The sequence below is a fragment of the Tachypleus tridentatus genome, chromosome 10 (assembly GCF_004210375.1).
Source record: "Tachypleus tridentatus isolate NWPU-2018 chromosome 10, ASM421037v1, whole genome shotgun sequence".
NCBI lineage: Eukaryota > Metazoa > Arthropoda > Merostomata > Xiphosura > Limulidae > Tachypleus > Tachypleus tridentatus.
This window is the reverse complement of record NC_134834.1, coordinates 61,452,690-61,524,778: the sequence shown is the minus strand read 5'-3', so window position 1 is coordinate 61,524,778 and position 72,089 is coordinate 61,452,690. Positions and strand designations below refer to the sequence as shown.

Sequence of the window (72,089 nt, the reverse complement as noted above, 5' to 3'; positions counted from 1 at the left end):
AATTTTTAGTTTAAAATATTTAACTTGCTGTTATCTGCACATTTGCTATTGTTGCATTGGGTGTATGCTGTATATTATTAACAAAATAAATGAAAGACATGACCCTGAATTTGCCTTTAATGACCTCGTTAATAATGTCTGAAAACAGGCCCATAATGTTAACAGCTATTTTCGTATACCTTTCTATATCTAGTCCCCTCTGATACAGCGATAAGTTTATGGAGTTACAACGCTAAAATCAAGGGTTTGATTCTCCTCTATGGACTCAGCAGATAGCCTAATATGGCTTTGATATAAGAAAAAAACACACACTCTCTATTTCTGAATTACTTCCCGTTCAATTAGTTATTAAATTACTCTATATTTATATTTGAGAAAAGCGTATTTATAGTGGAATCTTCTTACTGGTTTACTGCGCTAAATCTCGGAATCGGAATTTCCGTGGTTAACAGAACGCAAGCAGGTCATTATGTAGCTTTGAGCGAAATAAAACAAAACAACCATTTTTGTGATAAGATATGATAACCAAGAGAAGTTTTGCCAACTCATTAGATTTTTAAAGATACTTCTTGATTATGAAAGAAAAAATTAATATGATTAGGTGCGTGTACTCCTACGCGGCTTTGTTGAGTTAAACTCTGCATTCGACTGTAATAGTTGCTATACCAGAGTTCGCAACTGACAATTCTCAAAGAAAGTGTTGTTGTATACGAAACCAAAGGTACTAATTCAGTGTTTGTTTGTTTTGAATTTCGAGCAAAGCTACACGAGGACTATCTGCGCTAGCTATATTTATAGCTCTCAAAGAGAGATATAGACACTCTTGGAGTTTTTGTTTCGTTCGTTCTAAATTTTTCATCGAGGGTTTTTGTGAATTGTTTATGTGTAGGTCAATTAACCCACGTGGGATTTAGTGTAAATATACCTTGTCGCATGTTCCATGCAGTCATCTAGACAGTTTTTGAATTTTGCTCGAGAAGTCAAAACACATATGTCATGATATCTATTTCAGTTACTAAGTTTCAAATAAATTACTGATACCAAAGATGCTTAAACATAAAAAATAAAAGCATTTAATTTTTTTTAAACACTGACTCACATAAGGGATCAAACATCGAATTCTAACGTTTTATATTTCAAATTTACTGCTGACCCATCGGAGAAAAAATTTTTTCTCTTTTTGCTTTATATCTAGGTTATTAAAAGTCATAATATGTGTGTATCTTTCCTTATATACACTTGATACAAGGTGACACGAGGAAGTAATAAGGTGATTGAACCCCAATCTAATTTCGTATCTAAGTTTGGGAAATTACCAAATCAGCACAACTTAACACAGCAATACAGGATGACATGACGAAGGTCATGATGGGTTTTGAATCCCCATTTAATTTCATATTGATAGAATTTTTGAAAACAACATGCCTTTCTTTTTAGTAATGGCACCTTTATGTATTTTTATTGGAATATAAATGTCTATTATGTCAAGAAAAAATAGAAGTATAATTTCGTATTCTTTATTGCAAACGACTTTTTATTTCAAACATTCATCTCCAGCTAGTATGTTATAAGCCAACGTCTTTATAGTCTAGATGAAAATAATAAATACATATTTAGCTTATATTTCGTGTTTTTATTTTGGATAAATTACATATGTAAAGGATTTACAGTTGTACATTTATTCTAGAGCCTACGCTTGTTTCTGTATAGTTTTCCAATTCGTATGTGAATTATATTATTGACTGTGTATTGCGCAAGTTCCGCCTGTTTTCGGAATTTGTATAACGTTCGTGAACATAAGAATCAACAATATTTATTTTACAAAAGAGCGCTAAAACATGGTTGGAATTTCTACAAAATTGCGTGATTCCTATAAAATGCGGGTAGCCGAGTGACAGAAAAAAAGAGATTATTATTAGTCAGCTACATTTAGAGCGCTATAGGCATAAGAAGATAATAATGCCTATTAATCAGAAAGCTACAGAATTAAACTAGAAACGTTAGTAGATTTCTAACATTATAAACCGTTCAACTTTAGTAAATTACTTCGGATATTATTATTTCTACGAAGATATTAAATATCTTCGCTGGAAGGAGTCAGTTTGTACCAGTATGAGTTTAACCAAGAAGCAACATCATTATCTTAAGTGATGCGCAATAAAATCAACTCAGAATTAATTTGTTTGTCATGAACCTGTATAGTCCATAAAATATTCAGCTCTAGACAGATATAAGACCCAGTATTGTCTATAAGTTTGTAAAACTGTTGTACATAAACCATCGTTTGTAGCAACTATTAGTAATAATTGTTATTATAAATTGTATTGTTTTTATGTTTGTATGTTAGAATATATTTGTGTTAAAAAAGGAAATTATGTGTATCTATCTTGTTGACAAATAACATAAATTTGATACATATTAACATTTTATTAACTTGTAAATTCAAATTTAATGTTATTTGAAATATTAATATGTTAGCATACGTATCATAAGAAATTGAAAACTCGTCCGAAATAAATTACAATATTTAACATACAGGGTTATTTTTGTGTGTGCATGTGTTTAAATCTATTATCTAAAAGTTCTAAATACACAAATGGCTTCCCAACTGACGTGACTGTGTAATAATTTTTTTTTGCTTTGTATCAAACACGAATTTATGATAACAAAACTTCTCAAACAACCATACACGGATCTTCCGTACTGAGCAATCAGCATTTTTTGCTAGTCTATCATTTTTAAATTACCTCGTTTTCTTATCTCACTTTTTAAGTAATCCTTCAATGATAGAAGCTATTTATCATATGAAAGTTATGATGCATCTGAACGTAGGTAGACTATTCTAGTATTAAGTATAAAAACAGTCCGTTGATATCAATATTTTTCTTGATTCTTAGACTAAATGTTTAGTGTCTGTTATCTTTTTATATTTAGTGTGTAGTTTTGTTAGTTGAATTTGAAGAGTTATTGTATTTCACAAATCTTTTCTCTGGGATTCATTCTTTTTTATTTTTATGAACGAATACGAATCTTAATATATAGCCACTCTTTCTGAAGATAATCTCATTGGTATTTGTACAAATCGAATATGGTGCATTATGAGGCAAGGAACAAGTTTAATGCCGATCAATTTTTCGAAAGGAGTCTTTAAAAAAAAAGAATATATTAAACAAAGATACTACGTCACATTGTACTACAGATGAAAGAGTAGAGAAATGTAATAATTTAAACATATATTTTATGACTTTTTGTTTTACAGAAGGGATCCCTTAGTGGCACAACTATTTGTTCTACGGAAGGGGTTCCCCAGTTGCTCAGCTATATGTCAGATAGAAACCGGATTTCAATACCTGTGGTGGACAGAGCTTAGATAGCCCATTGTGTATCTTTGTGCTTAGTTACAAACAAACTACTCAAGGGGGTTGAATTTTTCATACCTTTTTTATGTACAGTTTCATCAGTGCCCCCTTCCCGGAGGATGTGACATGACTGAGGTACTCGACTTGCAACTTGCGTGATATGAGTTTGAATACCGTCACTAAACATGTTTGTTATTTCAGTTGTGAAACATTCAGATGTGCCGGTAAATTATATTTTTCGTTGTTAAAACAGTACTCTACTATTTATGAGTAAGAGACAGCTAGTTCAGAAAGTACTCGAGTAGCTTCACGCAAAAGCGAAATAACCCTACTTCCCTAGGGCTAAATGATAAAATTAGGAGATCGATATTTCTTGGTGGACACTGTGCAGTCTTGTTTTAATGAAAACAACATACAAATTCCATTAATGAATATTATATGTATAAATTTGTATACAATCTATTTATATACATCAATATCTACACAAAGTTGTATTGATATTTTTTGTTGTCGTTTCTTTTTTGCATTTCTATTTCAAAATTTATCAACAAATCTGACTGACAGTAACCATTAAATGTTTAAAGCAACAGGTACACCTCAATAAATGTAACGCATGCTTACACTCATTACAAAGCAGGACAATATAAAAGTATCAAATGACCATGTCATTAGACATCAATTAAGGACACTGGACAGATAGGGCTACTCATGAGATTATTAAAGAGAATGAACAAGGCTTGCTTGTTCGTTATTAATTATGAATTTTTAGAGCCACACAGAGTAATGGAAGACCTGACGTTGCTATGACATATAGTTTAAGAAAGGTGTCTTCTAAGTTCATAATAAAGTTCGCTTTTCACTTTAAACGTGAAAGACGCAGAGTATCTTTAACGATTTGATGCTTTTAACAATGTTATTATAACAGTTACAACATTTGTTTATATTGAATGTGTTATGTATTATAATTTATCTCGGGGGACTCTCCCATTCATTATGCTTGTTTGTTTTTGAAGTTCGCAAAATGTTACCCGAGGACTGTCTGTGCTAACCGTCCCTAATTTAGCAGTGTAAAGCTAGATGGAAGCCAGATAGTCACCATCACTCACCGCCAACTCTTAGGTTATTTTTTTGCTAACAAATAGTGGAATTGACTGTCACATCATTATACCCCCACGGCTGAAAAGGCGAAAATGTTTGGTGTGATTGGGATTCGAACTGAAATTGTTCCGGCATAAATTAATTTTCTATTAAAGTATCATATTTGTAAAACACCAACAACAAGGACAAAGAAGAAAATCCCAAGTTTGACTGTGTGGGTATTTGGGTATTGATGTTGTTAAATACCCAGGAGGGTCAGGTACATTTGACCTCTTCCTCCCTCCCGAACGATTATAGCGTCTGTCTTTAGGGTTTTTTTGTTTTTTTTTAAGCTTTGGGCCAGAGTAAAAGTATAACATCATACTCAGGTCCATTTCAGGGCTCAGTCCATGCATGGACGAACAAGAAGTTTTTTTGTTTTTTTTTCATTTAATTTTTTTTTTGTATTTTTCTCCTTTTTCTCGATTGAGAGAATGCTACTACTACTTGTAGTAACACAAACACACACACAGAAAAGAAAGTAACAACAATTATTATTATTCAATACTTGAATAATAATTCAAAAAAAAATGATTAAAAAAGAAAATAATAATTATAAAAATAATAATAAACAAGGACTAAGTGTCTAGTGCATAGTGGCCAGCTTGTGTTACATTTCTTAAATATATGTTAAAAGGGGAGAGGTATTTAGGACCATTTACATCATGTACGTGATATCTGTCGAGATCACACATTAAGTCATTTTTATGCCAATTCTTATTGAAATATTTTAGAGAATTATGCAAGAGTCTTTCAGCTATTGTATCTATGTTTGCATACTTGTGCATGAATGTGGTTGAGGTGCTACGTGGTACTTTATATGCTGAAGTTAGTACAGAATTTTGTATACGTTGAAGTTTCTGTACATGTGTGGGTGCTATGTTAATCCAGGCAGGTGATGCATATTCTATTGTTGGTCTAATGTACGTTTTGTAGATTTTAAGTATGTTGTCTGGTGATGTTCCTTGGATTTTACCTGAAAGACTTCTTGCATAGTTTGCTCTTTTCCAGATTCGTATCAGTACATTTTAATATGTGGTAGCCACGTTAATTTTGAGTCATAGGTTAGACCTAGAAATTTAGCAGAAGTAGCAGTCAGTAAAAGTGATCCATTCATATAGAGTTTTGGTGGATCTTTTTCAGCTTATTCAGTCTGCTGAATACTATGACTTGGGTTTTTGGAATATTAATTTTGATTCTGTATTTCTGGCAGTATTCTTCGATGTTATTTAGGACTGGTTGTAGGTTCGTTGCTGCTATTGACGGAGTGGGGGCACTTTTCCAGACTGCTACATCGTCAGCGAACTGTGATGCATAACCTAAATTTAGGTCCGACAGAGGCATATTACTCACGTACATGATAAATAATATAGGGCTAACAACCCCTCCCTGCGGGACTCCTGCTTCGGGTGAAAAGGACCCTGAGTGGGCCCCATTTACATTTACTTTACACATTCTGTTATCCAGGAAGTTGGACAGCCAGCGAATAGTTTCCTGGGGTAATGCCATTTCAAGCAATCTATGTCGTAAGCCGTTATGCCACACTGTGTCAAATGCTTTCTCAATGTCGAGAAAGCAAGCTACAGTGCATTCTTTTTTGTTAAAGCTGTCGGTAATTGATTCTGTAAGTCGAATCAAGTGGTCTGTAGTTTGGCGGTTTTTTCGAAATCCGTTTTGAATTTCTGGTAATTTTGAATTTTCTTCTAAGTAAACTGACAGACGATTACTAATTATCCTCTCTAATACTTTGCCAATACAACTGGTTAAGCTAATCGGGCGGTAGTTGTTTGGTTTATTCGCTGGCTTTCCTTCTTTCTGGAACATTAATATTATTGCTTCCTTCCAAGAAACGGGGATATATCCAGCTGATAGTGAGAGATTAAATAACGCTGTTAGGTGTTCATATAATCTCTGAGTGCCTTGTTTTAGGAGGATAGCTTGAATACCATCTTCTCCAGGGGCTTTGTTTTTTGTGTTGTTAATAGCAGTTACGACTTCTGTTACAGTGATATGTTTTACCAGTTGATGAGTGCTCCAGTCTTTTGTTTTTTCTTGGTGTGTAATAGTGTTGACTGGAAATTTAGGTGTAAAAATGCTTCTGTTTTGATCAATGTAGTTTGTGACTGTATTATAAAAGTATCTGTTCATGTCTGGTTCATGATGTGTTTTGAACGTGTTTTCTAGGTGTTTTTTAAATATCTCGGCTTTTTCTGTGTTAGTGTATGCTGTTTCTCCATCCAGTTCCAGTGGTGGATATACTGTGTTTATTGTTCCTGTGTTTGTAAATCTTTTCAAATGTGTCCAGAATTGTTTAGGATCAGTTTTGTGATTTAGATTAGAACAGAAGGTGTCCCAGTTTTCTTGTTTCTGTTGTCTGATTAAGTTTCGTATTTTATTCCTTATTGTGTTTATCTGAGTTTTAAGTGTGGAGTTGCGATTTTGAATGTACTGTCTGCGGAGTATACGTCTGTTTTTAATTAAGTGTATTATATCTTTATGTGGTTGCCATGAATGAGTTGTTGTGAAGTGTTTTTGTTTCGGTATCGAACTGTTGGCTGCATGTTTTAGACACTCAGAGATGATATGACAGTATGCATCTATATCTGATGCGTCCGCGGCAATATGTAGTACTTCTGGAGGTAAGGTTTCATTTAATATAGTTTGGAAAACTGGCCAATTAGCTTTTTTGTAGTTCAGTTGGTCTCTCACTATGATTTTATTTAAGTGGGGGGGGTGAGATTGAAGATACACCAAACTGGGAGGTGGTCACTATCTATATCGTGACCAACATGAAAATTTACGAATTTGCGACTCATATTTGACGAACACAGGCATAGGTCCAGTATTTCACTGGTGCCGTGTGCGTACGAGATATGTGTCGGTGTTGCATCGTTTAATAAAGTCATGTTTGATTCGTCCAGAAATTGATAAAGTAAGTTGCCATTTGCGTTTGAACAACGACAGTTTAATGCTATATGTTTACTGTTTAGGTCGCCGATAATAATAAGATTACAGTTGCTATTATACAATATATTCAATAGATTTACATCTAACACTGTACTAGGCGAGCAGTAGATGCCCGCCACAGTAACGTCTGTCTGATTTTGCGTTTTTACATTAATAACTATAGATTAATTACTGGAAGGGATAGTAAGTTCCTGAACTATAAGTTCAGTCTTATACAATAATAAAAGACCTCTGTTTGGATCTCTATTATCCTTCCTGTCATGTCTAATAGTAGAGTAGCCGTTTAATTTAAATCTATGGTAGTTATATAGAAGAGTTTCATTAATTATAATTACATCAGGTTTTATGGAGTTTGTTGTATCTTCAATCTCATGTTTCTTGGAAGCAAGAGCACCCTGGATATTGATGTGTAAAACTGTGAAGTTATCCATGTTTAGTAGAGTTTATGATGGAGGTTAAAATTTGCGGCAAGAACTTGTGTATGTTTTTCAATATGATTTTAACAATTATGTCTGTGAGACTGTTGGTGTTTGTGGGATTTGTATATTCTGCCATTATTTCCGAGAAAGTGGAAGTTATGGCAGATGTCAGTGTTGTTTCAATTGTTGTTGGTTGTGTATTTTGAGGTGGTTTTGGTATTTCCTCTTCACTTGGTAATGGTTTTTCCTGTCGGGATGATGAATTTTTAACCACTGCAGCGTAAGTGTTTGTCTGTGTAGTTGTACTTTGTGGTGCTGGAGTGGTAGGTGTGGGTTCCTTAATTGTTCGTGGTGGTGGCGGCTTGTTCATGTTGGGATTGTTAATTTCGTATAAGTGTGTTTTTATGGATTTATATTTCTGGCAACCTTTATAATTTGCCGTGTGTTCTTCCCCCACAATTGCAGCATTTAGGTTTGGGGTTCTGTTTTGTACACTGTGTAATGTGGTGATTCTCCCCACAGCCCACACAACGCGCATTTGCTTGGCATGCTGCTGCTACATGTCCAAACCTTTGGCATTGGTAGCACTGTGTGACAACCACTGCTGGTGTTTTTGTTTGTTCTACTGTGTACTTATGATACCACATAGTGATACCATTATTAATGAATTGTGTAATATCCTGGCTGTTGTCTGTGACTACTTTGATTAGGTTTGTGGGTCTTTTAGTAATATTTGAAATTATACGGTCAACTGAAATATGTTTTATGTTCTGTGTACTTGACTCTTCCTTAATGTCTTCTATGTCTATTGAATTATGTACACCTCGTATCACAAAAGATTTCGGTGTTGGTTTAGTTCCTGGTAGGTGTATTGTAATGTTACCTGTTTTGAACGCGTCTGCAGGCCAAGCTTTTAGTAGACTGTTTAAGTCAGCGGGTTCCTGTCCTTGAACCAGAACACCGCCTCTGGGCAGACGCTTAATATTAGTAATCTTTGTGTTAGGTTTGCACCTGTATATTTCTTTGGCCAATTGTGGTTGGTTGTAACTACCAGGAACTCCTTGGATTATAACTGCGTGCTTAGGTGATTTTGGTGCGATTTGTGTATGTGTGTCTGTGGTGGTTGTTTTTTGCTTAATTTGTTTTTTCTGACTTCGAGTCTGCACAAGCGTGAAGCCTTCGTCGTCAGAAAGAACTTCGTCTTTGTCTGAACTTGTTTGTTGTGGAGTATCCAGGGTGGGGTTTCGGTTGCTAGAACTGCTAGTTTTTGGCATATTAAAGTCTATAACCGTAGTCTTAGGTACATTGTCTTCACATGCTGAAATCATAATATCTTTTACTAGTTTTCTTTTTTTTCGAGTCCTTACAGTATTTTCTTTAACCGGCGTTAACTTTGCTTTTAGTTCTTTTTCGGCTATGAACATTAAAGATTTTAATTTTAAATTATCATTATCTGTTTGGCCACAGTCACTAGACTTACTTTTTGTCCCTGAAACAGACGGGCTTGCTCCCTCAGTCTCAGACGCTACATCGCTTTCCCTGGTCTCCGACTCCCCGGCCGGCATGTCGCCTCGTTGTTTTGCGAAGTTGACTTCCTGTCTTGGTCTAATTCAAATGGTAATAAGGTCTTCTGTCTACTTGCGTAAAACTCGAAGTGAAAAGTAGAAACACAACCAAAATATGAAGTGAAATATAACACGTAGAAATCAAGAGCCTTTCAGAGGTATGTCCTTCCTTTACCCTGTCCAAGCGCAGAATCTCAGAAGAAAATCCCTTGATTATTCGGTTGCAGTATTTGAAGACATGACTGTATGCCTCACCTGGCAAGGAATATACGAAGCTGTTAGTTTTATATGAATTATTAACGTTTCTTGAACTAATCTTTCCCCTGGAAGATTACTTATTTTCTAGTTTATGATCTCAGTTTTCCAGAAGCGAAATTACTTTCTTCAATGACACAAAAAGGTAATGCTGTTTACAGAAATTGGTAACTTTATTCTTTATATAGAGTGGATATAAAACTGTGACCATTCTTACTTAATAAGAAGAGAAAAATTTGTTAAAAATACATGCAGTAGCAAATTTTTTTAATAGAGACTACTGAGGATCGTGTCGCAAAACCATTCGCGTGACTAACTTGCGGAATGCACGAGAAATTCAATTTATTTTATTATTACAATTAAAAAATAAAAGAAGTTCAGTAACACAATAACAGGAATATTAAGTCTGTTCTTACTTTCTTTACACAATGAGCTGTTTGTACACTGCCGATCACGAGTATGGAAAGTCTAAATTTTAGCGTTGTAAGTCTTCACACTTATCGCTACGCCCAGCATGACTAGGTGGTTAAGGCACTCGACTCATAATCCGAGGGTCGCGGGTTCGAATCCCTGTTACACAAAACATGCTTGCCCTTTCAGCCGTGGGGGCGTTATAATGTTACGTTCAATCCCACTATTTGTTGGTAAAAGAGTAGCCCAAGAGTTGGCAGTGGGTGGTGATGACTAGCTGCCTTCCCTCTAGTCTCACACTGCTAAATCGGGAATGGCTAGCGCAGATAGCCATCGTGTAGCTTTGCGCGAAATTCAAAACAAACCAAACCACTTACAGCTGAGTCACTAAGGGGTGACGCAACTTTGATAGTACATAAGTTCCGTTTTGGATTAGTGCAACGTTTTGGTCTATATTATCGGATTATCATGATATAAAAATTACTTTTAAAAAAGGCAATTGAATTCTTTGGAATTCAATTGCATTTTGTATATAACTGTTGTACAATGATATTCTGATACTATAGGTCGAAATATTGTATATTATTAAAACAGAATTTTCTTATTGTAATGGGTCCTTCTACTGGTTTTGTTTTGAGTTAAATCGGCCAGTTTAAGAAGTGTTTGACTAAAACATGAATCAATTCATTTATCATTATTATTGTAATTACCCCTTCCTATGTTAATAAGTAAATACACAACAACTTCAAAATGAATGTCATTATATTAAATAAACATATCTGTCGAAGATTTTTCGTTCGTTCTAGAATTTTTAAAGGCTGAAGAATAGTTTATTAGAATAGTTGGTCTAACAGACTAGATGGAAGGCGGCTGGACAATAGCTCCCAACACCAACCGTTAGGATATTCTTGTGTGATTGATTAGTAAGATTTGACCGTTATTTGTTATCGATATACTACTTAAACAGAATGTAGTGAATGAATTGTTTATTGATACCTAATGCAAAATCTAAATCTTCCAAACTACTCTTCAAGACAGGAAAGTGTAAATAGAAGTAAAAAGAATGACAGATAATGTACATTTATGTTCATGCTGGAGGCTAACATTGACTTTTAAGGCGCACACATTTCCCAAACATGAGAAATGAGTTTCTGCGACAACGAGATGGGAACCATGAACTCCTAGATTTACAGTCTGGGCACATTAACCATTAGGCTATCCTTGGCTCTTGGTTTGAAGAATATAACAGCAATTTTCAGTATCTGTATTAGGTCGTATAAATTTCAGTATGGTTAAGAATAATTTATATGGTCTTGAACATCAATGGCCCATCATGGCCAGGTGGTTAGGACGCTTGACTAGAAATCTGAATCCCCATCACACCAGACATGCTTGTCCTTTCAGCCGTGTGGGCGTTATAATGTTAGGATTAATACCAATATTCCTTGGTAAAAGAGTAGCTCAAGAGTTGGCTGTGGGTAGTAAAGACAAGTTGCCTTCCCTCTAGTCTTGCGCTGCTAATTTAGGGATGGCTAACGCAAATAGCCCTCGTGTAGCTTTGCATGAAATTCAGAACAAACAAACAAAAATTGAGCATTAAAATCGTCATCGTATTTGACATCTATAAGATACATGAAATTACCCTTCTTAAAAATAGGGTACAACTAAGGAAAACAACAGCTGGTTGTTTATGACTTGTGGCAACAGTTTATATATCAAAAATAATTTATGTAGATTTAGTTCTTTAAGGGTGGCATACGTACCATGCTCGCAAGCTTCTTGAAAGGTAAATAACCAAATCAGCTTTCAACTACCAAAAACTCTACGATAAGTATTTGATATGTGATAAAGGACAATAAGTCTGCAAATTTATCTAACTCCATTATACTCTGAGGAAATACCATGTTTGTATGAGTTGTATGCAGTAATGGATGGCTCCATGAAGACAAAGCATCCAAACACATCAAAAAGTCAACATTGCAGTTCCATATTAAATGTGAATACAAACGTAGGCATTTTTCATTAGTTTTTGTGCAATTTGGCTTCTGAAATATGTTCCCAGTAGTTATTGTCCGTGTATAGGTGATGAACTTTGGGAAGAATGTAAATAGAAGTAGGACAACAGTAATATCAGTGTATTGTGCAACATGGACTACATTGTAAGTTATGCAGTAGCAGTAGTCAATAAACAGTTCGGTCATATCGATCACCATCGGAAGCGGAAAGGGCTCTGTAATGCCTACGCGTTTGTCTTTGTAAACTATATATATACACGTACACATCTCATTTAAAATGTAGTAACGACATTGTTGGTATATACATATTAATATTTCAAATATAAGAAATTCCTCAACATTACCAGAAAGAAAAAAGGTACAGTCTCTTCAAGTCGGGTTATTATGTTTGACTGTAAACCCCTTGATTCATGCTTCATCTCTTGTTGCTGCAGATCATATTTCACACTTTGGACTGTGGGTGCAACATAAAAGTGTCAGTTAAATCTTAATATTCAATTAGAGTAACTAAAAACTTGTCGGTTGGTGTTGTTGACCTGTACATCAGTTCAGAACCAAGGACAGCTAATGCAGATAACCATTTTGCAACATTACAAATAGGAACAGCTGTTATCTTACAAACACATTGCAAATAGGAACAGCTGTTATCTTACAAACACATTACAAATAGGAACAGCTGTTATCTTACAAACACATTACAAATTGAAACAGCTGTTATCTTACAAACACATTACAAATTGAAACAGCTGTTATTTTACAAACACATTACAATTAGGAACAAGTGTTATCTTACAAACACATTGTACAAACTGTTAAATTTGAGCAGCATTACGTTTAGAACCACCTCCTAACTTTCAGTAACATTATATATGTGTATAGAATTAGCTACTAAGTTCCAGCGACGTAACATGTAAGAGCATCTGTTATCTTTTATCAACATTACATTTAGAACTAGCTGATAATCTTCAGAGACATTACATGTAGAACAAACAGCTAAACTTGACCAACATTAAATCTAGAGCCAGATATGGACTTGCAGTACCATTACATATAAAACTAGCTGCTAGCTTTTAGCAACATTGCATTTAGTATTAGCTGATAACTTCAAGAAACATATTTTAAAACATTTGCTAACCTTGAGCATTATATTTATAACTAGCTGTTAACTTTCAGAAAACATATGTATAAAACCACTCTTAACTCACAGTTACATTACGTTAATGATAAACTGCTAATTTCTAGCAATATTTTATTTAAAGTAAGCTGTCAACTTACAGGTGTTAGATATAGAAAAAAATAATATTTCTCAATAAAGTTAGATTTAAAAATGCGGGGATAACTGCCTGCTACGTTACGTTTTGAAACAGAGATTAATTTATAGGAACGTTAAAGTTAAAAGAATAGGGGCAAACTTGTGGGGATGTTACATTTAGAGACCAATTGGTCTATAGAAACATTAAAGTTAAATCAACAGCAAAGGCTAGCTTCTTTAAGATATGTACACATGACTAGTGTAAATACATATACACAGTTTCCAATGTTTTAATAATAACTGTGGAATAATGATGATATTTTGATTACATTTAGCATGAATTATGAACAAAGAAAATATGTTAAGCTCAACAATATCTAAAATATTTATAAACGAGCTGACTTTTATGTCTCTGTCACTGTGCTTGTCACCAGATCATTACTTTTGGGATCGGTATTTCAAATCTAATTGTCATTCTATTTCAGAGGCCACCAAACTATGGCCCGCGGGCCGGATACGGCCTTCAGGGTCATTTTGTCCGGCCCGCCAGCAGCTAGCCGTTTGGAAATAAAAAGTGACATTTCATCAAATGTCCGACTGTCACAACAAAATAAATAACACCGATGGTCGCTTTAAGCTGCCAAACACAAGACGTTATGATAAAAAGAAATAAGGCTGTCATGCGCATTTTTAACCAATAGGAAAATTCTTCTTTCTTCCTTGCTGCCCTTTTATTTATATCGAGAAAAGTATCTATGAAAGCGTTAGGATTTCGAAAACAACTGCAGACTTAATCCTCGTCCTATCGACTCGTCTTGTAAATTCAGCGGCCTAGAGTTACCGCTTCAACAGGCTCATTTCTCTTTGTAGTCGGGTTATGCGCTTTTCGTAACTTCTTCTGAAGTGTCGTGGCAAATGTACGTTTCAATATATTTTGTTTCTGCGTTCTTGGACCAGTACAATATTTTTCTCACAGCTTACTGTGTTTTTCATTTTCAGAACCTGTTTTGTATTTTTCACCCATCGTTATGGTTGCTTTTAAAAGAAGAAAAGTGGACTCTGAGTGTCGTGCTTTCAATGAAGAATGGGGAGAAAAGTACTTCTTTGTAGAAACAAAAAAACAGAAAGCTACTTGTGTGATACGCACCGAAAGTGTTGCCGTTTTGAAAGAGTACAATCGTCGGCGTCACTATGAAACAAAACATCTATCAACATATTTGAAATTTTCAGGAAAGTTCCATTCTGAGAAATTTGAATCCATGAAACGTGATTTTGAATCTCAAAAAAATCTCTTCACGAGAAAGTTTGCTGAAAATGAATCTATCACTCGTACAAGTTACAAAACAGTGCATAGGATGGCAGAGCGAGGAAAACCTTTTACTGACGGCAACTTCATCAAAGAGTGGAGGATGGAAGCAGCAAATGAGCTGTGTCCTGAAAAAGCCACTTTCTTTGAAAGTATCAGCCTTTCAGCAACTTCAGTTGTACGGAGAGCAGAAGAACTTGGAAAGAACATCGCATTACAGATACGCCAAAAAGCTAGAAACTTCCTATGGTATTCTCTAGCACTGGATGAGTCTACTGATCTCTCGAGTACGTCACAACTTCTCGTGTTCATTCGTGGAGTTAATTTGGACTTTCAGATCACGGAAGAGTTGGAATCAGTTTGCAGCATGCACGGAAGAACAACTGGAGAAGACATTTTCACGGAAGTGCATAAAACTTTGCAAGACTATAACCTTCAGTGGAATCAGCTTAGAGGTGTGACAGTTAATGGAGGAAACAAATATGGCTTGAGTGAAAAAAGATCTGGTGGGGCTGATCAGGAAACAGTTGGAAGATCTTCAACTCCCAAGCGCTCTGTTCATACACTGCAGCATACATCAGCAAACACTCTGTGGAAAAGACTTAGATATTTCTTGCGTACTGAAACCCGTAATTTCTGCAGTGAACTTCACTCGGGGTCATGCACTTAATCATCGCCAGTTCAAGGCGTTTCTTGAAGAAATTGATTCGGATTTCTGTGACTTGCCTTATCGCACAGAGGTGAGGTGGCTCAGCTGCGGTGAAGTCTTGTCTCGTTTTTATAAGCTGAGAAGAAAAATAGATATATTTATTATTGAGAAATATAGGGCCAATCCACTTCTGTTAGATCCAACCTGGTTGTCAAAGTTGTCATTTTGGTTGACACCCCATCCCACATGAATGAATTGAACTTGAAACTTCAGGGGAAGAATAACCTTGTCTGTGATCTCTATAGAATCATTAAAGGATTTCGGAGAAAGCTGTCATTGTTTGAAGCACATTTGGAAGGAGGAAACCTCTCTCATTTTCAGTGTTTTAATGAGTTTCATGCTGGAATCACAGAAGATGTCAACCGGGAGTTTCAGAAAAAGATTATTGGCGATTTAAATAAGCATTTTTAGAGAGATTTTCGGATCTCGAAAGAATCAAAAGTGACATTCTCCTTTTTCAGAATCATTTTGATTGTGTCATTGATGGCGTGCCCCAGTGGAACTTCAGCTGGAGGTCATCGATTTGTAAGGAAATGACTTGTTGAAAGCAAAACACAGAGAGGGGCAACTTATTTAATTTTACAGCTGCATACCTGAAGATAATTTTCCAAAGCTGAAACAGTTCGTGTCTGCTTCATTTTCAAAAATGAAGTATGTGAAGTCGGTACATTGATCAAGGTTGACTGATAAACATTTGAAAGCGATTCTAATGATTGGATGCAGCAATTCAAAACCGAACATTGAAGATATTTTGAAAGCCAAGCGCCAATTTCATAAATCTCACTAACTTTTGTGCGGCTTAGTGAAATTCAGATATGTACTCACTATGTTCGATGTGACAATTGTTTTTGCTAAAGTCACCTTCTTTGATAACCTTTTGGTAGATAAAAATGTTGGTTATATTTCTGTTTGTTTTTTATTATATGTGTGTATTGCATGCTACTCCCACATGGCTAATGTGGCATCCTAAACTCAGTGTTAAGTCTTTTACAGAGAGCTTTAGTTCTAGTATTGAACATAATGATTATGTGGCCCGCGCTTCTCATTCCCAAAGTAATCTAGTCCCCTGTGAAAAAAGTTTGGTGACCCCTGTTTTATTTGATACATGGACTAAACAATCAGATCAGTTTCAGCTACAGTAATTCCTGTGGTTTAGAACAGCTGATCAGAAGAAGGAAACCACTAATCAGCACATGTTACCTAATATATGACCACTTTTAACAAATAAAGTGATTAACTGTCTCAATGGTATCGTGAAGAACTTGTTGACTGGTATAACCACAGCTTGACGCTTTAAATATTAATTCATTTCACTAAAAGCAATATTATTGGTTCACGGTAGGTTTTTGTCAAAGTGTTTGTTTCTCATCTCTAACTTGACGATTGTAGCTTGAACGTAATGTAAATGGTACTTGTACCTTATAACTATTCATACACTACATCAACTATTGTTTGTTTTTTTGAATTTCGCACAAAGCTACTCGAGGGCTATCTGTGCTAGCCGTCCCTAATTTAGCAGTGTAAGACTAGAGGGAAGGCAGCTAGTCATCACCACCCACTGCCAACTCTTGGGCTACTCTTTTACCAACGAACAGTGGGATTGACTGTCACATTATAACGTCCCCACGGCTGAAAGAACGAGCATGTTTGGTGCGACGGGGATGCGAACCCCCGACCCTCAGATTTCGAGTCGCACGCCTTAACACGCTTGGTCATGCCGGGCCCTACATCAATTAAAGACGAGAATTGTACCCAAGTGGGGTACGAGGAGCAGCTTCTCGTATACATTTTTGGACTGGCGGAAGCGATAAAAAGGGAATTAGCAATGAATAAAATAGCAAATAAATTAATAATGGGAGTTATGAGGAGCAATTTCTTGCAGACACTTTTTATTGGGGATAATAAAAATGGAAGGGGTGATAAGTGAAAAAGAAATGTAAAATTTACGGCTGTTTAGTTTTACCTCAATTAGTTATACTACAACTACGTTCAGTATGGTAGACGATGAAAAGAAGTCCAATCCTTCTTCTCACGAGTGTCTTTGCTCCTCTCTTTGATAACCTAAAATATATGTATTTACGTGTGTGTGTGCTAAACTACACAGTCTGTTTGTGGCGATATTCCAGGTTACAGGATTGTGTTAAATAACAATAGAGAAGGGGAGAAAGGTTTGAGTGTGATGGGATTCATAATGAATCTGCAACTTGTTATCCGAATAAATTACTACACTTCGTTTCTACTCGATAACAACAAATCATATATTGATTTGAACCAACAGAGTAGTTTTATTTATGGCTTACATACATTCACCTCTATTCCAGTTATTCCAAATTGTATTGAGTAGCATGTAGTCTGAGTTTTCAATGTTCTCATGATAGTTGGCTTAGATCAGAATTATAATTAACCGTACAGTTTCAAAATATTCTATTCTATTTCACGTTCTTTTTTGTGAATTTGTTTGTTCGAGAATTCTTCTAACATTTTCGGGTGTAGCAGAACTAAACTTAGCAGGTTGATTCATGGTGTCGTTAGAGCATCGTTATTTATATGGCCCATCTCTCTAAGAAAGTCAAGTTGGATTAAAACGAGCTCCAAAGGTCACCCAGGTACGATAGGATGACGGAAGTGTAATAATAGGTTTGCATGGTTGCTGAACCAGAACCTCAATCGGAGTTTGTATTCTTAGTCCGCTTAGGATCCATGGGAAGGAACACCATTTTAAAGGTAAATATTTTCACTTAAAGTATGTATTAATGAGAAAACAGTTAAAAACACACCCAAGTTAAGCATGTTGAAAATATCGAGTATTTGAAAAAAATCGTATTTATTAGTGTAAATATATAAAATTAACTTATCGCTACTCATTTTATTAAGCTTAAAAAGTATAGAATCGTTATAAGCTTACCATTCCCAGTCATTATACAGTAAAACCTGTTTAAGGCAGAATCGCAGGGATCGAATAAAATGTCCGGCTTAGTGAACATGCATTTACTTAATTATATATAAATGTTTGAGCGGAACGTTATACTTGTTTGATTCAAGGTAAGTAAGACGTTTGTGAATAAAGTTATTATATTGTTTGTTATATTTTTTTTGAATAAGAACAAAAATAGACATTCAAAATATGCATAAGTACACAAAATCTTAATCAAATTTATGTGAAGAAAAAGTGTCTAATTTCAATTGTTCCGTTTTTTTCAATGGGCTTTCTCATGTGGATGAAAGAGAACCCCAATTCTACGGCCTTTGCATTGCCCTTTCATTTCTGCATGCAATTTGATAGCGTTAACATAACTTGATACTTGCGATGAAGTAGGAATTTCTATTTACTTACTATCCTTTCCATTTTGTTCATCTTTTGAATCTATCACACTGTTACCATCTTGCGATTCTGTTATATATTTTAAATCAATTTCTGTTAAAACATTCTTGTCAACATTCACAAAACTTTCCGCGTTCACAGAATGATCTGCATCAATCTTCTCAATCAGAGTTTAGATATCACTAGAATTGTCACAGCAAATAACTTGGCCCGAAATGGCCAGGTGGGTTAAGGCGTTCGACTCGTAATCCGAGGGTCGTTGTTTCGAATCCCAGTCGCACCAAACATTTTCGCCCTTTCAGCCGTGGGGGCGTTATAATGTTACAGCTGATTCCACTATTCTTTAGCAAAAGAGTAGTCCAAGAGTTGGCGGTGGGTGGTGATGACTAGCTGCCTTCCCTCTAGTCTTACACTGCTAAATTAGGAACGGCTAGCGCAGATAGCCATTGTGTAGCTTTGCGCGAAATTAAAAAAAAAACAAAGTAACAAACAACTTTTCCACAATCTCCGCCATTATCAAGAATAAATCCAAAGCACTATATTACGCATTGATCTTTTACACATTTGATTACATGACTTAAAAATGAAACTGCATCTAACACGTTAATTTTCATGGTCATTTTAGATGATCTCTTGCAGGCGTCCATGTTTGCAATAATATACTGAAACATCAATTTTCTGTTCTTCAGTTTTATGCGCTGTATAATTCCATTGTCTAGTGGCTGTAGAACTGATATTGACTATACCAACATTTGAAAGTTAAAAAAAGTCACTTTTGGGTGACTTGTATTATCTAAGAAAAATATAATATTCCTATTATCTTGTTCTATTCTTTTGTTTAATTTGTTCCAAAATTCCTCGAATATAGCACTTGTCATTTACGTTTTATTATTATTCGCTTTCCATTCCACAGAAATTTTATTCTTAATTTTTGAAACTGCAAGAATTTTCATTTTTACCTTTCACCCATGGTTTCTCTAGTTTTTTCCCTCAGCAAATGCGACCAAAAGTACAATCAATCGTTGTTTCGAATAAACCTCTGAAATAATGACGGCATTAAAAAGAACAGAATATATTTAACCAGTACTTACTGTAATAAAATATCTAAAAATTTATTAATATTTAAATAATTTTTAATTAAACATTTCCCGCCTTATTCTAATCCCACTTGTTGATATATGAGCTAGGTAAAAGATTGTTTTCCTTTTGCGTTATCCAGGTTCCAGCGTACAGATGGCCTTTTACAAGAGAAATCTTAAAATAATGCTGCAACATTGTGATATTTCTGGTTTGTACATGTTTTCTCGTTATGCATTTTCTGGATTAGACAGGTTTTACCGTATTTTGTTAATATGCACTTGATACGGGGTAAGTTCCTATTTTGTAAACTGGGCTGGAATTTATTTTTACTCACTGCACGTAATCATGGAATAGATAAATGGTTAATGTGGTCAGACTATTAATCCGAGGTTTGATGGTTCGTGTCTTATTGCCATTCAAACACACTCCGCGCTTTGAGGCAGTGGGTGTATTAACGTAGGAGGCGACAACCAAATCCCACTATTTTGTCATACAAGAGTACCCTAGAAGTTTGCAGTGAGTGTTATTGACAGCTGTCTCTTCTTTAGCCTATCAGTTCATAAGTAGAGAATATTATACCCGGTTGGCTTTTCAATAGGATTGTGGCAAACATATAACCTAATCAAACAAGGAAACTAACCAAATGCACAATCCAACAGACTACAAGTTGTAAAGTCTATGTAAAGAAATAACTGTGGATTTCTTACTTTCACAGAATATAGAAGGGGTTTCAGACTATAATATTACAGAAGAGGAACCAATTCCTTTTTCAATTTACTGTAGGAGCTAAATAATCTGCTCATTACTAAATTTTAACTTTTTCTTTCAGTCCAAAAGCACAAAAACGCACGTTAATTACATGCCTCTATGAAACACAAATAGCTATTTTCTTTTCTTGGTATTCGATATACAACAACTTTTAAATGGCCCGGAATGGCCAAGTAAATAAAGCGCTTGACTCCTGATCTGAGGGTCAGGATTCGAATCACCCTTACACAACATGCTCACCCTTTTAGCTGTGGAGGCTTATAATATAACGGTCAATCCCACTATTCGTTGGTAAAAAGTAGCTTTATAGTTGCCGGTGGGTGGTGCCTTCCTTCTGGTCTTTCACTGTTAAATTAGAGACAGCTAGCGCAGATAGCCCTGGTGTAGCTTTGGGCGAAATAAAACAAAACGATTTTTTTGATAAGATATGATAACCAAGGAAAGTTTTGCCAACTTATTAGATTTTTAAATATCTTTCTTTTTTTTCATAAACAGAAAATGAAATATGATTGTGTGTGTGTACTCCTACACGACTATGCTGACTTAACTTCTGTCTTTGACTGTAATAGTTGTTATATCGGAGTTAGCGGCTCACAATCTTCAAAGAAAGTGTTGTTGTATACTGAACCAATGGTACTAATTCAGTTGGCTTGTTTGTTTGTTTTTAATTTCGCGCAAAGCTACACGAGAGGTATCCTCGCTAACCGTCCCTAATCTTGTAGTGTAAGACTAGAGGGAAGGCAGCTAGTCATCACCACCCACTGCCAACTCTTGGGCTACTCTTTTACCAACGAAAAGTGGGATTGACCGTCACATTATAACGCCCCCACGGCTGGGAGGGCAAGCATGTTTGATGTGACGGGGATTCGGATCAGTGACCTTCAGATTACGAGTCGAGTGCCTTAACTACCTGGCCATGCCAGGCCAGTCAGTTGGCTTTCAAGATATGCAAGTGAACATCTTATAACCAACGATGACCGATAAATAGCAAGAAGACAAACTATCACACTTCATTGACTAAAGATATTATGTACTACAACAAATGAGTTGTAAATGATTAATTTAAACTGCGTTTCGTCCGAAAGGTTTTCTGTTGCATTACCTTCTAACGGGCACTGGTACCAAGTGAAAGACCTCCTCGCCAATGGTGTATGTCGAGCAAGGTGTGTGATCAAGATGTTATTATGTTTCAATCGCGTAAAAACCCGTAATGTTTGACATGCAAAAGAAATATTAAAAAAAACAAACTACAAGTGGTGCTGTAATTTAATGTTACGAGTCACAAACAAAAGGCATTTTAAAGTACAACTGAAACAAGCTCGTTTGTAACAAAGGATAACCAATTGTCACAATTTCTTCTTAACATAATAAATATTAAAAATGCAATAAAACGCATAAAGGTAACAATATTGTTAATTTAGGAAAACATATTGTTTTAAGAGATCCAACAATATGAAATTAGATGGGGGTTAAGCCCCTCATGACCTTTCTCATGTCATTATGTATAACTATATCAAGTTGTGGTGATATCGTAGTTTTCCGAAATCAGACAGAGTTCCCACCCCCCTTATGATCTTCTTCATGTTTTCCTATTCCACTGTGTCAAACTGATACACAAATATACTGACGTTTATTTATATAGAAGATAGGAGTCTAACTCCATCCCCTTCATTAATTTCTTCAAGTCATTCTATATCTCTGTTTCAAGTTTGGTGTTGATTGATCAAGAAATGTGGAAACTTATAAGGAACAGATGTATTAAAGGTGTGAACTAATTGACCCAAACGTAGCTTTATAGATTAGATTATTGTGATGTAGTATCACACAAACTGTCAATCAACAGATCACTTGCCAGCATAACGTTTTACGTAGTGTTATTTTGATGTAGTATCCCACAAATTCTCAATCCACAAATAACTCGTCGTAAACAAAAACCATTGTGCATCATAATAATATAAATAACATATTAAAAGATGTGGAGTCTTTTCGATTAAAATTAAACAATGCTGCTTGTGCAATATATCATGATATTATTTGATCTTTTAGGAATAATATTTCGGTATCCATACAAGTAAGTAAAGTTGGAAAACCAAACAAAAGTATTATTGTATCAGAAGCTGACCTTGAAACAATTTCAATCAACTCCAGACAAGTTTAATTTGGTTTGTTTCGCATTTCGCGCAAAGCTACATTAGATATATCTGAGCTAGCCGTCCCTAATTTAGCAGTGAAAGACTAGAGGTAAGGCAGCAAGTCATCACCACCCACTAATATTGCATAGTGGGATTGCTCGTCCCATTATAACGATACCAAGTCTGAAAGGGCAAGCACGTCTGATGGTATATGTATTAGAAACCGTGATTCTTCGATTGCGACTCGGGTATTCTAACCATTTGACCTTGCTGGGCTGAAATATGTATAATAATCTTGTAATATTATTCAGGTTATGAGAGGTTAATAAACGGAATTATAAAATTAAGATGACTAGCTACAGCTATGAATCATGTACATTTCAATGGGTTTTCCTTAATCTGCAGTACATAACCAAGGATATATAATTAAAAATATATATTTAAAACAAGTAAACAACATTTAATTTAAAAAATAACATTCTCTATCATCTTTCAACATATCCATTTTTGATGTCGAAAACACTTCCAATTTTATTTTGTGTTTGAGCTGCACATGAAACTAATGCGAACATCAAGTCCCGATTTTTAGACAATTGTACTATTGAGCTGGCGTTTGTGCGTGTGTTTTCTTATAGCAAAACCATATTGGCCTCTCTGCTGAGTCCACCTAGAGGAATTGAATTCCATGAATTTAGCGCTGTAAATTTGTAGATTTACCGCTGTACCAGCAGGGGACCTGGATTGGCGAAAGTGGTTCTTAGAACTTAAAAATGTTATTAAAACGAAAGTGAGTTAGGTGTTGCAAGTAGAATGTTCCATTAAGATGTGGTCTTCAAAACCTTTATTTTGTTTAGTAGAGAAATTGGGAATCTAAAAATTTCCATTTATCACATATAACAGTATAAAAGGAAGCGGATTAGTCATTTTATGTTTAGTGAAGCAATCTTAATGTCATTATGGCTGCTTAACAAGATTCCAGGTACTTTTAATAAAAAGGCGTATATAAATCAATAAGCAGCTACAATCCTATTAAAATACCATATGACTTCAGATTTAAAATTCAGTGCTTTCACCATTCAAAGATACTCACGTCGATAAGACTAGGAAATATAATTTTCTCCGCATTATGTTTTTCTTAAAATCCCTTTCTTTCTTTTTCAAATAATTTGTATTGCGGTTCTAAATATCAAAAGCTGGTACAGCATTGAAGTATTGGGATTAATAGTATCGCAAAAATAATGCAATAGTTTGTAATAATACAATTAAATTTTGATTTGCTCTTGGACTTTGTAGTTGTTGAGCGCAAAGTGCACAAATAAACTGTCTGTGTCTTATCCATTATAGGTTTCTAAATCTGAATTTTGTTTAGCATTGTAAGTTTTATCGTAGAACCACTAGAGAGGGGGCTAAAATATGTCATGTTATCGTTAAGCTTAAAACTACAGAAAAATCTATCTGTATTTTCATCATCGTGGGTATCGAAATGCGATTTTTCTCTTTATAAGCTACCGTAAAGCTGATTTTGTCTTTCTTTTTGAAAACGTTCTCCGATGGCACAGCGGAATGTCTGTGGACTGACAACCCTAGAAACAGGGTATCGATACCCGTGATGAGAAATACACAAATTGTATAGCTTTGTGTGTAACTACAAACAAACATTCTGAAAAAAAGGTTTCGCTGCATCACATAATTTCCCTAAATGTTACAGTTAATTTGGTAAGATAATTGATGGTAGAAAATTACTAAAATATAGATTTTTTTAAACAGCTATTATCCACTACCTAATGCACATACAGACCTGTGGGAGAGGTTAGTTGAACAAACATAGAAAATTACAAACGGTAAACAGAAATTTAAAAGAGTGATTTCTATTACAATAAAGAATATTATTTTGATAAATTGTGATTGTACAGAAATAAACTTCGTTTTGTTACTGTCTTTCCTTACCAACGGTATAAAAAAACAACAAAAAAAAACTGCTTGTATTAAAAGATTTTCATGTAACTTATATGGTAATTATGATACTACATGTGTATTACATGTCTCGGGTAAAATAAATACATCCAGCTAAATGTACTGGAATCATTCAGTATAATACGTTTGTCCCTTCTACATCTTTTGCAAGTTTAGCTACGATGCAATAATGCAATGTTTTGATAACTTCCTTGTAACCGGCATTAAATATCTGTGCTCTACTGCGGGTTAAAGTAGTTCTTCGTATTTCAAAGAGATCCAGATTTACCAACCAAGCTTTTCCATTTTCGTTTATACTTACACCAGGAGGAGATCTGTATCTCCCCCAAAACAAACAATTAGGACACCTATCTGTGGTATCCTAGTAGGTGTTCCAGGTTTAAACCTGTGCGAATATGAATATGAGCAGAGTTTCAACAATTGCACCCCAAGAATCCAGATCGTGATCATAGATACAAAAATTCCATGTCAGATTCGACCTCATCCACCCGGGAAGCCTACACATGGATATCCATCATGCTTTGGGTAGCATTCCGGAGGCTTTGTACTACCTACCTTTGTAAAGAGTTTACGCCACATATATGAAGACACCTCAGAGCTACTCCAAGTCCACTTGTCAATTTTTCCCTGATAACACCAGAGATGTTGGAAAAGTTAGCTGGATAAACATACAAAATTACAAACCGTAAACAGAAAGTTAATAGAAAATATTTTATATTATAATAAAAGATAATATTTTGATAAATTGGGTTTGTACAGAAATAAAGTTCGTTTTGCTACTCTCTTTCCTTATCAACGGTATAAAAAGAACTACTGCTTACATTAAAATATTTTCATCAACCAACTGAAATAGTTATTACACTAAATGTTTAAAAGAGACAAGGTATTCACTGAGTAAGCTAAGGGAGCAATCTATTCAGTAAGGCTAAATTTATTATAACACGAATAACAAAGGCAGTTTCTCTGTGATAAAATTCTGAAAATGTAGAGAAGTAATTAAAATATTTGTATATCGTCAACATTTCGGCCAAATGATCATCATTTGAACGATGTATACTCGCGGAAAGTATTCAAAAATTACAAACGGATCAAATAACAATTAGGCCTAACATTATTCAACTGTCCAGGCTTCTCTCAGTTCCTAGTTGTACCTAGTTACAGTTGTATAAATGATAATAAGGACGAGACGCTGTAAACCCTATATTTATTTATACGTAAGTCAATGGATTACTGCAATAAGCTACAGGAATTCTGTGACTTTTAAAGCATTAATAAAATTCGTACACACGTTTTCATATTTAAGTGTTAAGAAATACATTTTTCTTTAGCCCTATACTTTATTTCGCGATGACGAGAAACCCACTTCAAATAAAAATGTATTCTCTAGACGGCTCTAAAATAAAGTAGATAACAAAGTTTCGACCTTCTTGAGCTTAATCTGAAGATGATCGAAGAAGATCGAAACGTTGCTCTCTACTTTATTTTAATACCTATACGGGCCGTTTTGAAGATACAGGTATACTTTCTTTATTCTGATGACTACACTATCTCTATAAAGAAAGTATAATATCAGGAAATAAACAATTTCAATTTTTCCTTGATAGTGGTGCATATTTTCCTTTTTTTTATTAAGAAAAATTCGTAAACAATGATTTATATCGATACGAGTAAAATCATTTTTCATGTGCTTTTTATTTTCATATGGTGAAGATAGTATATAGACATTCATAGCATTCTAAGTAGTTCTGTTTATTCTTATTACTTCACACTTTTATAACTTATTTCAATCGTAATTGACATGTTTTGCAATTTGTTTCAACAGTATATAAAACCAAAATTAAGAGTAACAAATACTGTCATTTTCTGCTTTCGAAGTTCATATGTTATGCAGTGTTGTAGCCTACAGAGTGCGACTCTTCTCGTGTTATGTTCAAGGTTGATTGATTTTATGACAGTACAAAGTGCAATGTTAAACGTTCCTTATGGATAGTGTTTGTTGGGAGTGATTAAAGAGTAATTCCTCTAAGAAGAATAGTGAAAAAGATAATGCCAAACATTACTGAGCAATACAACTGAAGATTAGGCAGGCGTCAGCTTTTTCCAACGTTTTATGACATTTTTTTCACTTCAGTTGAGTATATAACTGGGAAGATTCGTTTGATGACAAGTTAACTGGATATTAGAAATCACTCCACATTTACAAGTAAATTTGTAGTGAACTTTACATAAAATAATAGCAACTTTCAAAACAAACATCTCTTAACATACAAAACAGAAATATAATGAAAAACGATATGCACATTTGAAGGATTACTTTTAATTGAAAACTACAACAGATATCTAACTGAAAACACTTCAGATAAAAATAAACATTAACAGCTGTTTGATGAAGTGGCGTTGCGTAAAGAAATAGATCATTTGAAAAAATAAAACAAGATATTATTTTGTTTCATGTTATCACATATGAATTAACTCCCGTACATAGATATGAACTTCTAACAGTTTTGTAGTTCTCAAGTATATGTCTTAACAATCTACTATATACGTGGCGCTGTTTTCTTAGTTAAATGTCAAGTGTTTAGCATACATTTCATTATGCTAAGGTTCTGTTTTTACACTTAATTTTTGACTAAAATATGTGTATGGCTTATACTTGTGGCTCATTGGAGGAGGAACGCTTTTTACACTTTCTGGAACTGGGAATCTATCATTGGTGATGATGAAAAAGAGAAAATGTTTGAAGTTTATTTTGATAGTGTTAATGTATGTTATATTGAAGTCAATATTCTATGTAAGTACCACCAATACTTCTTTTTGTAGAACAAAGCTACAAAATTGGCTATTTGCTCTTTCTTTATCGAATGGATTCGAGCCCCGGATTTTAGTTTTGGAAATCCGATAACTTCTTGTTGTTTCACTGTGGAACATCACTAATACAACTTGTTATAACTAAATTCTGATCAACTAGCTGTTACATATATCAATGAAAAATTCCAACGAATTCTTTTCACACTATCTATTGCCTGTTTCACTCGAATTTTCTTGTTGAGTGTTCTACAAATCTAATATGACAGATCCCCTGTTCACAGAGTAACGCGATTTTTAAAATATTTTTTTGGCTAGAAGGGAATGCCGACAATTCTGAAACAGATTTGCACAATTCATACAAGTTCTGACATGTTCCTCTTTAGTTATTCATAAAGTTCTTTGTGGAGAAGCATTTTATTCATGACAAATAATTAAAGTTTGTGATTGTTACATATAAAAAATTAATAGCGTATAGCAACTGCTTCTCTTTACTTTAGTGATATTTAAAAGCGTTATTTTAAATAAGAAGACCAAAGCAATAAAAATGCCACAAATAAAAAATAGACATTTGAAGCTAATGCACAAACTACTATATAGATAATGTAAGATTAGTACTAAGTATGATTTAGTAGTTTAGTGCGGTAATAAGGATTCCCACAGCTGTACAGATACACTGAGTATCTAATTTATCCTCTATTCACAAACCTCATAACTTCGCGAAACTAATACAATTAGAATAATTACGACGATAAATACAAACATCGTACTATTATTGTCATTCCACGGTCCATACTAGTTACAACAATGTAAATAGTATGTCCGCACTGTCCATAATAGTATGAATAATAATTGTTACAATATTAATATTTTATTAGTGCTGTAAAAATTGAAAAGGGAATTTTCCCTGTACACTAGAAAAAGTGGCTATAAAAATATCACCCTTATGAGTCCCATGGATAAATTAACTAATACGTATATATATTAAACATTAAAGATAACCTTGAGATGCGATTCAAGCCAAATAGACATGGTGTAACTAAAAGAACCTATATTACAATCAAAAGACACAAAATAAAAATAATATGCACACTTTTTCAATTATTGCTGTAATTGTTATAAAACTTATGTAATACAATTATTTCTGCACTTTGGAAATATTTTGCGAAGTCATGTCATTGAAAATCATTATATTAGGGCGTACAACTGAAAACCCTCTTCAGAAAGAAAATAATCCAGTTTACACTAAATTTTGCAAAATATAAATAATTAAGAAATAAGCGAATTTTTGCATAAAAATGAAGAATCTAATGAAAAAGGGAAAAAAATTCTACAAGATTAGCAATAAGCTTTTCGACGTTTGTTTTAGCTGTTTATTTCAACTGAATCATTAGTTACATTGTTTACAAATTTAAAAAATGCACTTAAACATAGTCTGTTATACTTTTGAATTTAAAGGAATTAATGCGTTACTGAGGAATCTACAAATTCAACTCGCCCGAATCATTATATTTAAAATGTTACACTGAAGACAAAATGTTCAGTTAAAATCACGTGACGACTGTTATTCCAATCAGCATTTAAATCACATTATGTTACTTAAAACTTGGCTCGGCATAGCCAGATGGTTAAGGCACTCGACTCATAATCCGAGGGTCGCGTGTGCGAATCCCTGTCACACCAAACATGCTTACCCTTTCAGCCGTGGTGGCATTATAATGCTTCGGTCAATCCCACTATTCGTTGATAAAAGAGTAGCCCAAGAGTTGGCGGTGGGTGGTGATGACTAGCTACCTTCCCTCTAGTCTTACACTACTAAATTAGGGACGGCTAGCACAGATAGCCCTCGAGTAGCTTTGTGCGAAATTCAAAACAAACAAACTTTCGTTGATGACTTCAAACTGAAAAGAATATATGTGAATTAATGTATATTATTATGCTGTGAAGTAAAACGGACTCAAAACTCCATAAACAAGATAAAGAATCATAGTAAGTTGCAATAATAATAACGTTTCTGTCAGTGTTTGGATGAACATGATAACGCGACCTATAAATCTAAAGGCCCTTAAAAATACCTATATTTTTTAAGTTATATAATGTATAAATACGAAAATTAATGTGGAAATCTAAAAGTTCCCAGAGATGCCTCGATTTGTTAGCAATTATACAGTGTATAAAGACGAAACTTATCCTACAAATCTAAAAGTTCCTAAAGATACTTGATTTATTAACAGTTATGCAATGTATAAATACGAAATTTTACAGATCGCTTTGTCATGTTAATGAAGATCTTAATTTGGTTTCAAATTCTGATATACGAGTAACTATTAAAACAAATATTTTTTTCTGAACTACAAACTTTTATTAAATAAGTGATTCTGAAAATAGCAAATTATTAAAAAATCCAATTTCCAATGACAGAAGTTTAAGCGCTGAATATTGTGCACACTCAGCAAGTTTGTTTGTTTTTTTAAATTTCGCGCAAAGCTACTCGAGGGCTATCTGCGCTAGCCATCCCTAATTTAGCAGTGTAAAATTAGAGGGAAGATAGCTAGTCGTCATTACTCACCGCCAACTCTTGGGCTACTCTTTTACCAACGAATAGTGGGATTGATCACCACATATAACGCCCCCACAGCTGAAAGAGCGAGCATGTTTAATGCGACAGGGATTCGAATCCGCGACTCTCGGATTATGAGTCGAACGCCTTAACCCTCCTGGCCATGCCGAGCTCACACTCAACAAATCCTGGTTGCTCTGGATCAGGTCTCCTGGTGGTTAAAAGGTAAACTTCAGGATTTTTCGCTCTAAACATTGTGTTTAGATACTCGAGATGCATAGAGCGCGTATAAACTCGTTTTGTGTTCGTTTGTGAAATTCGCGCAAAGCCACAGACCCACTATTTGTGCTAACCCTTTTTAATTCATGGCTACTAAACATGTCGCTAGTACCTTCCTCCAACTCTTGAACTCTTGTCAGACAATATGACAGGATTTCCCCGTCACTTTTATAGCGCATTAAAGGCCCCAAAATGCAGAGCGCGTTTTTGTGATAACAGGATGCAAACCATAAATTCTGAGCTTCATAGTCCCAACACGCTAACCGTTAAGCCACGTCCGGCTTAAGTCAAGTAATAATAAAAATTAAATGCTTATAAATATTGTAAATATAAGCCTTGATTTTACCTCTCTCATTCAGCAGAAAATATCAGCATAATAATAGCTGAATATGATATTGAAGTTGGCGTTCACCAAGTAATGAAAACAACACACACTCGCAAATAGTATTTTTTTTAGGTTTTTGTTAAAAGGCGTGTTTTATACTTTATTAACTTCCAATCTCGAAGCTTATATCGTTCTTCTGTTCCAAAACTGTCGTTACAAAACTAAGATAACACACAGTACTGAACTAAGAGCTGCAGAGATAAAACCGAGCCCTTTAAACTAACTTGTATTGTTAGTTTGTGAAAGTTTGCGAAAAGTACTATCTGCACGATTCGTACCTCATTTTAGTGTGATAAACTGGAGGGAAAGGAGTTAGTCAAAACCACAAACCACAAACTCACCTATGAAACGTGGGATTGACCATGACATTAAAACGTTCCTCATGGCTGAAAAGGTAAGCATATTGTGTAACGGAATTTGAACTCGTGACTTACAGATTGCGAAGAAAGTGACTTAACCGTCCCGCCAAACTTAGTTTTGGGTTGTAAATTTTTATCAGATAATTGGTAACCATTCAACTGTTCTGTGTATGCACTGATGCATATTATACCAGTCTTAGCAAACGTCAATAAGTATTTTCATAATATTCAAGTGTGTTTTTTTTCCGCAATCTAAACTAACCTGGTTATAACATCAATTTAAAAAAAAGTAAAAGTAACTTGTATTTTAAAAGGAAAAGAAAAAATTACGGCGTAAAATTTTTTTTCTTCTTCCTGAAGCAATGAAATTTTTGTTGGTTTGTTTTTTGAATTTCACGTAAAGCTACTCAAGAGCTATCTGCACTAGCCTTCCCTAATTTAGCAGTGTAAGACTAGAGGGAAGGCAGTTAGTCATCACCACCCACCGCCAACTCTTGGGTTACTCTTTTACCAACGAATAGTAGGATTGACCGTAACATTATAACGCTCTCACAGCTAAAAGGGCAAGCATGTTTGGTTCGACGGGGATTAATGAAATGTTTGTGAACAAAAACTATAAGTTCAAGTGAAAATACATATCTCACTGTAATTTAGAAAAAATCTGGTTCGTCAGGAATATTGTATTAATTGAAATTTCAAATAGAACTAAGAAATTTCTTCCAAAATTTAAATACTGGGTGAACGTTTCAAAAGAGACGTACGAATTGTCATATCAAAAACTTTAACTTTAAACAAATATATTGTGAAATTAGAAATGAAGGATAAGGAGTAGACATAAGACATTATTTGAACTTTGAAATATTTGACAATAGGCAAATGACTATAGTGTGTATTACCAACTGAAGAGCGAATTTTAATCGGGTGACATTTTAGAGTGCTCTCTTCATTCTACGTTCTGTGGTCTTTTTTGTAAATTAATTAATTATCTCAAATATAAATGATAACATATATAAGTTTTGGAAATGAGCAGCTTATACATACACGGTAGTTCCTCTCGTCTATTTACAAGCAACTCATGTCTATAAATTTATGTTCAGTAAAAAGGAATTATTCTTCTAAGATGTTTTAATTTAGTATTAAAATAAAGTTTCTATCACTGAATTTATTTAAATATTCACTGAAGACCTCATCTAGGCGATATTTGTTTCGAATGCACCTTTTTGATAACATTCTTTTAACAAAGGCGTTGATGATACATCAATACATAGACACTTGCTGTAAACTGATGAGTATTGTGCGAAGTTCTCGAATCTGATCATGTTGTGAGTGCGAACATTCCTCTAACAATACTGAAGTTACAAACTTTTCAGTTGGCAAAAGTTTACTGTTCATTTTCTAAAAAACTTTTAACATTACCTGATATTGAAAAAAACTTTGCAATTTTAGAAAGTGTGTTTTCCCGATATTATCTGGAAATACGAGAGTCAGCTTCCAGTTTTTCTCTTATAGAAATATAAATATTTCTTGCTCCAACTTTCTTAAATATTGATATTCCAAGCATATTTGATACATCCACAAATGAGACTAAACGTTGTCCTGCTATACTTCCAGATATAGCAGCTGTCTGTTATTTATATTGTTTTTTATGCACTGTTGTTTCCCAAGATGTTTTCCTAGCTGTTTTCAAGCATGAGTCAAAAACGTTAAAGAGCTTACATATATCTCAATGAATGAATATTTGAATAGTATTCTCTTCAACTGAATAAACGAATCATAAGCTCCAGAGACATGTCAGTAAATTTGTTTTTTGTCTGCAAACTTTCACACTTTTGGAGCTATAAGAATTCAATGTGAATGTGAATTCACTGTGGTCTAGATGTATCCTGCCAATGTGGTGCCATGAAATGAGGATAAAACCCGCCTGGAACGTTACTCAGGCATAATAGGATCTTGATATATGTTTTCAGAGTCACAAAATCAAAACCTGGCACCAGATTTTGCGTTACCGGCTCTTCCTGGAGATTCTGTGGTCGCCATACTTGAAACTGTATTCGTACCCCACCTCACAAGCTAAAAGAACCAACCGTAACATATGTACTCAAGTAGTACTAAGAAGGGGCTCCTTAACAGGTGTGGACTCCTTGGAGTAGTTACAGAAGGAAATGTGGAGCTGGGTCGGTACTCTTCGAGACCTCTGTGAATGATAAAGGCGATTTAAAACCTCGCAACTGAAGCGCGGCTATATTAAAATAGTCCACAAAACATAATTGGATTATTTTGGCCGTGGGCTTGATTGCAAAATTGAACAAATTTATATAGAAGGAAGCATTTTAACACGTTTAATGAGTTCTGAATCACAATGAATATTAATGCATGCGTGTCGTCACAATTTTCTTAGGGATTAATTTTGTTCGCGATGCGTCTTTATTACATATATATATTATAAACATAAAATTGAACATGCAATCTTCATATTTCGGTAATGAACAAATTACTGTGAATTAAACATTTATGCTAATGTTCAAAATAAACTGCATACAATTTGCTCACTAACTAACTGGTGTTTATGTGTTAGGAACAATTATACAAATATAAGTCCTTCTATAAGAGTCATTTTGCACGTTATAATGGGGAACCACGATAATGGTTCATAATAGAGATCGCAAAGAATTGCTGAAAAATCTCTAATCGAATATCCAGGCAAAGATCACCTTAAACAGCAAAGATTCGAAAAAAACAACACTTTAAAACCTTTACTATTGATTGATAAGGCTATATACACACAAAACTTACACAAAAGCATGCATGTTAGATTTACAAGGAAAATAAATCTGCTCAAATCAGTCCAGTTGTCTTCTCAGTTTTCTCTTACAAAATCGGTTTGATACATTACATCCAAACCTTTTGTAGAACATTATATGAGGTACTAGGGAGGTCGTACAAATATTGACAAAATTACTCGTTTCATCTATATTTTGCATAAACCAAAAAACATCATAATTCTAGCAAAAACAATGTCATCATTATACCTCGAAGTACAGGGTGAAACAGGAATTACAAGCTAGTAACAGATAAACATTACATGAAGATGTAGATACTCAATGCTTTGTACACTATACAATCGGTGTCTTTAGAGAGTTAGCCCATATGTTATCTATGAAGTGAAGGGGTAAAAAAAATCGACACACCTAATATCAAATTTTGTTACATACATTCGTAGAACAATTGCTTTAAAATACATGAGGGTTTGAAGCAATGTTTTATACGTATGTCTTTTATTTAAAAAGGTTGTTTTTTATTGGTAAAATTTTATAGGTGCTTAATGGAGGCTGTGTCTTAGTTCAGACATATATTTGTCTATTGCTATGCATTATATATAGATAATTTAGTTACACAGAAACTATAAATTCTCATTACGTTCTCAAACAAATCTCACTGACAATATCCAGCTGTAGTTCTACATTTGACATCTCGAACTATTATGATCAAATAGTCTAAAGCTACAGCAAATCATCATGAGCCGTATCAGTTATGCTACTAGCTACATTCGTTATCATTACAATGCATAAAGTTAGCTACAATATCAAGTAATCCTTTGCACGTAGTTGAGAACAAAAAAAGCAAACAAGATAAATAAAAAATTGGGAATTTAGAAACGTGCCAATAGAAATCTTATAAAAGTAAGGAAACAAGACTAGAAAAACTGTAAACATTATTAACTCAAATGGCCTGGCATGGTCAGGTGTGTTAAGGCGTTCAACTCGTAATCTGAGGGTCGCGGGTTCGAATCCCGGTCGCACCACACATGCTTGCCCTTTCAGCCGTGAGGGTGTACAATGTTACGATCAATCCCACTATTCATTGGTAAAAGAGTGTCCGATGCAGTTTTGTTCAAGTTATAATATTTTCAGACAAAACTGATTTTTTGACAAGTATCTGAGAGATACGATAATAAAACAAACATGAAATTTAGGGAGTTAAAAACTTTTATGATTTTTTTTAGTGTGAGAAATAACGCGGTTGGAGAAGTTTTGAAAGAACAAAACAAAAACACATAACAAAATGAAATCTTTATTAAACTAAAAACACTTTTGAAGTGTAGTGCGTATGTCTTTATTTGCGCACACAGGTTTACGGTCGATAATTCTACTACAATGTGTTTATTCCTACAGTTTTCATTCTCTCTGGATTAATATCTGCAAAACCGAAATGTGGCCTCTACTTGAAAATATTCTCAAGGAATTACACTAAGAAAGGGCATTTGGATTTCAAAAGCATAAACTCAATTTGTTTGTCCACTTGATAGAGTCACTTTGTGACCTTTATCTCTCACATTATACGCTGGGTATAATCTACATTTATTGATTCGGCCAGAAATGGATATTGTACTTTCAATATCCTCTTGAACAGAATATACATAATCTACAACACAGGACAAACAAATAAACAAAGTAACAAAGCGCGACAATTTCAGTTTTTTCTGTACTATGTAATTACGCTAAAACTGCATATAAATTAGATTAAACAAAAATGTTAGAAATATTTATACCACTAAAGGAAGTAGAAAATATATGTTATGTTATGTTTGAATTTCACGAAAGGGAATTTTTTTCAATACAAAATTTCTGCCAATTCTGACTCATATGTTATGATACACATTAAATATAATATATTATACGATACGTGTTGTGTAAAATTTTATGCTATACATTAGATGTCTAAAACTTAATCAGTCCTGTAACACGTTTGAATTGAAAGTGTGTATCTGGACTGGTTAACCTGATGTTGTTGATTTACGCTTACCTGTATCTACGTTGATAATAAGTCTGGAAACGTAAAAAAAATATGATTCCAAAATACCTTTGGTAAAAATTTCGTAAACTACCTGCTCCAGAATTTAATGTTAAAGGAATAAAATACTTATCCGTTTGTGTATTGCTGTGAATTACATATACTTAGTTCTAATAATGATCAATTAGATATATACATAAAATATTATAAAAACAATATTTTATGTTCCTTTAGTACGCAAGTTTTTCAAGACTACTTGTAGTATTATGAGCACTAAAAACTATGCTTATTATTGACAATAGATCCATTATATATTATTCTATTTTAAAATTTATCGAAATGAACACTATGCTCATATCTATTTCCTCCTCTCTCTGCATGCATAAACTATTCATATGCTTGGTTTTAACACATGAGACATGAGAACACAAGATTACAGAACACGCCTAGCCTGCATCCTAAAAACCACCATTTTGAGGCCAACATGTGCGAGTTCACATATTTTATCAGAAACTTCTACCGCGGTTCAGGAGGACCATTATAACACTCCTTCTCATGTTTGCCCTAAAATCTGAATTATATATCACAATAATAAAATAAGCCTTCACTGACAAGAAATATGCCTCAAGACATCAAGCTCAAGCAGCTTTAGACAGATATCCAAGTCAGAACACGCTCAGCTAAACTAAAATCAATCAAACTCATAAGTATTCAAATCCAGATCCTGCCCAGTTTGTACTTCAAAGAAGGACCTAAAAATTGCACGATCTAAGCATATTAAACCAAGCTACTCACACACTCTCAAAATAACTTTGAAACAATGTGAATATGTAGAAGGAACTAACAATACAAATCCGAATACCAAAAAAACGTACAAAAAATGATCAGCCTGTACAACTCCTTGCTACTTCGAACGACGAGGTAACTAACCTAAAAGAAAAGTTTTATTACATTTTTATCACTAACCAGTGTTACACTAAGGAATTTCTATGAAAACTAGAATGTTGATAGTTTTACATAAATATAGCCCCCTCATACGGTCTTACAACGCTAGAAACCGGGTTTCGATACCCGTGGTGGACAAAGCACAGATAACCCGCTGTGTAGCTTTGTACTTAATTTCCTCTAGTATAACTATTGAATAGTAACGATCAGGAAAGTGACGAAGGCAACAATAATAACTTTGAATATACAAAACGAAAACTGTTTAATTATAAGAAAGCATTTGATAATTAACTAAGTATGGGTTTTTGAAGTCCAACGACAAGTCGACATAACCCTTTCGCACGGGGCTATTTGTATCTGAGCTTCATGGCAGTAAGTACGTTTTCTACAAACAAACAACGAATTCAACAGAAATTTTTGTTCTTTTCATAACCACAGGCCGTTTGAATTTTAACACAAATCGGATATCTAGTCTTGACATAGACTGTCTGGTGTGTATGTTTTTTAATTGCTTAACATATACTTATAATATTGAGAATCTATCAATAAAACCGACGACGTTAGTTTTTATTAGTTTAGTGGGGTCAGTGGGAACTCCTTTTTCACAAGGTTAAGGCTGAAAAATTAAAAACATTCCACGAAACTTTATACAACAGTTACAAAAGATCAAACATATATATATACACTATGAAAGCTTGAGATACGTTGTATTTGCATAAGATATACGTATGTTTTATTACAATATTTCTTAGCTGACAACAATCTAATACAGACAACTTACTTCATTAAAGATGTTGGAGACAGTGTTATGTTGTTATCGACTTATTATTTATATTCTCAACCAAGTATGCCTACAGATAATTATACTCTTCTTTCTATCTCTTCCTTCTAGTCTTATATAATCTATGAACAGGCTACATTTTCTACCAAGGATACGTTAGAAACTATATATGCTCAGTAACACCTTTGCAAGACATCGGCGAAGATTCTGCGTTGCAGTTTCATGCGAGTATGTAGTGAAGGTAGTAATCCGTACTCGCTACCTACGTGGGACGTGTTCAAGTTACAGAAGAATTTGAACTTGATATAAATACACTGTTCCAGAAAAGTTAAAGTTTTTTTTTTTAAAAAGAAAAAAATCCATTCAAGCAAAGTGTTGATTTTCTGTCTCTGGGAAGTAAAGTTTATGAACAGTTGTGGAAATTATTCGTTCCTTTTATTATTTTCATTTAATCCTATTAGTTGTTGTTGTTGTTTTGGATTAAGCACAAAGTTATACAATGGACTATCTGTGGTCTGCCCATCACGGGTATCGAAACCCGTATTTTAGCATTGTAAGTCCGCAGACATACCACTGAGTCACTGGGGGGCTAATCCTATTAAGAATCACATACTGCTGAAATGTCAAAATATTTGTCTGTAATTACAATGAAAGATACAAAACATTTTGCTGTTTTAGTGAGGACAAAAACATAGTTCTTGTAAAAATTATATTTTTCTGTTTTGTTTAATTTTGAATATTTTTTGTTCTTAATTATACAAAAATGTATTTTGCTGTTGTTAAAAGTGAGTCTATTTATCATTTATTTTAACTCAAAGCTACACAATATACTATCTGAGATTTATCCATAAAAAGAATCGAGTGTATAATTTTAGAGTTCAAAGCATTTACCAGAATTTTCATAGACAGTATGTAGAGTTTGTTTACGTAGAGTTATCATCACACTGACAATGTTTTTTAAACTTGCCTCGAATTTTCTCACTTTTCGTCAAGTGTTGACAAAAATTAAGTGGACTTAATTCAACAAATGTAAAAACAGTATCATTTCAACACTTTTAAATTTTCTAATAGTCGCAGCCAGAACGAAAATATATATCTGTTTGAACCGAAAATGAGAGAGATTTGAAGTGTTTAAAAGTCTTTCACCACGTGATTCGTTATTATATTTATGTAGATATTATTGAATGATATTATAAAACACATAATGAAAAGTTAAAGCAAGTTTAACTCAAAATGTGTAGCAATTTAACATCGTAGACTAGATTACAACCTAACTTCCTCCCCTACCCACTCCATTAGCTCATTACAATACTAAAATTGAAATTAATTTTTTTAAAGAAGACACAATACATATATAGCATCTTTTTTGAAGATTTTTTCGTGATAAGAAACAATAGCAATTGAAACATACACTAATTGCAATACAATTTCACTGATCTTCAAAACTGAGTTTTAATTAGTTTATTATCTCGTTACACAAGTTTGTGTATTTCATTTTTATAAAAGATAAAATTGTTGACTAAAATACTTTTCTCCTAATAGAAACAAACAAGCAAAAAGTTTATTATTTCTTTTAGCTACCGCATGCCTTTAAAATCAACTTAACCTTGCTACACGTGACTTGATTTCTATAAGAATTTTAGGCCAATTAGTGTCCATGTCTCGCTGGTTTTCATTGTTTAACCTATAATTTATCTTTACTGCATGTCTCATTGCATTAAATTGATTTAAGACATTTCTAATCAATTCAATATAAGTTATTTTTCCGCTTTGGAAACACTCGTTGAAATAAATGTAATATCTTGCGTTTTAAATAATTCCATAAAAATGCTCAATATTTTTCATCAAATCACATTGACATTACACTCTGATCTCTTAAGGCCTGAATTTTTATTTATTTATTTTTTAAAAACATCATCTTAAATTGCAGAAGATATAAGAAAAGCAGCTTTTAGCAATCTCACTTTCATCTCAAATAAGGAAATGTTTTGTTGTGTCGTTAAACCACTTGGAAATTTGTTTTCAAATTAATTTTTACCAAGGTACTAAATGTGAAATTTGAATTATTTTAAAATCAAACATAAAAATGGAAAATCTGAAACATAACAAATGTATGTTTATTCATAAAAAACTAAGTGCTTTGAAATGAGAGACAAATAATAGCAATTCTTAAGTTCTGTTATTCTGTCTTACTGTCTGACAAAAGTTGATAGTTGATGGTGTAAACATCCTTGTATCTAGTCACTTGGTTTATGGATGGCAAGCGTATATTAACTCTCGTGTAGCTCTTTGCGAAATTCCACAAACGAAGTACTTTAATTTAAAAGAACGAAAAATAAAAAATAATCGTCAACAACAACAAATATCTTGTCATTCCTCGAGTAGCTTCGCGCGAAATTCAAAACAAACAAACATTCTTCATAAAGTGCTTGCCCTTTCGTAATTGATGTTTTAGCTTATAAAGTGCTCTAACAAAGCTCACAACGAACGAAGTTTTTCTAATGTAACTAAGTCTCAGATGAAAAAAGTTTCTCTTACTTGAAATTATTAAAAACGTCTTCAGATTATTATCTAAGTTGTATCTATGTAATGGTTATTATAACATCAGCTTTACATGGTAAAGATAGTCCTTTCACGTGGCATAGCTCAATAGCACTCAAAGTGAGAATACTTATGTCTGATCTTCAAATTATTGTTTTGTTACTCTGTCTGTACAAACTGGAGCCCCATCATGTATGAATACGCTGGTGTGTGTCTGACAACTGGTCGTTTGCCTTGATCGAGAACTGTAATGTATCGAACAAGAGTGCCCATATTTTTGCAAATTACCAGTTGTGAACGTCCACTTATAATTGACAAAGAAACTTCTGTATTTTGTCTTAAGTTGCAGAAGATTCAATCAAAGTTGCTGGATGATTGATGTCAAACCCAAGTGCGTTTGCTCTCAGGGTATTTTACAAACCTAAAATTCTTAGAAAAAGAAATGTCCTGAAGGCCACCAGAGGGTGCTAGTATCTGTGATGTTCTTTATTTTATTACTTGGAGTGAGGAATGGCTTTCTGTTTCTACTCTGCTCATTCAAACCCTGAAGAAATTTCTGATCGTATTGAATCACATTTGCACTTTACCTATAAGAGTAGCAACTGTTTGTCATAAGCCATTCTACACGTCTTTTAGCTCACTGGGACTGCATGATCACTTTGGAACTGTGGATAGCAGTATTATAAGTAACCACCTTCCTATCGGCAAACTATGTGACCTCGTTAATTTCCGAGATCTTTACATGCTTAACATGATTGTTGTTTACCCGAAAGAGAATCAAAAGCTGTCAAAAAAATTACCTGTTTTAACCATTCGCACCACAATACAGTAGTGTGTTCTCAACCAGTTAGTAGATACTAAAATTACATCACATAAAGGACGCTTAACAATGCAATTTGTGCTGTTGTGACTTTAGTCAAACATGCGCATGCCAAGAATCATGAGAATAATTATGCACTCTGTAGGCTACTTCACAGCATAACATAAGAATTTCAAAAGCAAGAAATAAAAATATTTGTTACTCTTAATTTTATTTTTATTTATTCTTGAAACGGAACATTTTTGTGGATCCTACGGAAGTACATCCAGTATACTGTGTTATCTTTATCCACCTACACCTGTATTTATATGTCGGATTATTTGTTTATGACGTCATGAACGTGGTTGATTTGCATTCTGTGGAGCGTTTAATTAATTTAATGGCAGGCTGTGCATACTTTTTAAAATATAAGAACACGTAATGAACTTTTAACGCTTGCAAAATTTACCTCTAAGATTATGGGAAGTAATATAATTTTTCATTGTGTGATACAGAACGCGTATTCCGACAAAGCATGATTATTTAATGTCCAAATTTCTTAACAATGAATAGGTCATTGATGAGACGATTAAAGCTAAATTAACTAGTGAAACATTTAGTTGCCACAGTTATAACTCACACCCATACAGCTAGTTTCGATATATCACCAGAACATTTCTCCCATGATCGTTAGGTAATTTAGAATAATTCCCAAGAAAATATACCTAAACCTGACGGCCAAATTGAAAGATGTTCGATTTAGTTTGCCATCTTACAACTCTGGAGCAATGACCTGTATTCTTCAACGATCTTCTATCTTGAGTCATGATAAGTTGTTTGCTTTCATTTGCTTTCAAGACTCAAGCTGAAGTTCTAATATTCTTAAAACTTCTATTTGAATTAAAGTGATTGTGGTAGTTGCGAAGTAAAATAATGGTTCTTTATTCTCTTTTGCCTCTTAGTGGCACAGAGAAATGTCTGAGGACATACAACCCTAAAAACCAGGTTTCGATACCCGTGGTGGGCGGAGCATAGATAGCCCATTGTGTAGCTATGTGCTTGGTTCAAAAACAAACAATAACATATCTATTCTTTCTTAGGTAGAAATTTTTTCTGCTCGACATATTTGATGTATTAAAAGTAATATTTTGTAAAAAGAATTAAATCGTAATATTAATTAAAGATGGAAATACAAGGTTCTGCATATTTTATTGCCAAACTGTCTAGTAAAGTATTCAAATGTGCGACCACACATAATTATTTCTGTTTTGGGCCCGGCATAGCCAGGTGGTTAAGGCGAGCGACACGTAATCCGAGGATCACGGATTCGAATCCCTATCGCACCAAACATGCTTCTCCTTTCAGTCGTGGGAGCGTTATTATGTGACCGTCAATCCCACTATTTGTTGGCAAAAAAGTATCCCAAGAGTTGGTTTGCGCTGGGTGATGATGACTAGTTGCCTTCCCTCTAGTCTTACACTGCGAAATTAGGGACGGCTAGCGCAGATAGCCCTCGTGTAGCCTTGCACGAAATTCTACAACAAACAAACAGGCATTAAGGGCACGCCCATCTTGTCATATTTGTTATTACTTAATACGCTAGTAGATCGGTAAGTTTACGGCTTTACAACGCTAAAATAAGGAGGTTCAACTCGCCTCGGTGGGCTCAGCAGATAGCCCGATGTGGCTTTGCTATAAGAAAATACACACACATTACTAAATTTGCAATAAGGAAAACGAAAAAACAAACAAAATTCTATGTTGATTTAAAACGCGTGTAAAGATGGCGCTTCATGTAAATTCTTATTTAAAGATGATTCCAATATGGTTGAACCTCGGGTTTTTAAAAACATAGAAGCATTTTAATACAAAATCCACCAATTTATGGAAAAAAATAAAAGCATTTCCAACGGAACTGATACGTACTAACTTTTTTTTTGGAACACGTTAACAGAGTTACTGTTGTACAACTAATAACAATAAAATGTACTGTAAACAAAATATGGTTTATCTTCAAAAGGTATGATTTTTGTTGTATTGTTTTCACATCAATTATTTGGATGTAATAGGTCTGACATAACATGTATTACACAAAATTTCTGTAGATGTGTTCATGTAAATTGGATTTTATGGTTGATTATGAGTTTTTCAATTCGAATATTGTTCAGAACATTTATTTATAAAGAATTGAAATGTTATTCAGTTGCAATTTCTGAAACAATAAATGTATTTTGATTGGTTAAATAAATGCACTCAGTAAACACATAACAAAACGTTAAATCTGGCAGCTAACGACGACTTTGTAAGAACGATACAGTTTATGTTGTGTGTGTGATCTGTTTAAAAAGGCTCGCGAAATATCCACATATGCAGACTGCCAAAGACTACTGCTTACACGTTTTATTAGTCAATTTAGCCTCCATATTCAGTTTCACCACGTGGTTGCACTAAAGGTTTCAACAAAAGCAAAATCACTGACACTCAAATAGAACAAGAAACGTTTCATTCCCAAGTGATATTATTTACAAATAGATTACCATTAATTTTAATCCAATAAGTACAAGTACATTTGTATCGCTTTTAAGTGGGATCGGTTTCATAGAATAAGAGCTACCATTTAACAAGAACCTTTCCCTATCCACCAATAACCGATTTTAGACATTCATTTTTACGTATATAAGTTGGATATGTCGTAGAAGCTCACCTTTTCAGCCGTAGGGGCATGATGGTCAATCCCACTATTCATTGGTAAAAGAGTAGCCCAAGTGGGTGGTGATGACTAGCTGCCTTCCCTCAAGTCTTACACAGCTAAATTAGGGATGACTAGCGCAGATAGTCCTCGTGTAGATTTGCACGAAATTCAAAACAAACTAAACCAATGTCGAGTAAGTATTTGTGTACATGTGATTTTTGTCTCTTTCTCAGATGGAGTTCGTTCTTGATTATTGTACTGTTGCCTGGAGAACATTAAGATATTTTGCTACCGACCTTTTGGTTTATAGGTTACTATACGCCATTTTTACAAGGCTGGAATATAACTTATTAAAGGTCTCTTTCCATAGTCCTGGTGTCTCAATTTGATCCACGTTTTTCAATGCCATTAAAAACAACTGATAATTTCTTCTTGGAAGTTCTAAACCCCCAATCTCAATATACATTTATGATCTAAGTGTTTCAATGTTTTGTGTTAAAAAAAAGCAGTTATATATTCTTCTCAAAAGAGATAAATTTTCTGTGGCCTTGCACTACCTTTAAACCACCAAACAAAGGCAAAATGTAGTTTTCAGATACATTCAGTTTCATTGCCTACTGCACTTCAAAAGCATGAACGTATGTTCCATTATCAGGTAAGTCACCGCTATATACGTCGAGTTATTAGCACTTTTTTCGCTACCTTCACGGAAATCACAATAAAAAAGCTTGTGAACTACTGATGAGAGCTTTTACAAGTCTAATCTTTCTCACAGCACAATCCACAACGTATATTGAGTTGTATAATAGAAAAAGGGACCAAGGCAGCCAACACAGTAGTTACAAATGGTTTCACTGCGGTACAATTTGGCGCTGCAGGACAAACAACATGGTAGCTACAAACTGCGCATTTAGTCTAAGGTAAATGGATACAATAGAGATCACGCGTATTTAATTTTTGTTAAATACTTTCCAGGTAATAATAAAAAATCTTTTATTTCACACAATATTTTGTCGTTGAGGCCTCCTCGCGACTTGCAATATAAGAAATGTTTGGAATTTTTTGTTTGTGTTTTTTAGTTTTGAGATATTTTTTTCCAGCTCATATTACTCTTTGTTTACTTTCGAAACAAAGTTAGCGTCTTTCGCAAGAGTAACTTAGCGTTGCACTAAAGGTTTATGACGTTTTTGAGATGACTGTTTGGTAGGCTATTGGAACATATTTTCATAGATAAACTAGAGTGCTTTTATGTTGTTTAATGCACGGGAAGTTGATAGCTTACTTTTATACACAATTGGTATGCGTTTATTTCTTCAGGATTGTTTCTTCTTTTACGTTAAGCCGCTTTTGAAACAGTGGGCGTGTTATTTTTTTCTTTATTTTTTTTACAATAGTATAAATCTCTGACATCTTGTAGAAAAGTTTTAATGAAACATTATATGTTTATTCTTAGAAGAGGCCCGGCATGGCCAAGCGTGTTAAAGCGTTCGACTCCCCATCTGAGGGTCACGGGTTCGAATCGTAGTCGCACCAAACATGCTCTCCCTTTCAGCCGTGGAGGCGTTATAATGTGACGGCCAATCCCACTATTCGTTGGTAAAAGAGTATCCCAAGAGTTAGCGGTGGGTGGTGATGACTAGCTGCCATCCCTCTAGTCTTACACCGCTAAATTAGGGACGGCTAGCGCAGATAGCCCTCGAGTAGCTTTGCCCGAAATTCAAAACAAACTTGCTAGAATATTTTTCTTGAATAAACTAAATTACTATTTTTGTTTTCCGAACTACGATGCTATGCTAATTTAACACTTTTTGAGTTATTTTATTTACAAATGATTTACATATACCTGAATTCAGAGTTATAGAAATTCATTATAATATATGAAAAAATATTTCCTCTTATCAAAGTAACAGTTTTGGGTATTTCATTATCTGTAGTACCTCTTATGACATAAAAGCTGACCAGCCTCTGCATTTCTAAAGAACTATAGAAGTAACGGGTTTGGAACAGGACAAGTGGTCAAACAAAAATACGGTTTTCTTCCTGACACATAGTCATTGTTCTAAGTACTTAAAGACTAGTCGTTTTCTAATAATATCATACATTTGACAAAGACTTTAGAAACTGACCAATAAAAAGTCCCAATTACTTGATATTCAAGCTCGGTTAGGTTTCATTATTAAAGTTATTGAGTAGTTTCAAACGAATGATACAATAAAATAACTAATAAAATTTCCAATCTTCTTTCAGTTTGCTTCAGAGAACAACTTAACTCCTTACCTTTATAAACAACGTCAATAGAACAGTAATATAACAAAAAACTTATTTTTTTATTGGTTAAACTATTTAAGCAAGTCATTTTATGGAAAACGTATTTGTAATCTGTTAATATCTCATACATATATTACCCAAACATATTTTGATATTTAAACTTAAGAACTTTTGTAGCAAAAACTAACACATACACACACAACCGACGAATAAGGGACACTGTAATCTATCCACAAGCAGCTTTATTATTTCAATGAAACCAACATCGACGACAGTTTGGCTTATAATAAAGTTTATGCACTAGTAATCTTAATATGCTCAGTCGCTAGTGCAAACATTTAATTACCTAGCTACTAGCTATGTATTTGAAAATTTTATATCTATTATTTTTATTGTGTTCAACTGATTACTCTCAAACAGATAGTATCGGTAATGTGCAGCACATTTTCAGTGAAAATTAAGATAAGCCATTTGTACATATGTGCACATATACACTTACAGGGGCATATAAGCTATATGTATAATTCCAATCAATTCACACATTATATGTAAACATCTAGTTATGGTAACTGATAAACTTGAAGTATTTTCACTCCATTAATTATTATTGCAGCGATGAAAGTCACCTAAATTGACCAAGTTTAAAGCATTTTAGGCCTAACGAAAGTGATTAAAATCAGTTTCTTATGTTGTTTTAATTTCACATTCATCTAATTTACAACTTGATGTCACTTGTGTGTCAAAACTATCATATACAGCACACGTACAGTAATAATGATTCTATACATTGCTGTAGTGATAAACTTGAGTTTTTTTGTACACTAACTGAAGACATTATACTTTTAAATAAGGAGCATTGTTAAAACATATCAACATTTATAAGCATTTTCACATTTCATGTACTAGTAATTTGAGTAGGTTGTAGGGAGGCAGAAAACAATTGGTGTTTTACTTGTTTTGTAAATATTAGTTGGCCACAATTTTTTTCATTATCATTAGGTCCTCCAATGGGTCAGTGAGGAACTTACAAACTTACAATGCTAAAATACAGTGTTAGATTTTCTAGGTTAGGTAGAGTACAGAAGGTGCATTGTATTTGTTTGTTTACTTTAGAACAAAGCTTCAATGGGCTAGCTGATGTGTCTACAGCAGGGAATTGAACCCCGTATTGCAATATAGTTAGTCCGTAAATTTATCACTGTCTCAGCGAAGGTTGGGGGGGGGGTTCATTGTGCTACTTTGCAGTATAACAAAACAAACAAACATGATAATTAGTTTACTTGTAATTTTATTAATGTGTTTTAATGAATTTATTTACTCCTAGTTGGTTTATTATGTGTATTCAGTAGTTATTCTTAAGATGTCGCTGAGATTACATTCTAAAATATCATTAACAGCGAAAGCACTGATCTCATGGTTCAATACATTGTGATTATTATATATATATATACTGATTTAAGACATAAGATAATTTTAGCCAATTTGTTGTTCAACTTTCCTTCATTAATTTACAGTTCGTTTTAGCTTACTTGTAGTTAAGCACAAAGCTACACAACGGGCTATCTATGCTCTGCCCAGAACAAGTATGGAAACCCAGTTGTAGCAGATATATCACTATCACTGAAGGGGTGTTTTTTGTAGTTTTTATTTATGTAGTTAGTTAACTTTTGAAGTTAATATTTTTTCTAAAAACTAACATATATTTACAAATGTATAACATTCAAAGTACGGCATAAATAGGTCCATGTATTATTATATTAATCAACGTTCATAAAAAGTTACACTTGTTTAAATCTAGCTACCCTGGTATGAGATGATACACTCTGGGAGGATCATGATATTGGTGTCTGATTTTTCTTGTGTGTTACGTTTGGGTTTTAATATGACTTTTTAATGCTTTTAAACCTGAATAATTTATGATGCAATATATAAACAGAGCATAAAGTAATTGACGAACATAACCTAAATCTCGTGATGTACAGGTTAATGTAGCATAATGCTTAGGAACAACAAGGGGCCTGTTGGCCCATCTCAGCTGTCCCATCCTTTAAACCAAATAAAAAAAAGAGTAAAAATTTAGAACCAGTCTTTATTTTTCATATAAATATGTAACTTTCTTTTAAACTCGCTCAAATGTATTGTCTCCATAACATCATACATCGTAGGCCAACAACTCTATTTGAAAAATAAAATTGTCTTAACTGAAGGCAGCTTCTACCTTACTTAAATCTTTATTTGTGTTATATTGTTCTATAATTCTCGCTATTAAGTATGAAAAATGTTGATATATTAACTTTATCAATTCCTTTAACTACCTCCATCTCATATATCACTTCAGTAATCCTGCTCTGAACCATTTCCAACAATTCAATGCCTTTCTTAAGGTTAGGAACCCAAGAATGAACACAATATTTCAAATGTTGTCTAACAAATGACATATGCAATGAAATTACAACCTTTTTAGACTTGTGTTCAGTATTTTTCTAGATACGTCTTAAAATTCTATTTGCCCTACCACTAGCAACAGCACACTGCTTAGATGGCTTAAGAGGACTGATCAACTATTACATCAAGATTTTTTTTCTTTGATGAAACTGTTAAGGTTATTCCTGTGAAAATATACTTATTACTTAAATTATGATATAACTGAAACCCATCTGCCATTTATTTGTTCAACTCATTGAATGATCTAAATCCTTTTGTAAATAAGCATCATCACCTTTTCAGCCAGCAACACCCAAAACTTTGATATCATCAGCAAATTCCTGATGATATTAACCATTCCTTCATCTATGCCATTAATGTAAATCAAAAATAGCAATAATTCTATGATTGAGCCATGATGTATCTCACTTGTAACATTAATTCAGTTTGACTGAACTTCATTTATAACAATCTTCTGCTTCCTTTTACCAAGCCGCTCTGCTATCCAATTAGTTAATCTATCCTTCACAGCTATAGAAATAAGTTTCTTTACAAGCGTTTTGTGTGGATCTTTGTGAAATGGTTTCTGAAACTCCAGATAAACCAAATCTATACCATTATCTCATCTACATGTGTCGTAACATTTTCAAAGCATGCCAACATACTTATAAGGCAAGAAAAATTAGGGTTTGTTTGTTCTTTGAATTTCGCGCAAGCTACACGAGGGCTATCTACCCTAGCCGTCCCTCATTTAGCAGTGAAATACTAGAGGGCAGAGAGACAGTCATCGCCACCCAAGTAGACTTTTTACCAACTAACAGTAAGATTGACTACATGTTATAACGTCCATATGGCAGAAACGGCGAGCATATTTGGTGGGACGGGGATTCGAATCCATGATCCTTGGATTACGAGTCAGGCGCCCCTGACCACCTAACTAAGCCGAACCCTCGAATGTATTTGGTTATGACACATTTAAAATAGCTGAAGTATATACTGTGTAACATGACCACTGATCTTTATCTTTTGACTACACAAATATAATACATTCATAAAGTATTTTGTGCGTACAGAAAAAAAACTAAACAAACAAACAGGACATCCTAAACGCTACACCTTAACCTCGGAGAGTACCACATTTTGTGTTTACATTTCGTGGAAATTTCCAGAAGTTTAGAATTATGTGCTTTATTTAACACGTGCAGGTTTTGGAGATTTACACATTGGAAATACTCTTTAAAGTTCAAGTGTTACAAGAGGCACTTTAGTCATATCTGTGGAATTAAACTTACTTAGTCGACTAAATTCAACTACTAGACTAACGTCATCTTATCGACGTATCAGAATAAGAAAGAGTAATTTGTTAAAGCTTGTTATCATTAGACTATTTAACATCTATCATAGGGAATGTTTAAATTAGTGTTATGTCGTTAAGCATTTGAACGAGAACTGTTATAATAGCAAAAAATAATCAGGAAGTAGTAACATGGGCTCACTATTTAACGTCTATTATTAATGGAAAATATTATTGCTAAAGTACAAGTTGAAACTAATATATTATTTTATTTTTCATTTGCACTCCTTGTAAAAAGATTGCAATTTAGTTGGCTGATGTTGTCTTCTTTGTTTTTAATTTTGGTTTCAAACTTTTAGATGCGCGTGACGCATAGCAAATATATCCATTCTCAAGGTAGCGATTTAAAAGAATTCATAACCCTTTGATCTTTTCTGAATGACGGTTTGTGATAATGGAAAGACAAATTGTAGACGAGGAGCTCAGTTTATCTCCGTCATAACTCTTTATGGTTTTGCTTTTTTTTTTAAATCGTAGATTTTTTCGCTTCAGCAGTTGAAACGTACGTCAAATTAGTAAGTGAAAATTTGTTTATTTTTGAAACTTGCACATAGCTACACGAAGGCTATCGGCGCTAGCCGTCTATAATCTAGTAGTGTAAGACTAGGGGAAAGGCAGCTAGTCATCACCACCCACCGCCAACCCATGGGTTATTCTTTTATCAACGAATAGGGGAATTGACCGTAATATTATAACGCTCTCGCGGCTGAAAGGTCGAGCATGTTTGGTGTGACGGCGATTAGAATCCGCAACCCTCGAATTACGAGTCGAGTGATTTAACCACCAGGTATGCTGGGCCAGTAAAAGAAAGTCTTTCATATCTTGAAAACTCCAGAATCCTAAGTAATATTTAAAATTTGTTTATGGCATTTGGTTAAGTTGTTTTTTTCTTAACTGAACAAAATGACTGAAAAGTTTTGCAACGTTCTATTTTCGTAAAGGTCAGTTTGTATTTATATTTGTTTGTTTAGAACGATACCAGGATTTCAGAAATTATTTCATAATGCGAATATGTTTTTATATCTTATAGTTTCACATAATATTTTACATTTAAATACGTGAGAAAAGTTCAGCTAAAGTTTTCATTAAAAATAATTAATTTGCTCCCACCAGTTTCAAAAACAGAAAAAAAAAAAATCAACAGACTACTGAAGTACGACGTGGCATGTTGGTTTATAGGCAGTATTTTGCTTTATTATTCTTTTATTGCATTCCCTATTGGACTAATTTTTTTAACATTTTGTTCATCTTTAAGGCAGGAAAATTTTTAAGACGATGGGTACTTTTGCTATGAGGAAAATTATTTTATTTAACTACCTAACTTATGTAAAAGGAATTGTGTATCACGCCACGCTTGATTTCTCAAAATAGGAGGTGTCAAAAGCCGTAACGATTTTAGTAACGGGGTGTGTAAAGACGCTTTGATGGGGTCGGTTGCCTTGAAACCTTTAAAGTGTAGTGAGTGTTGGTGTAATAAAGCTGAAATAACAACAGTGTGGGATTACTGAGCCTAGAGCCTAGTACATAAAAGGTACCATGAAAGTAAAGAAAGCGCTTCAGCTCTAAACTTAAACCGTTTGTAAACTATTTTTTCTGCTATATCACCTAAGTTTTTAATGAAACAAACCTCTTTAATCAAAATATACTAAATTATGAAATCAACAAATATTTTTCCCAATTTTGTTGTGTGTACATTTCATTTCATACTTTCGGAACATACTTTCAGAACATAAACTAAGAATATATTTGATTATACTTTTGTTACTAAGTGGCATGGCATAAAAACCATTGTAGAAATGTAGTCTTACCAAAAATGCACTGGGTTTTTCTATATTTTAAAAGTTGTTAACCAAACTGATTTTTACCAACAATTATTCTATGAATACGCCACGAATTCATTTCATGAATGATCTTATTTTGGTTGGAATTCATCGACGTTTGACTGTCTCATTGTTGGTCGAGCTTGATTTCGCAAAATGTATTTATTTCAGTTAACTATGAAATGTGAGAAAGGGTGGATTGTTAGCACTTGTCCCGTCAAATTTATCTGGCTATATACTAGTTTAGGTATAATCAAAAGTCTCAGTTTTAGGATCACCAAATCCTTATAAACAAAATGTCATGACTGTATTTTTCACTGTTTACCGATGAGAACGTTTTCACCTCTAATGCTACTTTCACACTAAGCATAAACGCGTAACCTAATATTTGTATTTATAATTTTAGATTAAACACTGTGTTTCATTTTAAAATAGACAGTTACGGCAATAATTATTTAATAAAACTTTTAATTTGTATGTTTGTTTCATCGACTGTACATAGCTTATTTTTGTCCACCGATCGCTACATACTGAAAGACATCAGCCCAATTTTTATGAGTATTTACACCTATACACATACTGATTTAGTTTTGTTGCTTAAAATAAAGCCAAGTCATTTGCTTATTTTACAACTTTATAAAAAAATGAATATTCAAAATGTAGCATTTTAAGTTACTTTATCCATTGTCTTTGACTGTTCCGGATGAGGAGTTTATCTTGAGTTGTAAAACTACGTTAACGCATAAAAGTCGATAAAAAAAGCCATTCTGGAACTCAAGAAAAATACATTCAAAAAGTTCAAACTAAGATGGATAGTGGGGCAATCACTCTGCTGCTTAAAAAACAATGATGGTACTATATTTTGTTTTTATAATATGGACAGAAAAATATTGGAATTTTTACTTCTTTTACATAATACAAAAGTTTTAAAACTTAACAGTTGCGATGTTAGTTGCTTTACGAAAAGTCGTATAGTGTTTTTATATTTAGAATGTGTAGAAATAAGTAAAATAAGTATAAAAAAGAAAACAATTTGAAATCATTCAATCATTTAGTGACAACTACGACTTACTCATCATCTGACAAATAAAAAAGGCGAAGATCACGTGCAGTTTGTTTGTCTGCATAGTCCAAGTTTGTTTGTTTTCGTCCTAAATTATGGTATAGATAATGTTAGTACACGTTTGGCGCTCTGTCTTTGGAAAAGACTGAATAGAAAATAGTTTATCAGTTAATTAGTAAGTGTATAAATACATCTTGAAAGTACGACATAACAATAACTCCTGTCTTAGATCCAGATTTTGTGTTTTCGTTTCAGTTTAATTGCAAATTTCAAAAAGTTTGTGATATTTAAAATTGTTTCGAAAACTAATTTTAAATACTTTACTTATCGACAATACCACATCATGAGAATCTTCTCTATTTTTCACCTTTTAATGAATTGTTTGTGCTTCTATTTGAAAAGTTAAGTATTTAAAAAGATATAAACTTGTTTGTAATGAAGCACAAAGGTGCACAATGGGCCATCTGGGCTCTGCCCACCACGAGTATATAAACCTGGTTTCTAGAGTTGTAAGTGTACCACTGAAGAAGGATATATAAAATGTTATTATACCGTGTAGTTTTTGTGCAGACAACGTTTCGTGTATATATGCATTTATAAGTTTGTGTCGTATGTAATATGTTAGGTCAAGCACAATAAATTATAAGCTCTACAATATTGTCTATTATAGAAACTTGTCAATAAGTACATAAGCAATTTAAATTATAATAGAAAGACGAACAAACTGGCGTAGAATTATAAATCACGCGCAAACAAACGTTGTAATGAGAATGCATTTTTTTCATGCTGTAACAGCGGTGGGATATGTTCAGTGTAGTGGAGAGAAGAGTTTGAACATTTTAAAACGTGGTTCCTGTTGGAGTGCAACACACGAAATTGGTTAAGTGCACTTGAAGTAATTCACAGTAGCGCTGGGGGTCTACCTATTCTTTAAAAAACTGGTTCACAGTTTTTTTTTTCTCATACCTTACTCTTTTGACACTGTTGAGTTACTGAACTGAAACACTGCTGTTTGGAGTTCGCGAAGTTACAGCGAAATATATGGTTAATTAGTTTTCGTTTCTTCTTCCTGGGTCACCTGTTAGGGTGTTACATACATTTTGGAAGCTTCAGTCTACACCGCTGGCTATGCAATTACAGAACACGTAATAAATTAGACTTTTGTTTTGTTCTAAATATAGTCATTTGTAACCGTATGTTTAAAATCTACGCAATTCTTGAGACCTAAATGTATCTAAGTAACTTTCAATACTTAAATAAAACGTGTCTATTTGAAATTAGTGTTGTTCACGACCTGTGCAGTCACTGGTGTTGTGTTGACTGGTGCTATTGCTGAAATGGACTACGGACTTTACAAGATAGTAAGTGAAGTAAAAAAACAAACAAAGATGAAATACCTGGCTAGAAAAAACAATTGTTTTTCTTTTATCCTATAGATTAACTCATTATAATATTTATATCTTGCATTATATGCATGAATATATATATGGTAGTATATATATATATATATAGAGAGAGAGAGAGCTCGTAAAATATTTGTGAATTTCAACTACCATTTAAATGAGATCTATAATGAAACTTGTATCATGAAAATTTATTCCTTTTTTGTATAGCTAACTTGTACATAACAAAGTTTAAGCATTATGAGCATGTTATGTATTTCATTAAAGACTATTTGTACGTCAGTATAAACCTATGATTCTTTAAATATTTATTAAGATATGTAACTCCGATTTTGAGTATATTTTATATGTTTTGTGGTTTATTTATTTATTAACCTTCCATGATATTGAGTATATATTTTTGCATTTTTCGTTGTGTTTGGGATCATAGTTACCTGTGTCTTTAATGTATTATTCGTGACTATATAGCTATATGTTTGGCAACGTTTAACCATTTTTGGAAAAGTGTAAATAACTCTGTGTCTGACAAATTCCAGATAATTTTTGAACAATAAAAAATATTCAATCAATACAAATCGAAGACTTACCCGTTAGTTACATTAGTGTACGACCCCCGCTAGTACAGCGGTAAGTCCACGGATTTACAACGTTAAACTCAGGGGTTCGATTCCCCTCGGTGGGCTCAGCAGATAGTCCGATGTGGCTTTGTTATAAGAAATCACACACACGGCAGTTTGCATACAGCCTAACAATAAGTGTCAATACTAAAATTCTGCTAAGTATCGAAATCGGAATTAAAAGTAAAGGTTTTTGGACAATTAAAGTATGTCTGTTGAACTTCCATTTTTTATCCGTGTGGTACAAATCAGAATCCTAGTATAATTTATTTTTGCTTTTAATAAATCCCATGTTTAAAAAGTATTTAAATGAAAACAAAATAAACTATGAGTAAAACGATGTTTCTATCGTTTAGGCAAGATAATTTCGCTTTTTGTTTTTGACTTTTAAATCTAATCTACAGTTATATTATTTGTTAAATTCCTGTAAAGTTTTGCTCTTAAGCTTTGTTTGAAATGCATTTTTTTTTATTACCATTTCACTGATTTTACCTTACCTTGACTAACTTCTTTATCGATTTCATTTGTCTTCTTTACACTTGAAATAACCTTAATACATATAACATTTCTTTTCTTAATTACTTGTCCCCACAGTGACACAGCGGTATGTCTGCGGACTCCTATTGCTAGCAACTAGGTTTCGAAACGTGTAGCGGGTAGAGCACAAATAACATATTTAAATCCTTCTATGGTGTAAGAATGTGTTGCTTTAAACATAGAATAGGCCATTCATTGTCTATGAATACATTATTCTAGTACGTAACCAAACAAATTCCATTTTTGGTATTTAACAATATTAGCCAAAGATTTGTGAATACCTTTAATTCTATTTCAGATATATTTATCCGGTTATTTAACTGTAGTTTTCTTCAGAAAATATTTCAGACTTCCCCCTATACTACAGAGTTTTTGTTGAATCCATTACAAGTTTTAATATTACTTTAATTTTGACCCATTAAAAACCAAAGACAGTAAGTTTAACTCTTTTAAAACAATCACAATTTCAATTTTGTAACTTAAACGTTAAAGCTATCTAACAAAATATGGGCTTCCTTTCATTTTTCAGTCATTTGTTGTCCTCTGGGTTGTAGCAGTAAAGTTGGCGCAAAGTAAAGAAATTTCAACAGTTGATAAGAACTCGGTGTACAACCGAAGCATAGCATCTCTGTGGGAAGAGAACTGGTTCATTCCTGAAGCCATTACGAACTTATCTTTGAGCGTGAGCAAATATAATAACTTGGCAGAAGGAAAAACTATTCATCAAGTAGAAGACCAGTCGACGAGCGATAGTATTTTTGGACCGGTTATCGAAGGCGATATCCGAAAGATTTTAAAGGAGTCAAGCTATAACAACCGAAGAGCTGACCACAGTAGTAATTTCTATGGAGAGGATGACCATGGGCCTGCAGGAAGTACAAAAGCACCGAAGTGTGCTCAGTATGGAAGCTATTATTGTAATTACAAAGATGAGTACCCAATGTAAGTCTATTTACAATCAGGTTCTCCGTGAAAAGCAAAGTTGAACATACTTAATGTCTTTGATTCTCAAAACACCTACTGTGATAGTTATAAAATTATTTAGCATGGTACTCCTAGTTTCTGACATATGAAATAAAAAGTTTATAGTTCTCAGCTGGTAGTTGTAAGGAACATTCAGTACATAACGCTCAAGGTGAGCAATATATCATAGGAACTGTATGGCCATAAGTTAGTTCTTATAAAGAATATCATCGCGCTAGGCATATCATTGAACAGTAAAAGCAAGAGCTGGTTCTTATAATGTATATTGAGAACATGATATTCAAGTGACAAATAAAGGTACCAGCTGTTCCTATAAAGAATGTCGAGCATTTAATGCTAAAGAAACCTGACATATGGTAAACAGTAAATAAACCCTCCATCTGGTTCTTATAAAGTAAACTCGAAGTAAGCAATTGTAATGCATAATACACGATTAAGAAACAATAAACGCTACTGCGTGATCAACTCTGAAAATAAAAGGGTTAAAACAATGTCAAGCAAGAATAAGTTATGTGGATAACATTCTGACTAAATGATAATCAAACAATTATTTTATATTATCATATAACACAATAATCTTACGTGGTTGGTATATAGTTACTTATGCTAGTGAAGCATGATGTGATCTGTTAAACTCCAGTTTTTATGAAGTTACTTACGTACACTACAATAGGACTTCAGTCAAAGTGCTAAAATGTTTTTTGATATTATTGGAAACCCATAGTATAAAGCCGATTAAGAAAGGTTTGTAGAAATAAATTTCAGAAATGTATTTAAAATGTACTTTAACGATTTAGAAAAATTAAATGGAGTCACTTCTATTGTATCGTCGAAGTATTGTTCTGGCCTTTTGCCTTGCAGCAGTTGCTTTGTTTTTATATTGTTTCATGTTGTAATCAGCTATTTGTTTGTGGAAATGTTACAAACTATACAACTGTTGTTTTTCAATTTTAGAAGATCTTTGAAACAAAATTTCGTAGCATGCTGAATACCAAAGACATACAAAGGAATTGGACATTTTCCATGTGTCAGTTTTTTATGACAATAAAAAAACAACAAGTAGAAATTGAACAAATCGATTTGTTAGTTGCTTTTACAACAATAAAAGAACTAGAACAAGAACCTAGATAATTCTGTTGTGTCAGTGGTTTGCACATCAAACTAGATTGTAAGCGATCCAACAGGTGCTGTCTTTTAACGTGCACAATGCTGGACTGCTCTTTTTGTCTCAACAACCAGCCATTTATCATGAATGAACTGAAAATAAACACTAGCTAACATTTATTTGAAGTTTTGAAATAATCCTTATCAACAAACGCTATAATATGCTGTAATAACTTTAAGTTGTCAGAGACAATAAATGTTATCTCAGAGTTAGGCACTATGTGCCAATAAAAAAAAGAAGAGATTCTACAGATGCACATAGCTCGTCTCTCAAAAATGTTTCTCATATTCTGCACTTTATTTGTTATAAACACTGAAAATATCACTTCAACACTCTAAGCCTTTTAAAGTAATATAAACAAAGAGATTTTATAAGTTTTATGTTGTAATTATAAACGATGTGATGAAACAACGTCATTGTTTTAAATGTCAAAAAGAACTATCTCTGAGAGTTCCTTAATAAATCACAAATAAACAAGTAATATATTTATTTTGAAGGACATATGTTGTTCATATCTAACAGGCTTGTCCAACATTTCAGTTTGAAGCTTTCACAGTTTATAAAAACTAAAATAAATTTCCACATGAATATCTATTTAACAAACTCTTTGTATTTATGAAGATCGATTTAATCAAAATTATATTCTAGTCGGTAGTCAGCTCCATATTGTTTTATTTCCCAGAATTTATATGTTTTATTTTAGTTTGTTCAGAAGATATCAAAATTGTATGCTATGTAACATCGGTATGATAACATATTGTTTGTATACAGTGACCTAAATCAAACAAAATATTTCAGAAGTTCAATCTTTTGATTCTCTAAGGTACGTTTTATAATGAAAGCAAAAGAGATTGAGCTCACAAAATTTTTTTCAGGCAGTTTTAATAAAGAACAAAATATTTTTGAAGTTATGTATTAGTTATGAGTGTAGATGCTTGTACGATGAAATGAAATATTTCATTAAGATAGCAAACTACGTAAATTGTTCTATTATTAACGAGAACAATAATATCTTATCGGAGCCAATGTTATTTTATTTTAGAGATATCGTCACAACGGTCACCAAGTACCTCAAATGGCCGTTAGAAAAACTGTTTCGGGACCTGAAGTATGTGCGCATGCCCAAGTTAGCAGATGCAGAGTTAGGAAAATTAGTGTGTGAATCTCTAACAAGAATCGTTCGTCCAGGTTGGGCTAAGAATACTAATGGATATTGGTTAGTTGTTATCAACACAGATTATTACCAACAATATATTACAGAAGTTGTATGTCGGTAAGTGAAGGAACCATTGTTCAAATGGTTTCCTTATTTCTAATTCTATTTCACAATTTTTAAGACATACTGAACAAAACTGGTAGCTTATTAGATAAAAAATACTTATTTTAAATAATAATTAAATATTCATTTTAAACATGGCTTTATTTTCTTAAAATATAATTATTATTATATATATTCAAAATGTAATAAAATTATTAAATAAGCTACTCAAACAAATGTAAACTAAAACATGAAATTAGGGCCATGTGTAGTTCATTCAGCTTTTTTATAGTCACAGTCAGGTATGAGATTTAAGGTAAGAATTAAATGTCATATTTTTATCAAACGACGCCTAATAATTACTTTTAGAAAGTAGTACTGCTTTGAGTGAAGACAGTATTATGGGAAACGTTTGTCTTTGTTTGATTGTGATGGACGTTTTGAGTTCTTGCTGATACATTAGATTTAAGAAGGAGGACCCAAAATATTGTTTCAAGATCAAACAAAGACAACTTAAAAGCACAGATAAAATATTCTTTAATCTCTAGAAATCTGCTTGAAAAGAAAATGAATTGACTAGTTTATCTAATGTATTCTTATTCCCAATTTATCTTATGAAATTATTATTTTATACAAAAATAGTTTAGAAGAAAAACATTGCCACACACACGCACAAATATATTTAACTTGTATACATTTAAATAGACAGAGTCAACAAGAGTAGTGTAGTAACGTCAGGTCATTGTTGATTTGAACATCTAAACTATTTTACAGTTAACATTGTGATCTTCCTTCAGTTTAGGAATAATACTGAGAGCTTATACGCTAAAAACTAAAGTTTTGTACGTCTACTTAAATAAAAAAAAGTATATTGTATGCAGCCTTGCTTGTTGAACATCTTTAAGGATACATCTGATAGGTGGAAAATCCCCGACATTTTTGCATACCATCATTGGATATACTTTCCTTTAAAGCTTACCATGTACACCTATAATGCTGATGTTCTACACATTAATCTAATTTCATTTTCAATTCATTATTTTTAGCCTGGATTTCATTTTCTTGTTGAATCAGTGAGTTTTATACTTCAGTAATATCAGTTATGAGGTATAATTAGCGCAATCTTACACATGATGATGATTTCTTATATATATATACATAGGCATGTACATATGTGCACTAATTTCCTTAGATCAGTTTCTTCTGAAGACCCTGAGGAAATGTAGTGACATATAACAACCGAAATTTACTCTACTTGTATGACAGACTAAAATAGCATGCTATTTGTATCATTCTGTCTGAACGCGTGCTGGCACGAACATGCAGTATAATTACTTGTTCATCTTTTGAATACGTACCATAAACAATGGAAACAAAAGGAAACTTGGGGAATATTATTTTGAAAATCGAATTATGAACATAGAGTTCACGAAGTATTTAACACTTATTTGTGTATTTTATAGTGAGTGCCATGGTTCTTTGCTTTCTATTAGAAATTTAGAAATTTAAACTTACTATGTATGCGGTAGATAATACACGCGCACACAGATATGTAATATATTTAAAATTCCTACATTGTAAAATCTATTTAGCTGGCTAAAGATATATTTCACTTTAAGAATCATGGGTGCTATTTAAATAGGTCTGACAAAGAACACGGCCTTTCCCAGTCGACAACAGAAAGTGTCCCTTATACTTTACGTCATTCTCAATCAGCTTATCAAGCCAAGCCATAAATACAGCTACCATAAACATCTGTTGCTTTACTCAGATTTTTTTGATTCTGTAACATCTCTCACATTGACACACGATTTATTCAACTCGTAACTATTGTACTGTTGAAACAAAGAGAGAATTGGAGAAACGAAAGCAATGTTAATTCCAACCCCTTTAATCATAAGTTACTCGTTCCAACATTGGAAACTCACCATAAACTACCTAAGCAGGTACTCAAGAACGGTGTCTTATTTACACTATAAAATTGGTTGGAATTAATTATATTTCATCCTAGCAATGAATTTAATCTGCTAAATAATTAAGTGGTGTGTAATGGGTTTTAAAAATATTTTTAGTTATATTAAGTTCTGCGTGCTAGAGCGACACGTTAAGTCAACGTCTCTGCAGATATAAATCCCAATGTACGAACACATATTTCTTTCTTTTTCAGATATGAAAATTCCTATTGCAATTTCGTTCCTCCATGTTACTACGCTTCCTGCCAACAACGATACAATACTCAATATCTACTTGTGATTGACCCCTACAATCCTTACAAGGGACCATTTTTATCACAATTTATTTTCCCGTCTTGTTGTGTTTGTTATGTACCAAATTCCAAATCTTAAATGACGCATTTACCTCTGAGTCTAAAATTCAAATAAAACGTCTAATGAAATTTCTAACACTAAATTTTAAAAAAAGTAACTAACTCATAATTCTAAAATCACACAACTTGTTTTGATCCTACAATATATATATATATATATATATATATTCCAACCTACAACTTTAAAAGAAAACAACTTTAGCTATTATATTCTAATGCCATTAAATGTTATTTTTGTTCCTCATTAAAAACAATCTGTAATTGAACTTGACAACTTCACGATACTATAATCCAGTCTAAATATAATAAACGTAAAACATTCCATCAACAAAATTTAAAGATCATGTTACTATGGAGCTTAAAACCACGTGACTTCGGCATAATTATATTTCTATGTAATTCGACAACATATTCTTAATTAGAGTAAAAAAGTTGAACATCCAATATTTCGACGTAGTGCATCTCTTATAAGTATTTTTTTTCTTATTATTTCACTTATTAAATACACAATTGTCGTTTAATTAAAAGAAAAAACTTTTAAATCAAAATAGCTAATGATGTTTTCCTTAAAGATCAAATAATTGAGTATATTTTCGGATTTCTCTCTCCTCAGATCACAGGCTGAGAATCCGATTCTTATTTACATTGTTAGATTGTATGGTGTGAATTAGTTTGTAGTTTAGTAATTAATGAGCTTGTTTTATGTTTCTCCATGTGTGCAGTGTGGTTTTGAAAGTTGTAATTCTTAAAGTACAATGTTATATTTTTTTAATATTAATTAGCACATAATAAAGTAAATAATTATTCATCTAAACGTATTAGTATAGAGGAATTTCGTTTCATGATAAATTATCTACAATAATACTTTTGGCGTTGATATAAGCTATGTATGTGAGTAAGGTGTGTTATAATAAATTTAAAATCATGCCTTAATTAATGCCGTGAATATATTTGATGTAAGTTATTCTTGAGAGAATAAAAGTTCTTTATTTTTTCACGTGTAGTATAAACAACTCCAAACTTCTCACAAGGTTAATAAACACAACCAGTAAATTTTCGAATAATGTCCAACAAAACTTCTAGTATAATAATTTTGATAGTCAGAAAATAGAAACTTAACCACCCATTTCTCTGTTCAAAATGTAAATATAAATTTGAAATGCATTGTTTTACAATTATTTTTGTCATGTAAATATTTTGTTCAATACTTATACATGCAATTAAATTACATTATATTGTAAAAGCATTTTTATAACTAATATGAAATTAATAAGACTAATTTGACCCGAGAATACTTACAAAGCTCAAGAGCAGTTTTTGCAAAGATTAGTATTTTTATCCAAACTAAATACTAACGTTATTCTATTCAAATGTATTGCTCCTTAAATGCTAATGTAACATCTGATTTAAATTTTGGAGCCTCATTATATCACCACAAACCATCACACTATATCCGATGACAATAGCTATGTAGTCTATCTTCCATTGCAAAAGGCTCCATTGTGAGAATATCGTGTTCATAGTATACTACTATTCTATGCTTTCTTTTCATAATCCATCTAGTGTATGAGGATGATGGCTTCCTAACACACACTTAAATGAACGCACTGATATCTATAGATATTCATACAGTTATTTGGCTGGTAGGTTCTCACTTAGAGTAGAATGAATGCTTGTTTCATTTCCCAACTACTTTAAATAAATCGTGGAAGTAATTTGTGTACGCATGACTTGTGTCACTTTTTTAGACTAAGATACTTGTTGATTATATTGAGTGATCTTTCTTGGAATACGTGGGTGGCTTTTGATACTGATTCTCGTCTTACTGATTCTCAACGTCACAATAAACTTCTGATACGAGCGGTTTCAGCGTGACTTGATATCGGTTGTCATTTTAATTTGGGTTCGTCACTTGCGCACACATATATTTTTGATATAATGTACTCAGCCTTCTGTGTAACACCTGGCTAATTTCAACTTAGAATTAAATTTTCTTTTAGAATATGGACTTATAAAGTGAAAGCTTTCTTGATAATATTTTGATTTAAAATATAATTTATATACACAACTGTAACCTAAAATGAAGCTTAACTTACTCTTATATAAGTACACTTGCAAAACTTCTTGGTTTGATTCTCGTTGATCGAAAATAAAAATCAGCTTCGTATCATGTGCACATAATATTTTTATTTATTTTGCTTTTGTATTTCTCGCAAAGCTACTCAAGGGGTATCTGCGCTCGCCGTCCCTAATTTAGCAGTGTAAGACTAGAGGGAAGGCAGCTAGTCATCACCACCAACCGCCAACTCTTGAGCTACTCTTTTACCAACGAATAGTGGGATTGATTGTAATATTATAACGCCTCCACGGCTGAAAGGGCGAGCATGTTTTGGTGCGACCGGGATTCGAACCCGTGACCCTCGGATTACGAGTCGAACGCCTTAACACGCTTGGGCATGCCGGGCCCATAATATTTTAATCAAATTAATGGTACAGAAAATCTACTACATTTATCTTATAGACAAACAAATCTATCTATGTATATGTGTGTATAGAAGCCTCGTATTAAAGTTACGTTGTGGTTTCTTGAGGTAGACATCATGACATTTGCTTAAGTTGAAAGTTGTATAATTTAAAATTTTAACCTAAGCAGACCAAAACTATAGGGAGCTGAGGAAACCACGAAAGTCCTCCTATGAATATACTTCCTTTAATCTCGCTGACTGATCAAATACTGTGGCCCTCATATGAGGAACTACACTATGAAGAACATAGTAGAATAACTAGTTTGTATTAAAAATAATAATTTTAAAACTTCGTATGCACATATTTTATTGCAAAAACTGGTTTGGATGAAAGAATTTTAATAAAAGTGTATTTTTTAGATTCTTACATTCAATGTTTAAGTAGAAGACCTAATCTGAAAATGAATGGCTAAGATTTCTCAGGAATTTTCGCACTGTTTTGCACTAACTCCTTAATTAAGTCAAATATATTTCACTGTTTTTTACATCACGCTTAATCAGATCGAATAAATCTCATTGTTTTTCTCAGTACATCTGGATGTATTTGGTCAAATACAACAATCGTTCTTTATTTTTAAGTACAAAAGACCAATTTAACTCATTGGAAATATCATATAGTTTATAATTATTGTAAAAGCTCAGCTCTTAGCAGTATATTGGAAAACTCTTAACTACTAGATATGTGTGTTATTATCAGGTATGTTTAGAATCATCTGTATATATGAAAGAGCTCTCTACAAAGCATTAATTTTCATTATAAGCATATAAAGAAATCAAACCTTTTTAAAAATAGATTTTTTTGTTTTGTTTTTAAGTCGAGCATGAAGCAACACAAGGTGTATTGAAACCAGGTTTATAATATTATTATTCCTAAGGCATCTCGCTGTATCACCTGGAAAATGTTAAGACAGATCTTTTTTAACCAAATGCAATTTGTATTTTTATTTTATTGGTGAATATGCTCATTGGTTTCCACGTATCAGTTACTAATAAATCTACATTCGTAAATTACCTTTATCGAACAGTCTGTAACATATGCTTTAATCTGAATAGTCAAGCACATTTTCATATAAATTGCAGGTAGTAATTACATGTAGGTAAAATTCAATTTCGTGAGCTTAATATTTATGCTTCTTGAAAAAATATAAACTCTTATTTTGAATCTGTTTTGGAAATAGTTGGAAATCAGTTGACATATAATTTCTTGTTGTTATTTTTCTGTTTAATTTGTACTCTCCTTTATTGTGACTCCCAGTAACTTAACAGCATTTCTGAGGGTTTTTAGCACTGACACTCGCAGAGAGCAGAACAAGCCAAGGAAAACAAGTTCTAGAGAAAAATTTAAGAAAATATCTACAGAAGGGTAAGAATAGTAATAGTTAAACATAACTTTTTATGTAGGTCCTTTAAACTTTAGTAGAAGTTAAACATAGAAATATCATTTATTATTTTGATATTTAAGTACGTATCCTTTTATGGACAAATAAATGCTACACAACATATTAATTGCAGAAATGAATTAGCAATACGTGTTTTACAATAAAACATCAGAAAATGTAAAAGAAATATGTCATACAGTTTAAATATAGAAAAAAGAAAGCGAAAACTACAGGACTAAAAATTAGCGAGTGTTTTACCAACAACATGATGGACAATTGTAAAAGTATGCCTCTTTGTGGAACTATAATGTAATTCTCCACTAAGACAGTCAAGTGTGATGTAATACTTATGTAACCTTCAGGTGTCGGCATAGTTTGCATGTTAGTTAATAGTTATATAACTCCAGGCCATCGTGCTTTGTTCTTCACTTGTATTAAAATTCCCCACTAAATCGGTATCCTTTGGGCACAGGACAGACGCCCTAACTACTCACATACCTCAAAATCAACAGCTGTTTTCCTGAAAAAGAAGGATGAATGAACTATATTTACAATTTCAAACAATCATGTCCATATCACATGTACCTATCAAATGCATTGGACTTTTGGCAAACTTTAGTGTGTTCATGGAGGTTGTATAGAATTAAGAGATTTGTTAATTTAGGAAAAGCAACTCGAAAAGAACTAAAACAACATTGAAGAAGCTGATTGTACTGAATCATCGTTGCCAGAATATAAGTTAAATTCTGATAACTGTGAAAAATTTACTTTTTTAGCTCTAGTATTTTGTACTTAGTCATCGTTTTCATGAAATGTAAATTATCTTTCGTGGTGTTTGTTTGTAGTTAGGCACAAAGCTACACAATGGGATATCTATGCTGTGCCCACTACGGATATCGAAATTTGGTTTTGAGCGTTGTAGTTCCGTATACATAGATATAGAATATTATGGCCAGGTCCAATCAGAACATACATATTCACAGGCGCTTATTACTATTTGGCATATTATTTTCATACTCAAGATCATTTTGTAGTTGCATGTTAGTGTAAAATATTTTTAATGTTATCTATGTTGTGAACTCGGAAGGACGATCTGAAAAAAAATTCAGAGATTTGGTAACTTTCTGAAATTGTGTTCTGTTGCTGTTTTGTCACCTGAATAAAACATTCTGTAAAAAGGTTGAATTGCTAGTTTAGAGGTCTCTAGAGTTCAGGTGTAGCCATTCTTAATTTTCAGCTACTAAAAAGAGGGTAAGTATTCCTAAGTATTATAATTTAACCCGGACAAGTTTCTGATTTACTATTTTACGTACTTTACGTATTAAGATTTCAAATAGCTGGAAATCTTAATTTTAAGTTAGAAGTTAAATAATTGTTGATATATATTAAATTTATAATATTTGCCAACAAGATTGATACACACAATTTTCTTTTTTAATACAAATATATTTAAATATAAAAAACAATACAATTTATAATAATGGTTATTACAAATAATTATTTATATACAAAATTTTTACAAACTTACAACAATATTCAATCTTCTATCGGGTCTGGAACTGGATATTTAATCCAGATCCACCGTGCGCAAATTACATTAATGTTGACACACAAATACACTTCACTTGAAGGGAGTGCTAACTATCTCCATTCTTCATATGTGAGCTTTTTTTCTGAAATTCTCTTAATTCTCTAAAGTTGAACGATTTGTAATGTTCGAAATATACAACGTTTTTGGTCCGATTCTGTAGTTTTCCGATTAATAAACGTTAATCACAATTATAGTTTCCGAGCCTCATACTTTACTCACTGTAGCGATCAAACAAGACGTCTTGTGATAGCTTGCTTTTATATACTCGTTAGGCTAGATTATTTTAAGTTTAACAATGTTCAAAGATACACTAATGTTTTCGTAAAACATATATTGTTGATTCTTACACTCGAGAATCTTCTACAAATTTAGAGAAAAAGCGAAACTTGCACAATACACATCCAATAATATACGCCACATGCATCAAACTGAAACAAATGCAAATAGTGAGGTGAATGTACAACAGTAAATCTGTTACATTAGACAATCAATAATACCTATTCGTATAAGGACTTTGTCAGGCTTTCAGTTCTAACTATAAGTGCTTTGTTTGTTTGTTTTTGAAAGTGGGTTAGTAAGAATCGGTGAAAAATTTGAAACAGTCTTTAGTTTACTTACCAAAAAGTTCATATTATATTTCACTGAAAAATTACAAAACAACCATTTCCTCTTACTATTTAAATTACAGAAAGATGCAACTTCATGGAGGGTAAAAATATAGTTCGAACGTAAGAAGCTGTACGTTCAATCTAGTACATTATGCTCTATGCTACGTTTGATAGAATTCGGTATAAAGCTGTCAAAACAAGAAGTTGGATGTATTTTGTAGTATAGAACAAAGTTGTTATTAACTAATTAGTATCAGTTAAAAATAATAAAAAGAAGGTGGTGTTACTTGAAGACAGCCATATGCTTGAAGAGACTTTCTCACAATGTATCAGTAAAAGGTTAAGCAAATTTTCATAAATCAACCTTTCATTGCATCATTGGTATATCTACAAAGTACAGCAAGTTTTAAAGGAATCAAGTTTGTTGGTTCAGTATGAGTTTGTAAAAATATCGTTTTAGGTTCTGCACGTATGATACATAACACGTAGATAAATATATTCAGAAGGCATAGCTGATTATTCCAGACAAGGAACGTACAGGTGGAATATTAAAAACTATCAGTGAGTTACGTCTGTAATATCTAGTTATTGATCTAAGCTTCAATGAAGTATATCTGTAATACATATGTATAGCTGTAATAAAGTCCTTAAAGTAAGTCTAAAATGTCTGTATAGCTCGTCTGAATACCAGTTGAACACGCATGTTTTATCTGTATGGTTAAATGAAGCTTTAGTAAAACACGTCCGTAATATCTGGATGGTTAGTTTAAATATCAGTAAAACACGTCCGTAATATCTGGATGGTTAGTTTAAATATCAGTGAAACATGTCTGTAATATCTGGATGGTTAGTTTAAATATCAGTGAAACATGTCTGTAATATCTGGATGATTAGTTTAAATATCAGTGAAACGTGTCTGTAATATCTGGTGGTTGGTATAAAAATCAGTGACATGTCTGTAATATTCGGATGTTTAGTCTAAGCTCCATTAAAGCAGATTATAACAAATAATACTCATTATTTTTAGGCAAACTGTAGTTTGGGAACATCTGGCTTAAAACTCTGTTAATATATTAGTAAGATATTTGAAAAGCAAATCAGGATTTAAAGTCGAAACCTGTGGTATATAGCTCAGTAACACCACAGTGGCTAATATGCTTGTAAAAGGTTTAGATACAACGATAATAAAAGCATTTTCGTGTGGTAAGAAATAAAATTTACAATGTTTTAATATTTGTCACTATAATGTATGTAGATAAGAATAATAATTGTCTCATGTATTTTATAGCTAGTACATCTTAATGTTATAGTAATAAGGGATATCAGCTAGAATGTTCAGTTCCTGTTATTTCTAGTCATAACTTTGATACGAAGCAATTTGTTCATAACAAACATTTCACTGTAAAATACACTTGAATTTTTCAAACAGAAGGAACAGTATATGAGTAAGGGTAAATTGTAAAGTTTCACATTTTCTCATATGATATTGTTTTTTGGTTTTTTAACGGGCAACGACATATTGTCTAAGCTGAATTCTCCTTGTGATTAGTTTCTTTGAATTTTATTTTGACACAGAAGATCCTTGAAATCAAAGCCAAACTATTAAGTGAACTAGTTATAAAAATTAAACAATTTGTTTCAAAAGTTTTCAAAATCTGTTTTATGCAAATTTACGATTATTAAAGAAATTAAGGGAAACAGAGGTACAGGCATTTTTGCACAGAAAGAAACAGTTTTCAGCACCTTGTGACTTAGGATGTACTTCTTGCCCAATGTCATTAAAGAGAAGAAATCACATTATTTTGTATATTCTTAATTACCGGGATTTCCGAAACACAGGTGAAAATATTTTAAAAACTCATGTCTTTTAAAATACCACAGAGGACAACGACATAATATTATGTATCAGAACAATGAGTGGCTATTATTCTTGTAACAACATGAAAGAGTGGGTAGTGTCTTCATAACTCTAAGTATAATTAAAAATAGGACTTTGAGAACAAACAAACTCTTAGTAGCATACACTACATGGCCAAAAGTAAGTGGACACCCCTTCTAATTAGTGGGTTCGGGCATTTCAGCCACACCCATTGCTAACAGGTGCATAGAATTAAGCATACATCCATGCAACCTCCACAGACAAACATTGAGAGTAGAATGTGTCGTACTGAAGAGCTCAGTGATTTTTAACGTGGCACTGTAATAGGATGCAACCTTTTCAACAAGTCAGTTCGTTGAATTTCTGCCCTGCTAGAGCTGCCCCGGTCAACTGTAAGTGCTGTTATTGTGAAGTGGAATCGTCTAGGAACAACAACAAATCAGCCAGGAGGCAGTAGAACACACAAGCTTACAGAACGGAACCTCCTAGTGCTGAAGCGCATAGCGCAAAAAAATCGTCTGTCCACAGTTGCAACACACATTATTGAGTTCCAAACTGCCTCTGGAAGTAACGTCAACACAAGAACTGTTCATCGAGAGCTTCTTGAAATGGGTTTGCATGGTCGAGAAGCCACACATAAGATTGAGATCACCGTGTGCAATGCCAAGCGTTGGCTGGAGCGATGCGAAGCAAACCATCATTGGTCTCTGGAGCAGTGGAAACGCATTCTCTGGAGTGATGAACCACGCTTCCCTATCTGACAGTCTAACGGAGGAATCTGGGTTTGGCAGATGTCAGGAGAACGCTACCTGCCTGAATGCATAGTTCTAACTGTAAAGTTTTGTAGAGAAGGAATAATGGTCTGGGGCTGATTTTCATGGTTTGGGCTAGGCTTTTTAGTTCCAGTGAAGGAAATCTTAATGCCACAGCATACAATGACATTCTAGAGAATTATGTGTTTTTGTTTCAGCATGACAATACCCCGTACACAAAGCGAGGTCCATAAAGATATGGTTTGCCGAGATTGGTGTGGAAGAACTTGACTTACCTGCACAGACCTCTGACCTCAACCCCATCGAACACCTTTGGGATGCATTGGAACTCCAACTGTGAGCCAGGCTTTCTCGCCCGACATCAGTGCCCGACTTCACTAATGTGGCTAAATAGGAGCTAATACCCGCAGCCATGTTCCAAAATCTAATGAAAAGCCTTCCCAGAAAAGTGGAGGCTGTTATAGCAGAAAAGGGGTGACCAACTCTATATTAATGCTCATGGATTTGGAATGAGATGTTCAACAAGGACGTATAGGTGTGATGGTAGGATGTCTACATACTTTTGGCCATGTAGTGTAAATTAAATAGTATTTAATAGCATCTTGTAACATGAACAATGTATTTCATTTGTTCTATTAAATCAACAATTAGTTGATAAGAGCCATAAAATTCTGACGTACTTATCAGAACTTAATATCGGTTTGTTTTTTTTTATATATATATTGTAAGTTGAGTACTACTTTCTTATTGGAAGCTGTTATTGCTCACACACACGTATACAGATTTGTATTTCCTTGCAGATATATTTCAAGATAACATGAAGAGGCATCGTTAATTTGTAGAAAACATTATAGTCGTTAACTAAGAGACCATTGTCTAAAAATCACTTGTTCAATGGTAACACTTGACCCCGAGCGCAAGTCAATAGAAATAGATATTGAACTCAGACTTTACACGTAATTAAATTAAAATCACGTTTGCTTCACACAGACTGTTTTAAGTGAAACCTATTTAATTATGTTATTGTTCTCACCTAATGAACTTTACGGAATAATGAAGAATAAATTGCATTCGTCTAGAATAATTAAATATACGTGAATTAATTTTGGTCGTTGTTAACTTAAAACATAAGCTAACTTATACTTGCATGTCATATTTCTAGAAACACATTGCTGATTAGGTTTATCATTTTCACGCTGGCGAGTTGATTATCTTAAAATGCAAATATAGAATAGTCCACATAAGATAAATTCGTTCAAGGAACTACAAAAATCAAGATGAGTTATTAGGGTGTTATGTTGTTGATTAGTATTCGCAACTTCTACTGATCGATTGTGGACTAGTGGTTAAATTGCCGGATTGTGAGCTTTCGCCCCTCCAAACGAACCTCATAATTTGGGGCAGTGAGCGTGTTATAAATGTGACCTACTCTAATTGTTTGGTGTGACAGCGTTAGCTGCGGGTGGTGTTGGCTAATTGCCCTCTCTATAGTCTATCCCTTTAAAACTAAGAACGCCAACGACCAACGAAGGTAGCCTTAATGTAGTGTTGAGGATTTATAATACATATATAGTAACATATATGTATAAACATAAATTAAAATTATGTCTCCCCTTGGCTAAGCGATAGGATTGAGAGTTTAGAAAACTTTAATTCCAGACTCGATTCTCGTTGTGGACAGAGCGTAGATAGCTCATTTTATTTTTCAATAATTAATCGTGATTATCAGTTTTATGTTTTACTATTACGTAACTAAGAGTTCTGATCACAGTAGAGAAAAACACTTGCTAGAGAGAGATACAGTGTATAAACGAGTAAATAAGTTGTCCTTGAATATTTTTATAACGTTGTTTTAATTATGTATTAGAAACAGTAGACAAAATTATCTTAAGAACGGGGTTAAACAGTAACACATTGGCTAAATATATTTAGCATAACGCCTAGGGGTTTCTGAAGTATTTACCTAACCATATTCAAATTGAAATAAGAAAACTATTTGATGTAGGAGCACAGTGAATATTTTACATACTATATGAGCACCACCATGACTCTTAACCGTCGAAGTACACTCATTTAAACAAGAAGTATTGTAGAATATTATCATAATGGATTAATAGAACTAACATAAAATTCCCGCTCTCCTTTGTGGGATTGAAAGGTCTCCTCATGATTCACAGAAACTCCAATGACCAATAAAGCTTCTCCATTATCTTCTACAGTTACTTCAAGGTTAGAAACCGAAGTAGAATCCTTGTAGATCACCCACCTGTGGTAATTAAGAACTTTTGCTTTGTTTAGTTCTACTAGCACCTCGGGATCATGAGGAGGGCCCAGAAATATAAAATGTGATGTTTGATTAATGTTAATCTCTCCTAAAACCAGTATTAGATCCCTATCAAGCCTGAGTGACCTTTTGGGAGCGTTTTACTATCTCTTGGTACCAAAGTCCGCCTGTCAAGGTTGGCCCTGCTAGCTTAGAACTGTGGGAGAAGCTAGTTGGACACATA

General features: G+C 33.4%; 1 protein-coding gene across 2 annotated transcripts; it reads left to right on the top strand.

Annotated features, from left to right (window-relative positions):
* The first annotated feature begins 17,562 nt into the window (after positions 1-17,562).
* LOC143228086 (neurotrophin 1-like) lies at positions 17,563-61,816 on the top strand. Of its 2 annotated transcripts, XM_076459416.1 has the most exons (4): positions 17,565-18,119; positions 55,624-56,036; positions 58,286-58,516; positions 60,669-61,816. In XM_076459416.1, exons 1-4 carry the CDS (start codon positions 18,039-18,041, stop codon positions 60,844-60,846), a joined length of 903 nt encoding a protein of 300 aa, XP_076315531.1. In that variant the 5' UTR covers positions 17,565-18,038; the 3' UTR covers positions 60,847-61,816. The 2 variants fall into 2 exon arrangements, 1 of the variants encoding a protein (XP_076315531.1); XR_013015182.1 differs by lacking the exons at positions 55,624-56,036; positions 58,286-58,516; positions 60,669-61,816 and adding an exon at positions 37,688-37,998 and having other exon boundaries at positions 17,563-18,119.
* Positions 61,817-72,089: the final 10,273 nt, after the last annotated feature.

Bases quoted from the DNA above. Each gene is read 5' to 3' on its own strand.
- LOC143228086 (XM_076459416.1), top strand. From the start codon at position 18,039: ATGGTTGCTGAACCAGAACCTCAATCGGAGTTTGTATTCTTAGTCCGC. The intron at 18,120-55,623 runs GTAAATATTTTC...TTCATTTTTCAG, and splicing joins GAAGGAACACCATTTTAAAG to TCATTTGTTGTCCTCTGGGT. The intron at 58,517-60,668 runs GTAAGTGAAGGA...TTTCTTTTTCAG, and splicing joins ATTACAGAAGTTGTATGTCG to ATATGAAAATTCCTATTGCA.